At 33.5% G+C, this 52154-nt stretch overlaps 2 protein-coding genes across 4 annotated transcripts; both read right to left on the bottom strand.

Moving 5' to 3' along the window:
• Nucleotides 1-911: 911 nt before the first annotated feature.
• Nucleotides 912-3977, bottom strand: LOC136271584 (uncharacterized). The gene is made up of 4 exons (XM_066071901.1): nucleotides 3891-3977; nucleotides 3673-3782; nucleotides 2737-2836; nucleotides 912-2516 (listed from the first exon to the last, which is right to left on the bottom strand). Exons 1-4 carry the CDS (start codon nucleotides 3934-3936, stop codon nucleotides 2200-2202), a joined length of 573 nt encoding a protein of 190 aa, XP_065927973.1. The 5' UTR covers nucleotides 3937-3977; the 3' UTR covers nucleotides 912-2199.
• Nucleotides 3978-6865: 2888 nt separating this feature from the next.
• Nucleotides 6866-46908, bottom strand: LOC105348700 (protein mono-ADP-ribosyltransferase PARP4). Of its 3 annotated transcripts, none has more exons than XM_066071900.1 (39): nucleotides 46197-46908; nucleotides 45191-45354; nucleotides 44185-44383; nucleotides 42640-42788; nucleotides 41984-42124; nucleotides 41543-41707; nucleotides 41235-41372; nucleotides 40765-40932; nucleotides 40049-40197; nucleotides 39632-39766; nucleotides 39438-39536; nucleotides 38993-39176; nucleotides 38235-38379; nucleotides 37783-37913; nucleotides 37107-37331; nucleotides 36270-36440; nucleotides 35597-35707; nucleotides 30090-30221; nucleotides 29430-29616; nucleotides 29209-29282; nucleotides 28455-28642; nucleotides 27511-27610; nucleotides 23662-23829; nucleotides 23386-23466; nucleotides 23038-23118; nucleotides 22532-22633; nucleotides 22054-22146; nucleotides 21580-21663; nucleotides 20576-20749; nucleotides 17857-18091; nucleotides 16326-16961; nucleotides 11925-11966; nucleotides 10823-11212; nucleotides 10518-10583; nucleotides 9331-9374; nucleotides 8634-8756; nucleotides 8084-8188; nucleotides 7469-7589; nucleotides 6866-7095 (listed from the first exon to the last, which is right to left on the bottom strand). In XM_066071900.1, the coding sequence occupies exons 2-39, from the start codon at nucleotides 45320-45322 to the stop codon at nucleotides 6881-6883; spliced, it is 5883 nt and encodes a 1960-aa protein (XP_065927972.1). In that variant the 5' UTR covers nucleotides 45323-45354; nucleotides 46197-46908; the 3' UTR covers nucleotides 6866-6880. The 3 variants fall into 3 exon arrangements, with proteins under 3 accessions (XP_065927972.1, XP_065927970.1, XP_065927971.1); XM_066071898.1 differs by having other exon boundaries at nucleotides 10823-11260; nucleotides 11838-11966; XM_066071899.1 differs by lacking the exon at nucleotides 11925-11966 and having other exon boundaries at nucleotides 10823-11260; nucleotides 46197-46907.
• Between the last annotated feature and the right edge of the window lie 5246 nt (nucleotides 46909-52154).

The following is a 52154-nucleotide window of genomic DNA, read 5'->3' on the forward strand; positions in this document are numbered from 1 at the left end:
TACATCATACAGGCCCATTCTTCACATTACTGTGCAACGAGACAACTGGTCTTGTGTCATACTCCATTCCCTGTAAATGATTACAGAACAAAGAATTCACTGCATGGTCAATTATAAAGTTAAAAACGTTTGAATTTGCGGTCGGATCCTTTCCGGCTATAGAAATTAGAAAATTCCAAGTAAAACAGAAACAAAAGTAGGAGTAAGAACAGCTCTCATCAGAGTGCAATAGTTTAAAGATATATTGGTACATTTCTTGCTTAAATAATCATAAACACTTTTAGTTTCAGTTTCTTAAGGAATATTAAAAGTACGAGTTTTTGTGCATGCTTTAAGATAACCTCTGATTGGCGTTGAGATAAAAAAAACCCATCATTTCTCGACCTCAGAAATTATTCACCCAGCAACATTCACAATAACATGAACTTTATTTCTATTCAACTAGCAGCTCATAATTTCCGCTTAATATTGTTTTCTCTATAAATCAAAAGACGAATTAGGTTATTTAATTGGCTGTTCTGCGCACCTTAAGAGTTACTTTGTTAGCAATAGTTTATATGAATGTATCGGTCTTGTATAGGTACTTCATGCAGACGAAATATTTGAATATGTACTAATATGTACTGATAATTATCAAATACACATGACTAATTCAAAAAATATCTTTGATTTACTCTTTGTCCACTCTTGTAAACCCACAGTAAATCCCAAAAGTAAACACAGGGTTTAGTTTGGGTGTACTTACTGTTAGGTTGGGTCTGATTGGTACTGTTCTCACATCCAATCCGTGCATGACCATAGAATATCATTCTATATAATAATTAAACTATAAGAAAACAAAGCACAAACATTTCAAGCAGCTTTATTTTAAAACGTTCAATATTATAATGAATTAATAAAACAATATCACAGATTAAGGCAGTATAAAACTATAAATATAAAAAAAATATTATTCATTTTCAACAAAGCAAAACATAAAAAATCGAAAAAAAAAAAAGCAATAAAAAAGGGAAATAAAAAATGTACTTGTAAGAAGTACACTAATCTATGAGATTCTTAAGTATGAGCAATTTTTTGTGCACATGTACAGAGTTGATGCACAAAAATGAAGACTGAAGTTCCTAGGTAGTGTTTTCAGTACACTTAATAACTATGATGTAAAATTACTTAAAATTAGGATATTAACCACTAAATACATAAAAAAAAAAAAAAAAACCCCAAAAAAACTAACATCATTTTGATAAACAGTTTGATAAATTCATTAACATTTAATACAAATGAAATTTTAAATATTAACTTGAAAAATATATAACTTTGCAAATTTTTAAAAAAATAAACAGGAATATTGCATCATTGCCAAAATTATAGTTAATTTTTCAATATTTTATAAGATAAAAAAATTAATCTTAATAACAAGTTAAATAATCCATATAAATTAAAAAAAATATATAATAATAATAGTTGATTTATTGACATATACCTAATAAACAGATGTTTATTTATAAAGTTAACATACATTGTACACCGGATAAAACGTTCAATTATTAAACACAATAAACATTTAAAAACAATCAAATCAAAGGTTAATATTCATGTTAAGATTCTGGTCAGGTGTGTTTACAATAAATGCATGCTTATCAACGTTCCAAGATTCATATCATTAACGTAAAAGATTGTGTAACTCACATAAAAAAATATAATATAACATCAAAACTTTGTCAAAACTACATATATGTAGTTTTCCATACAAAAACCAACTAAGACACATGACAAATACCTCTTTTATGGAAAAGGTGCTCTTATCCAAGTACAGTCCTGTATAAATATCCATCAATTTGTTTTATTGAAATAAAGCACATATTTTTATCACCAATATATCATCTGTAAAAAACAATTATATGTTATTATACAAAAATTAGAATATTTTAGCTGTTTGAATACAAGTATTAACAATATAACAAAGAAATTTAAATTCAATAATTATTGCACTCATTGCAATTAAGTCCGACAATGAAGATTTTGTAAATCCACAAATAATATTATGCCAAGAAATGAATGACTAATGCACATAATTGCATTGTTCAATATTACAACACAGAGATGAAAATAATCCATCTCATAATCTTGTTGTACTTAGGAACTGACTGATAACATCATAAGTATGTGTACCCCTGGCCAGCACAAAGGCCCCCTGTTTGTTTATGAAGATGTATACCCAAGCATCTTACTGGCCACTACCTCCCAAGAGTGACCTAATTCCAGCATGCTGCAGACCAAGTTGTACTTCTGCCTCTTGGCCGTGTATACCGCTACAGAACTCCTCAGTGATTCCACCAGTGATGCATTCTCACTGCTCATTCCCTCTAACCTCTCTTTCACCATTGTGTAAGCTGTTTCCATGGTGTTTGGGTTAGAAAAATCCAGAGGGAATAACTCTGGGACGATTGTTTTGTATATGAGGAGCAGGGCTATAGCAGAGGAGAGGATGTCGAACACCTCTGATGTTACTTGTTTACCTGGAGGAAAAAAAAGATAATAATATGAGGTTCTGATTTATCAAATATGGCAGTCTAACGTTAAGTGTTTAAATGTATAACTGTAAACCTAACAAGTTAAGGATGTCCACATATTACTGCATGGATAAATGATGAAGTTTACTGTATACACTTAGTCTATTATTTTTGTTTACAAAATATTCATTGATTGGATGAATTAAGTCAAACTCAATTTGATTACCTAGTGAAGATAGGCCAGCTTTCTGAAGGATGTCCTTGCATTTTTTGCTGTCAATTCCAAACACCTCTTCTAAACTCTCATCAAGCTTCCATAAACTGTTCTGTTAAACATAATTTTAATGACTTGTTAAATGGCATTTTTACATTACATAGTTACATGTATAAACAAGGGAGGTGATAGGTGTCAAAATAAAAGACATTATAAGCAAAGTGACATGGGAATATTCTTATGTGCCACAAGAAAATCCTATGTCACATGGTGGCAATCCTTTGTGGCATGAAAACAATCCTTTGTGGAATGAAAACAATCCTTTGTGGCATGAAAACAATCCTTTGTGACATAAAAACAATCCCTTGTGACATAAAAACAATCCTTTGTGACAATAAAACAATCCTTTGTGACATGAGAGCAATTCTATGTGACATGGTAAAAATACAATTTGACATGGTAACCATCCTATTGTAGACGATGGTAGTGGAACAATTCTATGTGACATGGGAACACAAGTAAACACATCCTATGTTACATGGGAACACATGTAAACACATCCTATGTGACTTAGGAAAAATTCTATGTGATTTTGAAACAAATCTATGTGACTAGGAACAATTATATGTGACATCAGAACAATCCTATATGTCATCAGAACAATCCTATGTGATAAGGATACATTCCTATGTCACATGGGTACAATCTTCTGTCACATGGTTACAATCTTATGTCACATGGGTACAATCTTATGTCACATGGGTACAATCTTATGTCACACGTGTACAATCTTATGTCACATGGGAAAAATCATAAGTGTCATAGGATCAATCCTATGTGACATGGGAAAAATAATCTTTAAGCTTTAAATTGTAGATATTGTACTTTAGATAAAATATTATTGCTTAAAATATACTTGGCCAAGGAGTGGAAGAGAGAGAAGGCTACCTGTTGGATACTGAACACGGATCTAAGAGAGGAGAGACTGAGGTTGGGGGACCTCTTCCTGATGTTACTGACTGACGTCCCTATACCATAGTTGTTCATGTCGTCCAGTGCTGCCAATGCAAGATAGAAATAAACATCAATAGACAGCTGAATTGATTCATATCAATAATTCAGAATACATGTGAATAAAGAAGCAATTGTTTAGGTTGTAAAGTTACTTTTTTCTGTCCGTCCACTAGGTAAGGAAGGTAGTTTGGATCTCATCCCTAAGTCTACATAAAAATGAGCAAAAACCACAATATTAATGTATTTAGAGGTGTTAATACAATTCACAACCTAACAGATATATTTTAATCACACTGTGTTTGAAAAAAAACTTTCTTTAATAAAATGATTTATGGTCAACTTTATTTAATTTGCGTCTGTCATTTTTTTTGTAATTTAAAAAGCCTCCAACAGCAAAGAATCAGTACCAGATGTTACTTCTGCAATGCCATAATTATTGTTTTTTTTACAATGGTAAAGTAAGCACTAAATAATCGACAAGTAGATCATGGTTTAAACAAGATGCCCATGGGCCACATCGCTCACCTGAGGAACAATAGGTATGATAAAATCAGCTTAATGGAGTCATAATACAAACTATCTGGACAATGTACAATAATACATGTAGATCCTGTATAAATAAAATCAATTTTTCCCCCTGGATATTCTTATGTTTATAATCATTAGTCCCTTTTCTAACAGGGTGATTTTATAGTCATATCACATGTTGAGTATTGCAGTTCTCAAAAAGATCCTTAACAATTGTTTATATATATGGGATATAAACCTACCGTATTTTCCAGACATTTAGTCGTTATTTTTTTTCTCTGAAGCAGAGCACTCGACTTATCGTCTTGATCGACTTGTCTAAGGCTTGAGGTCAGAAAATTGTTAAAAATTGTATTAAAAATCTTGGTTTTAATCATCCTGAGTTGGCTGTGATTGAAAATTACGTTGTTGAATTCATTGTTCATCTTTAATAATTATCATTTTTACTCATTTGTTAACACTAGAATACATAATAATAACAGTTATTAAAAAATGGTACAGAGTCTTTAATCAATTAAAAGTTTTACCATTCCGTTTTTATAAACACATCGTCACATGGTTCCATATATCACTAGTGGGAAGATAACATTGCGCAGTAAAATTAAAACCAAACTTGAATGGAAAAAATTATTGGAGTAGGTCTGGGGAATGTTTTTAAGTTCTATCATTTTAATAGTAAAGAGTTGTTAGTGGAAAGTATAAAAAAGAAATATTTTATGGTCAAATTCAATCTTAAAATACGTAATCGACAATTATCAATACTATTGTTTATACAGTAGGCTGACACCAGTTGTGCTAATAATCTTGCCTTAAGGCTGAGATCTATAGGGCAATTATTTCACTCCCTGTGTATGTAAATAGTACCATTATAAGAGTGAATATAGTTCATTGATTAATTATTGTCCAATTCTTAGATTATTGTTAAATAAAATTTTTTGGAAACTTATGTATGTCGTAAATCTTCATTTTCAAGTCGTACAAATGATTGATCTATTTCTAACAGTGTCTCTGTAAAATAATAGCGTGTAACTGTATTACTGGATACAAAGTAAACAAGTTTCATCAAATCATAGTAATTGCTAAGCTTTCTGCACTTGATATCCCCCTTTGAGGTCCAACACGAGACAGGTGCATGCCTCTGACACCGGGAATTGTTAAACAAACATTGACCACGCGTTGAGTCAACAGGTGGCTGGCTACGTAATGGCGAATACACTGGCGATGGTCAGAGTGGATAATTATTTTAATGCATGGGAATAAAATATTTCTGCCAAAGTAAGTTTAGTTTTGCATAACACGCAATATCGGGAATTGCTTACACTGCAAGCGACTTTGTAGATGTTGCCGGTATTTGAAAATATGATGCATAAGTATAAAGAGTAATTGTTTAAATGTTAATCATTAATAATAATTGGTAGCAATATTGGGGACCTAGTGGCATCATACACTGATAATGTTACTGCAGTTTTATACACCATTTTGAAGTGATAAGATCGACGTATCGTCTGAATCGATGTATCGTAGGATTTTGTTAAAATTTTAGCTAAAAATGAGCAATTCGACGAGTCGTCCGCATCGACGAGTCGTCAGGAAAATACGGTACATCAAACTCTGAACCTTCTTGTGAGGCCAAAGAATTGTCCTGGGGCCAAAGTCTTAACAATCATAAAGAATCATCTGGCTGATTAGTTTCTGAGAAGAAGATTTTTAAAGATTTACTCTATATATTCCTATGTAAAACTTTGACCCCCCCCCCCAATCCATTGTGGCCCCACCCTACTACCCGGGGTGTCATTATTTTCAGAACTACACTACCTGAGGATGCTTCCACACAAGTTTCAGCTTTCCTGGCTGATTAGTTTTTGAGAAGAAGATTTTTTAAGATTTACTCTATATGTTCCTATGTAAAACTTTAACACCCCCCCCCCCCCATGTGGCCCCATCCAACCCCCAGGGATCATGATTTTCAGAACTTTGAATCTACACTACCTGAGGATGCTTCCACACAAGTTTCAGCTTTCCTGGCTGATTAGTTTCTGAGAAGATTTTTAAAGATTTACTCTATATATTCCTTTGTTAAACTTTGATCCCCCATTGTGGCCCCACTCTACCCCCGGGGATCATGATTTTCACAACTTTGAATCTACACTACATGAGGATGCTTCCCCACAAGTTTCAGCCTTCCTGGTCTAATGGTTCGTGAGAAGAAGATTTTTGAACATTTCTCAAAATTTTTCTTAAATTCCTAATTATCTCACTTTGCAAAAAGGCGTGGTCCTTAATTTTCACAACTTTGAATCCCTTTAGGCTAAGGATGCTTTATGCAAAGTTGGGTTGAAATTGGCCCAGTGGTTCTTGAGAAGATGTTGAAAATGTGAAAAGTTTACAGACAGACAGACGGACGACAGACAAAATGTGATCAGAATAGCTCATTTGAGCTTTTAGCTCAGGTGAGCTAATAATCAGACACACAGTAATAAACTGTGGAAGCATTTAATTTCGTGGGGGCTAATTTTCCTGAAGTGGGTTTTTTGCTTTATTCATGGGGATGTAATTTCATGGATGAGTCAGATTTCAGTTTCAGTAGGTAATCTAAACCTTTTATAATTAGATTTCACTGAGGATGTAAATACGTGGGCAAGGGGTTACCCACGAATACCACGAAAATTGATCCACCACGAATTGTAATGATTCCACAGTAGTTGCATAGAGCAGACTTAAAGCTTAACAGTACCATAATTAGAGACTTGTAATCCTCTATATCTGCACTTTCAGCCATATTTTCTACTTGTTCCTTGCTCAAATTCCTCTTTTCTTTATCAATAGTCACTGTTTAAAAGGAAAAATAAAGTAATATACCACTGGAATTTTATTCAAAAAATTTTCATTACACATGAACTACATTCAATAAATGGCCTAAAGAGCGAAAATTCCCGGCAAAAATAATGGAACTGAAATTTCCTAGTACATGTAATATACATATCTACATATTATGTCCCAATTCCTTACAAAGTTTTAGGAATTTCTGTGCAAAAATCAAGAGGAGTTGCACTTACAAAAAAGAAAACGGGACTGACAACACCTGCGACAAATTTCGTTAGGAATAATTAATATTACATACAAAACAGACAGTCATGCAGGGATAATAATGTACAGTAACATAATGTGGACCAATTACCGGTTCACTGAGAGATCTTCTGACCTGATATGAGTTCTGTTCCTGATTGATTGTCTTTGACTGCTACTGTGAGTACATTGTTTTCATCGACTTCCATGGTAACGGTGACCCAGGACCTTCCAGGAGAAGAGGCTCCAAGGTTCTCCTTTATATCAGTCAAGATAAATGTATCATTCATGTTCAATTACTGAGGTTCTTCTTTGTATCAATCAAGATATATGTATCATTGATGATTCATGTTCAATTACTGACAGATTGAGTCATTGTGACATGCAGTCTATATGTATTTCGTCATACCTGCTAAGTCAGCCGAATTTTTTAGGGTCACATTTGCCAAATTACATCACTGACCCCCATACTTTATCAACTCTTCCCCGTTTATCATAATCTCTGGTAAAGTTACCCTCTTATAATGTTTAATATACATGTATTTTTTTTGTTTGGAGAAAATGAATTCTTAGATGCATCATTTATTAATATAAGTCCATATAAAGAAACCAGCCCCTCTCCTACTTCCCCTCCAAATTCATAGAGGCAAAAAAACCTATTAACACTAATTATATTATTAAAGAAGTAAAGAAACATAATCGCCAACCAAGTCACACTAGTTTAAAATTACCACTAGTAAACTTTACTTACAATCTGAAGATGTCCCAGGAAGTTGTTATTTTTGGCCTCTTTATAACAGCCCTCATATACATGGATATCAGCCATAGTCTGATCAGCATCAGTACATGTGAAAGCCTGAAGAATGCAAATATCAAAGTACTGAAAGCACTGTGAGGTTATGAACTATTAAATATGATGATCATCACAATTTCTCTGTACAACCATATGAATTTAAACGAGATGCTGATTTGCCAAAAGAAATTCTGTTTTAAATTCTTTAAGATTTAATTTACATTTTACTTGTGAAGCAAAAAATAACTTTCAACACTTTCACTTTGCAAAATCATGACCCCCCCCCCCCTAAAAGAATAGATAGTGCTTGAAATCTTTATAAGTTTGAACTAATCAAAATCTGTATTCTGATTCAAAATGAAAGTCAAATTTAATACAGTGAGATCCAGAGTTTTTAAATAATTACAACATAGCTACTTGCCTAAACCTAATAAAATTTCCTAAAAAGCCTATGCAGATTAACCACTAAAAAATATTACTTAATATTCTAATAATGAAAACATCATGCCTGGTTTTTCCTACAGGGTATACTGGTATTTTGTGGAATAATGACAATAAAATTGCCAGCCACATCTTCGACGCCAAGAGCCAAAGGTGTTGTATCAATCAAACAAAGGGTTAATCCATCTGTCTGAAATATCAAAATATTAACCATCAAGCGCAATTATCATTTTAATAATTTAACCAGGATCTAAAAACTTGGGACTTTTATATAAAATTAATGTTTTGTCATTCATATTGCAAATATTAGATGTGTCTGTTGAATATTTAAAAAAAAACCACAATAATTTTACATTGTTACATTATTACATACTAAATCATAAGACATTTAATATGATCATTAACACATCAATTTATGATACATTGTAAAACTCTATTAAAAAGAATTCTGTGGGATCATTTTTGTTCATGGGGATCAATGTTCGTGGGTAGCCAAACTTTTCCTGGTTTTTGGGGACGTAAATTTGTTGGTGGAGTAATCAGGATAATTCTAATGAGTATTAAACAAATGATTGTGACTGTATAGGTTCATGGGGATGTAAATTCGTGGGCAATGGTTACCCACGAAAGCCATGAACACTGGTTCCCCACAAACAATGATAATTCCACAGTACATGTTTGTTAATAAAACTTAGAATTAGTGAAACATAAAACAATACTGTGCATCCTTTTTAACAAAATTTCCTGATTGAATTATCCCTTACCTCATCAGTAGACAAAACTTTTTCATCACTTATTCTCTGAAACACTTCAAAAAACATGAACTTGAATCATTTTACAGTGAATATATATACATTTTAAACAAGAGGCTTGTGGGCCACATTGCTCACCTGAGGACTAATAGGTATGATAAAATCAGCTTAATGGAGTCTTAATACAAACTATCTACCCATGGACAATAATTCATGTAGATCCTGTTTAAATAAAATCCATTTCCCCCTGGATATTCTTATGTTTATAATCATTAGTCCCTTTTCTAAGATGATTTTATAGTCAAGTCAAATGTTGAGTATTGCAGTTCTCCAAAAGATCCTAAACAGTTGCTTTTATCTGGGATATAAACCTACATGAAACTCTGAATCCCTTGTGAGGCCAAAAATTGTCCAGAGGCCAAAGTCTTAACAATTATAAAGAATCACATGGCTGACTAGTTTCTTAAAAGAAGATTTTTAAAGATTTACTCTATAAATTTCTATGTAAAACTTTGACCCCTCACTTGAGCTTTCAAATCAGGTGAGCTTATAAAAAGCATTAACATTTGTGGCATATTTCAGAATAAATCATTTATGGTATAATAATAAAATTAACTTAATTAGTATGAATTGTGTACTATGATCTTTAAGGGCAAACCAAGTTTTAGGTTCAACATTATTTGATTCCTCTAAAATTTGTATAAAACAAAAATTAAGAATCCAAACTTCTTTTCAAAATCAATTCGCCCAACTTTGAAATGTGACTCCTATACTTTTTATTGAAAAGAAAATGTCATCTTAAAGGTAATGGTCAGTTGACTGAATAAAAAGACAGTGTGATTTTCAAGTATACATGTATAATAAATATTAACAACATGTATTTTATGTTTTTAACACAATTCAGATTCCTAAAAAATATCAAAGTTTTTGAAGTGGTAATAATTTTTTTCTGTATGTTATCAATATATATGTTACTGTAAACAGGGAGATATTGGCCCCCATTATATTTTTGCCCCTTTCGCCTTAATTGCCAGTTGGTGAATTTAAGACTGGGTGAATCCCAATGTCTTGTAATATCTCTATTTAACCACAACTGTGGGCAAATTTGAGACCGGGCACAACTGTTAGCAAATGTTGAACTTCAGGGGCAAAAATTACAAGGGGCAAAAAAAACACTGTAATCAGTAGTCATGTTTTACCTGTGTTTGAAGGTTCAAGCTTTCCAGTCTTTATATAACCCCCACTGACCTTGCGAATAAATGGACCTGGAAAAATAACAAAAACATTGGACCTATTAAAGCAACAACATGGACCTTTTAAAACAACAAAAATCTTGAACTATTATAACAAAAACTGGACATAATATGTAAATGAGATAGACTTCTGTTTATCCCCAGTAAACTTCCTCACAAAGGGGCAACCCCAAGACTTGCTTAAGTTGTAAAATTGTCAAAGCTGTTAACGAATGACTCAACAACATTAAGTGGTAAAATCCGAGACTGACTGTTCACTCTTCCTGATGATGGAGTTCTACGATGAACTGGAGTAGCTGATTGACTTTTTATTCTACGTAAGGGATTTGCTGATAAAATTCCCCATGAAACAAATATGTCATGTATTTCTTTATTAGAAATAGAATTCCCTGATATTTTCTCTCTCAGAGTCTGTGGACTTGATGATTGGGCATTATGGGTAGGTGTAGGGGCCACTGAACATATAGAACTTGGTGGTGCTTGTTGTTGTGGTGGCCCTTGTTGTTGTGTTGGTGGCCCTTGTTGTTGTGGGGTCGGTACTAGTTGTTGCTGTTGTGGTGGTGGTGGTGTATGTGGTGGTGATTTATGTGGTGCACGTGGTAGTGGTGGTGGTGGTGGTGGTGGTGGTGGTGGTGGAGGCAAATCTGAATCTGAATCTGCTCCTAAATCTCCTTCCTGTATCACAGGTGCTACATGGTAAAACAGACACATGTATAGGATCTTGAATTAACACTTCATAGATATATACTTTACATTTACCAGACTTAGTGTAAAGTTATTGTATTGACATTTTATTTTAGAAGCAGGGCATTGCAAAATGTGTTGTTTTGCTATAATCAATAAAGCTACTTGCTCCAGCCTATAGCTTTTGAAATGAATAATAAATCTTATCAAAATTCATGATTGACATGTACCTATAGTTGTTTAAATCAGACAGAAGCTAAATTACTCAGAGGTTTCTCTAAATTACATACCGTACTTATGTTAATAGTTTTTTATTGTAATCTAAATTGATTGAGTCAGAAAAAATGTTATACAGATATTTCTCTATACTAACCTCTTGTTGATTTTTCACTTTGAAGTTCTTTTTTTTTTTAACTTTCACATATTCATATACCAGAGTATAAGTATTGCGGATAAACATAGATACATTTTGCAATGTATACATACACATTATTTTATAGTATTTGTCTGATAGATACATCCAATATTTTGATATAAAGTATATGTACATATGATGTAAATGTATATGTAAGTGAAACTGACTGCCCTGTTTTCTCATGGCTAGTTTTTTGGCAAGTGCACCCATATAATCAATATCTGGTGGTGGTGGTGGTGGTGGAGGCAAATCTGAATCTGAATCTGTTCCTATATCTCCTTCCTGTACCACCGGTCCTACATGGTGAAACAGATACATGTATAGGATCTTGAATCAACACTTCATAGAAACTTTACATTTACGAGTGTAAAGTTATTGTATTGACATTTTATTTTACAAGCAGGGAATTGTAAAATGTGTTGTTTTTCTATCAATAAGGCTACTTGCTCAAGCCTATAGCTACACTACAGCCAACGCAGATCAATAAGGCTACTTGCTCCAGCCTATAGCTACAATACGGCCAACACGGATCCCGTATTTTCCTGCGACACTGTGATGGTGTTTTAATCCTTTTATTGATACACCTTCGCGGTATTGTCATTGCGGTGATAGCGGGGCCATGATTATACCGCGATGGTGTAAGACACCGTAACAGGTGTATGTTCTGTATCAGGGATTAAATCGAGAAGAAAAAAAAAGCTGTGTTCTTAAATTATTGTTAGAATTTAGACATTATTGGAAGAGAAATTCATTATTTTCTTTTGAATTGTTTTCAACAAAAACTTCTAGGAAACTACTGCTACATGTATTTTGTTAATAATGTATAAGAGTCCCAAACATAGCAATGTATTATGCAAATCATGCATATATACATGTACTTGAAAATTAGTAATATTTTAAAGTTTGTTTTTGCATATGATGAGTTAATAAAGTGCCACAAATTTTAAGAAGGCAAATATTACGCGATGTACTTTTATGAGGGCGCTACCGTAGGCCTCAACTTGCATGTTTTTCCCATTACGCAGCACTGCTAAGGTTTACTTTAATTTGTGGTCGCGCCGAACAGAAAGTATGGGAAATTTTAACTATGACATCATACAAAACAACAAGTCATCAAAAATGCTAATAAATAAAATAATTTCCGATTGTTATGGGAACTAAAACATTCAACTACATTAAAAATTACCTATGTGTGCAACTTTGTAGTCAAGTAAGTCCAACAACTATAAATATAAACTGACTGATCGCTGTGACGTCATACTGTAAATTTTGACGCATATTTTGTGTCGAGATAGGCGGATCAATCAATCTTTTAACATAGAACAAATGATGTTTGTGAAACACTTATGCCCCCTCCCTGGGAAACATTCACAAAGGAAATGAACGTAAACTGTAAATATTTGGAATTTTTCTACGTCCAAGGGCCATAACTCTGTTAAAAATGGCCCAATCGTACCCAATATCGAACTTGACCTAGATATTATCTTGATAAACCTGTATACCAAATTTCATTTCAATATGTTCAACCTCTGTGAAGAAAATGAGCGGAAACTGCAAATATAAACTGGAATTTTTCTTAGTCCAAGGGCCATAACTCTGTCGAAAATGGTCGATCGTACCCAATATCGAACTTGACCTAGATATCATCATGATAAACCTGTATACCACATATCATTTCAATATTTTCATCCCCTGCGAGAAAATGAGCGGAAACTGCAAATAACTGGAATTTTTCTACGTCCAAAGGCCATAACTCTGTCAAAAATGGCTCGATAGTACCCAATATCGAACTTGACCTAGATATTATCATAATAAACCTGTATACCAATTTTCATTTCAATATGTTCATCCTCTGCTAAGAAAATGAATGGAAACTGTTGGTGGACCGACTGACCGACCGACAGACAGCAGCAAAGCAATATGCCCTCCCTTCTTCGAAGGGGGGCATAAAAATGCATCATAAATGATCAAAGCATGATCTTCACACAATTATTACACCATTAAATCCAATCAATTATGCTTGTTTTGATTTGATATGTGATTAATTTCGAGAGTGTGTATTATTTCTACTCTAGTGTGTTTTATGGGTCCCGCATCTAACCCCTTGATCCAATTAAATGACCATTGCAAGTAGGTGTTAAGATTAGGTAACACTTGCATAATAAATACACAGCCACTTCAAGGTATCGAGAGTAAAAACAATAGATTATGAATAACGGGACTGGAGTTTAATTTCGAGGGATCAAGGGTTTCGATAGAAGAGAGTAAATTTGCTTAGTTATATTGGGGGAAAAAACTGGACTGGAGACTCACTTTGCACGATCATAGTTCGAGCCCTAAGAGTTACCTGTAAAGCAGCTGTAAAGTATTCATACATGTAGCCGTTTTCAGAAAAAAGTAAAATTTTAAAGGGAGTTTGATGAATGGCATGCAATAATGCATTATTATAATCATGAAGGGGACAATAAATAACGCAAGCCCTTTAGGTAGACCGTCTATATTCGAACACAAAATAATGCATAATTCATACACTGACAGGTACATTGAAAAATCAGCCATCCCTGTGTTTACAGGTGTGTATTACTATTACATAGCACTTCCCGTCTGTGACAGCTAGCACCCGTGCTCTGTTCACGTGCCTTGAGAAATCTCATCGAATGTTGAGACACCTTCTCTCTCTCTCTCTCGTTCTCTCAAAGATCAATATATATAAAATTCTAAGAAACTTGAAAATTAAAACTTTCTTAATTTTAACATGGCTCGAGGAATAAATAATGTATCAGTATCACATATCGTGTAAGGAAGTTTTTTTTTTACTTTTGCACACAAACACATGATTTAAAGTTTACATTCCTTCGAACAATCACATTTTTCCCATTTTAAAAAGAACAAATACTAGATGTATATATAAAATTTACTGTAGCTGTGTTCTCAATTCCAATCTCCATTTCTTATTAACCCTGGTTATAGTCTGTTTGTTAAATGTATTTTAATCGAGTGTAAAGTATATCATTATGAGGTAATTTCATAGATGTATTTTGTAAACAAATATTACACATATTTAAAATTAAATAATTCTATCAAGAAAATTTCGCTGTTTGTAAGAACAGACTATATATTTCTATTTAGCTGACACCAAAGTCACACTTATTGCTGCAGGTCACCCACCCTAACGGCAACCACTCAAATTCTGTATACACATACTGTATACGTAATGTTACGCAATTCCCCTTCTTCTGTTGGTCAACTGACACTGCGAAATTTTAACATGTGATGGATTTTCCAGAATAAAGGATCATTCATATTTTCAAATCCCGATTGGTTGAACGACCAACTAAAATATTGGGCGATCCATTGAACATCATACTTTTGCCAAATCGGATAGGAAAGTCAGTTTTTAAATACACACGATTTTAACATTAGCATTTTCTTAAACTGACTGAACCTTTTTTATTTACAATGATTGATAAACAAGTTCTACAAATTATATTAATATCTTTCGTTGGCCGAAAATACCCACGTGTCCAAGCGGGCCACCACCATTCCCTATCACACACAACCACTGTCGATCACGGGGATCGAATCGGGTCCATCGGTATTAAGCGAGTGCAATTTAAAACATTTTATATCTACAATGTACTTTGTTTTTCATTAAACAAATTCTTTAAAGGTATTTAAGTGAAATTACCAAGTGTAAGGTATGTTTTGAAGGTAAACTATGAATTAATTATGAAAGACTGTAAATGAAATACCAATTAGGATCTGAAGTCCCGAGGTTAAATAAGATATTTTGATGAAATGTTTGTTAATTAATCTAATTAATTGAGAACCGATAATTGCCTGCAAGGAATGTGCCAAGATTTAATATGTAAATCTAAGAAGTATACAAAATAGTATACAAAATTCTGAATTTATTTAGCATAATTGCAAGTTTTTTTTATTTCCCTCAATTTTTTTGAATAATAATAATAATAAATTGTAACAATCAAATCCGTTTATAAAATAAAGAAATATGAATCAATAAATATCAGCGATGAATGTGCCAAGATTTAATTTGTAACGCTTACCAGCTAGTATACAAAATAGTATACAAAGTTCTGTGTTAGCATAATTACACGTTCCTTTTGTATCCCCAACTTTTTTTTTTTAATTAATAATAATAAATAATTATTGTAACAGTCAACTCCATTTATAAAATAAAGGAATATGAATTAATATTCATTAATTCCCTCAATCATATTTCTCATACGAGAAGAAATTGGGGGAGGTAACTCGCGTTCAAAACAAGAAAGTTTTCACCTGAGATTGGTTTCACAGTGCCGCAACGGTGTGGACAAGGTGAGAAGCTGTACCGCGAGGATGCGCGGTTTTACCTGAGTTACCTATGCTAAACCGCGATCAATTTCACACCACGAGGACTTGCGTTAATACGCAATCCGCATTAGCCGTAGTGTATTTAAATGAGTTATAAATCTTATAAAGTTCTTGATTGACATGTAGTACCTTAAATTAAGTTGTTTAAATCAGACAGAAATTAAATTACTCGGAGGTTTCTCTATCTTACATACTTATATTAATAGTTTTTTTAATTGTAATCTAATTTGATTGAATATTTTAAGTAAAAAAATGTTACTCAGATATTTCTCTATACTAACCTCTTGTTGATTTTTCACCTTCTTCTGAAGGCAGCAACTTCCCTTGTAACGTGATATCAACATTCATATCATTCTCCTCTCCCAACAGTGGTTCAGATTCATCATAAATTGACACAAAGGGATCTGAAGGTGGAGAAAGTACTCTCTTCTTTGAGGGCCTGCGAAGGGGTAATGGACATGATCTCCACGAAACAGGCTGTGTAGATTTTAACCAGGGCTGCAGTTCATCAGAAGACCTAGAAGCTTCCATGCTTGGTAAAGCTGGTATACGTGCCTGTTTACTTAAAACTGTTTGGGATCGATTTGATAGTGAATTGTAAAAATTAGGCTCCACTTCGAGTGCTGGTGGTATAGGTTTAGGAGCTAATACAGGAGGCTGTGGCATAGAATCTAGTGTAGGAGTTGGTGTAGGATCTAGTGTAGGAGGTGGTTTAGGATCTAGTGTAGGAGGTAGTGAACATGTTTGATCTATATTTACAGATATTACACCTGTCGACCTCCTGCAAAAAAACCCCCCACTTACAAGCCTTTTTCTCATTATTTTTAAAGTTGATTCTTTGAAACCTTTAGCAGACCCATAAAATGTGGGGCTACCTGTAGATTCATCTATATCTTTCCCAACTCTTGGTTTGGAACCTGGCAAAGAGAGTAAGGCCATAAAAATTAATTACTTGTTTATCAGGCCAATATTTACAAAAACAGATGTGACAGGGTGGTGTTTAATTTCCCTGAGGCTTTTTATTTTATAAAAAAAGAAAGCTTATGATATTTTTCATTTATTTTACAAGTTGCAATTTTATCATAATGCAGAAAAAGCAATGTTTTAAAGCACATAAACAGTTACTTTACAGTGAAAGTGTCAGTCTTAGATTTATTGGCTCAAACTAAGTGAAATAAACAAATAATCATGTTCTTCAGAAAACTTTAAAGCTACAAGGTTTGATGGAGCCCTGTCTTAAGACATTATTAGATATTATATATGTACAAGCTGCAGGAACTTGCCTTCTACATGTATATGCTTTCGAAGTTGAACAATGCTCCTATGGTTACCTGTCTTACCTGTGATTAAACTTGTTTGACCTTGGATTCTTTCCTAACACTTAATATCTTCTCAGTTCTGTGGTTAATGATTAAATTGCCCTACTTGTAAATTGATTTTCTTTCAAAGTCTATAACCTCTCTTTACATTGCATTACTTTTAAACCATTTGATGACACCAGTACATATATCTAACCTGTAACCTCTGATAACATTGCCTTTACCTGTAACCTGTTTAATGACATATTTCTTACCTGTAACCTCTGATTATATTGCTTTTACCTGTAACCTGTTTGATTACATATATCTTACCTGTAACCTCTTTCCTGTAATTATCTTAGCTGTGATATCGTTCCCAAAGTAGGTGACATTTATTTCATGTCATTACATTGCTCTACTTGTATTCTAACCTGTTTGAGACTTTGTCTTACTTGTGACCTCATATTACATTGCTTTAGTATACCTGTAACTAGTTCAGTTTCATATTTCTAACCTGTAACCTCACTCTCAACACAGGTGTCCTTCTGTCCCTGGCTCACTATGTCCCCCTTGTAGCCAAGTCCCCCCATCTTGATCCTATACTTGGCCTTAGCAGAGGGGTCTAGTTCTTCATGCATCACATCTTGCTTAGCTAAATCCTCATACACATTAAAATCAGCAATTATCTTATCTGGTGAAGCTTGAAAGGAAACTTCTGATGCCATCGTGGCCATTGGGACTGTAGCCTGCTGCAATCAAATTTTTTACTCAGACTTATAGTTTTGATACTTACAATATGATAACTGAATTTTGGTTTTTATGCACAATTTTGATTACAAATTGATAATAAAAATAGTTGGATTAAAACTGTATAAACTTTTGTCTGTCTTTGAAGCTGGGATATATAGGGTCAAAATAAGAAATAATGCAGTCAAAGTCATAGGGAAGGTCAGTCTGAACTAGAACTGTCCTAATGGGACTAATACCCCCGCTAGGCTAATTTCAAATGGGACAAATAATTGAATTGAATAATAAAGGTTTGGAACACATACCAACAAAAATTTCTAGAATTGTAAAAAAAAAAAAAATTAGTTATAATAACAAAGAAAAATTAAAATCAAAATTGTCAGAATTTCACTGTAAATACATATCTATAACAGTCATACATTTACAAATGTATGTATTTGATGATATATTTTTTTAATTTAATTGATTTAAAGAAAAACCAACAAACTGACAATAACCCCTCCCTTTGCAGTGAATAGAAATACCAGTAGCCAAGCAATGCTCTTCTGTTGATAAAACTTTCAATATTTTTCTAATAAGAGTCTTGACAGATGCAATTAGTTGTTTCAAATTTTCCTCACTTTCTCCTATGGCACAGTGGAACTCCATATCAGAAAATTGATCCCATAGGACTATGATTTTCTTTGATGAACTTGTTAAATTCAATAAACTCCCAAAACATTACCATAATTACCATACTACGGTATGTAAAAATATGTAAAAAAAGAAAATTTAATATTACAAACAATTTTAAAATTGCCAAAACACTACAATCATATCAGTAATTTTGAATTTCATTTAAATTGATGCCCAATAGGGTCACTTCATCAATTTACTTGACAAATAAATTTAAACAACCTCTAAAAATAGTTTAACTTCTTAAATTAATCATTATATTATTTATTTCCTTATAATGATAGACCTTTTGGTTTACATGAAACAGTTTTAAAATAGCCCCAAAACCATCACCCACTTTACAGATTATCAATTTCCCCTAAACACATGCTCCATCTGAACCATGGCTCAGATAATGGCTCCCTTGGGACAAATGAATTCAGCCACACTTGTCTTTGATGTTCTTATTAGCTCCTAAGAATTTATCATTGACAAACAAAAACTTTGCATTGTCAGTTAATAGAATACTTATAAAAAATAATTTTTTTTTTATTAATTAAGACATAAAGACAAAAAACTTCATCTGGATGTATTTATATAAATATATTTTAGAGTGTTTTCTATTAATTAATTAATAAAATCTGTAAGGATTACCTCCCTTACTTTTCAACATTAGTGTACAATATATAGAATAAGGAAAATGAAAACTGTCATAAAATCATTAAATCTTGTCTGATCTTAAAAAAAATTGCAGGTGCACATCTTCAGATGGTGTTCAACATATGTACAAATTTTCAATTGTTCCATGCAGTAATAAAAAATTCTATAGGGGGGACAAAGTTGCGTCTACAGACAGACGGACAGACGGACGGACAGACGGACAGACGGACGGACAGACGGACAGACGGACAGGGTGAAACCAATATACCCCCCTAAACTTCGTTTGCGGGGGTATAAAAACTTATCAAAATGAACATGATGAAAACTCAGCAACAATGGAGGTCCTTGTGTCATGAAGGGTCAAGGTCAGATAATCATATTCTCTGTCTAAGTGATTGATTCTCTATAGTAGTGGAGAGTATTTGTGAAATATAACAAGCAAATTCGGTGGTACATAAACAGCATTTAAAAGCTTATTAAGAAGTCTTATCATACAAAGTATGTCCGCCTTAATTCTTATAAAGGTAAAGGTAAAAGTCTTTATGAAGTGAGTAAATAAATACAGGTATATTATTTGAAGCCAGCTGATTATGAATATTAAAATAACTAGATATAGAGATTTTTGAAAATTCAATTCAATCCCATAGAATTTTGAAAACTTAACGAAGTACATGACAGTTATGTACTTCAATAAAGCTGCTGCAATATTTAAACCAAATTCATTGAATAACTACTTAGAATTTACTTTTATTTACATGTTCTACTGTATATGTATTACATTTGGCTGTGTATTCTATTTAGAACTTTTGGCGGAATGCGGCGTCCGCTAAATCAAGTACATCCATAAATGACATGCATATATGTATTAGAATAGTCACATTCAGGAATACGCTAATTTAAATCCACACCAACTTGTTCAAATACAAATTAAATTTCCACCAAATATCGTACATGCCAAATATAATACGTTTACAGTATTTCATTGAATAAAACAATTAAATACAACAATGGGTACTAAAATTGTACTTTTAAATGATTCTTGGTGAGATTTGGACTTCTTGCCTTAATACGACTGCCAAAAAAACCCCAACTTTTCAGTAAGCATGTTCCAGTACCTAAAATTTTTTTCAAAACAAACATATGATTAAAAATAGATTTAATTAAATTCATACCACTGGTATTCTGCATGATCGCATTCTTGAAAGAAATTTCCTTGACCTTCCCTTTTTCCCATTTTCTTCTAAAATCTCCTCCTCCTCTTCTTCTTCTTCTTCACTTGATGATGTCCCCCTTTCCTCTCTCAAGAATTTCTCTTCACTGTTTGTTGATTTCAGCTCTTCCAATTCCTTTAATGAAAACAATTTCATGTAAAATTGATTGCTAAAATGAAAATGAACCGATCTCAATGACATTTAATTCAGTGCCTATGGCATTAAACAGTCAGACTATACTGTGTACCAGTTAATGGTACAGTATGTTAATTAACAACCCTGCAGGGAATATAACTATCGTTGAAACTTCATTTTCCATAATATGCATCTTCCCAGCACCCAAATTTGACAACAGTAGAGCAAGTTATGAATCTTGAATACCTATGGTAAATGACACGGAATAACGGTAAACACTTGAGGTCTGCAGTGTCTCAGTGTTCCGACCCCCACTACCTTATCTTAAGAAGTAGAAGATACACTGTCAGGCTTGTACATGTAGGTGTGAAAGTTAAAAACCAAGTGGCAAGCCAGAGACAGGCTGAAAAAGCTATGCCATTATATGTGCTATGTCATTATATGTGCTATGTCATTATATGTGCTATGCCAATATGCGTGTCAGGCAGGGGTTTCCATGGCATTCGCATCTAAGTGAGACCATGACTCTCATCAAGACATAAACAGAGCAACCTATATGATGTATTCTGGGATATCAAACCATGGTATTAGGTACCATTAGGTAACAAACATGTTTTAAGATGACTACAGATAACTATACAGTATAAACATTGTTTCTCAGATTAATCTTTACATGTATATATAATAGATATATACTATAAGACAGAGCTAATTTTAAATAGCTAGTGAAATTTCATTGGTTCAGAACTGTTTTATTTGTTTAATAAACAGCATTAATATGCTGAAAATCTTATGGATTAACTACAGTTAGCACAGATTTAAATGGTAACCTCATTATCCGATGATGCATAAAAATTATTATACAGCATGTCTACACCCCCCATCGCTGGAGAAGAATCTGGGACTGCCTCATCCTGAAATACAAAACAAGAATCTTGGTTAGATCAAAAGGTGAAAGATAAAGCTTCAGAGCTGTTGGAATTTTGTTTACCCCACCATATTTTCACTCTTCCTCAATTATCTCCCCTTTAAAGGTGACCTTGCCCTTCATTTGAACAAAACAGGACACCCTCCCCCCAAAAATGTTTTACGCATAGTTTGGTTGAAATTAACCCAGTGTTCTGAAGAAAAGATAATGTGAAAAGTTTACAATAAAGACAAAATAAACGCTGACGTTGAAAGGCAATAGACATATTTTAATCAGGGAAGCTTACTGGAGCCTTTATTAACTCAGCTAGGTGAGCTAAAAAATAAAATCATTGGCTCAAATCTCTAAGTTTTCAAAGATTTGATTGGACTGTTACCTCATTGTCCCAAGATAGGTAAGTCAGCACATCTACATCCTCCTTGGTCAGTAAGTCCTTTATAACTGGGGCAGAGTCCGAGACAACCTCATCCTGAAATATTGTACAAATTATCGACCAATGAATTGATTTACTGATCATATGGAGTCTAACTATAACCAATCATCTACACTATTTTGAGGAATAGAATATCTTCAAATACTGAAGTACTTAATAGAAATGACATTTCTTCATATTCTCTAATTAATAGGGATGGGACGATATTTGGATCGATACATTTTCCATTAATACAACGATACCTTACCGAACTTTTTTTAATTTTACCAGGATGCGTAATTTTAGTTACTGACAGTGTGCTAAATTTTTAGTTATTGAACAAATTAAGAAAGTGGGCCCAGTTATTATTAACTTTTCACCTCAAGTTTCAAAGTGAAACAAATTTTATCGGATCCCAATCATAAAAGTAAACAACATTTACCTTTTCTCGTTTTTCAATGGCTACAAAGCTGGTCAGTGAGGTCACAATGGAGTACCTCTTGCTCAGCTCAATGACGTATTGTTTCAGGTTCATTTTCTTAACCTGTGGGTGCAAAAAGTGCAAAAAATGAAATACTGTATACAGGGTTATTTTAGCCCCGAGTAATTTTCGCCCTTCTACACTTGCAAACAGTTTCGCCCCATATTGAATTCACCCAGACACAGTTGTATTTAAAGAGATAATATAAGACTGTCACATTAGAAATCCCCAGTCTTGAATTCGCCCACAGACATGAAGGCGAAAGGGGCAAAAATAAAACGGAGAGGGATATTTCCCAGTATACAGTAATCATACTCTAAATCTCAATAGTCTTCCCTGAAGTCCCTTCTTCTGTTATTTTGTAGGCACACAAGACAGAATTTTCCATGTGAACTTTACACAAAGATCTCAGAAAGGGAACAGGAAAAAAAAAAATGGACATTATGTGTAAGTACTGCATTGTTTACCTCATGGCCGGTCCTATCAGGGGAGAGAACTCCGTCCTCCCAATCTCGGATCACTCCCTTGGCAGTTAATCTGTGCAGCATCTACAAGCAGAATCTCAACAATGACACGCAGTGTTAAAATGGTATCAGTTGTATATCATCTCACAAGATGGTATGTTATTGATAAACCACAGTGTACATTATTAAGAAAATCTGCTTATATATCAATAAATACTAGTTGTTATCAATTTATACATGTACCATTTTTCTGAAATCTCTGAATTATAACAATGTAACTATGATAATTAAAAGCATTATATCCTTTAGATAAGAATCTAGCTTTTATGTACCAGTAGTTTGAACTCTTACCTTGCCCTTTGTAACACTGAGGTCAGAGGTCGAGACAATAGTAGATATCTCTTGAACACCAATCTTTGCTTTTAGGGTAGCCTAATATATGTAATATACCAATAATTAACTTACAGCTGATTGGATTAACTGTTAAAAATTGAGACAAAATACTGCCAAAGTGGCACCATTTATATTCATATTAGCTCAATTTCTGGGGATTTCCTCCATACCCCTTACTCATAAAATTGCATCCTCTATAAAAAGTTGGTTACAGTATAAAATAAAGCCAGTCACCATGTAGCAGTTGTCCACGAATCCGTAGACCACTTGGCGTGAGCCGTTGAACAGAGCGGTGATTTGCTGTGGAGCTTGTATTGGTGCAGGGTGCTGGTCGTCATGGCGCCAGTCAACGGACACCGAGGTCAGCACTGGCTGGGCCGCTTTCTGTAACTGGGATCTGACCTGACAAGACAAATAAAAAACATATGACTGCCGTCATGAGAAAAGGGCCCTTATCTTTTGACGTCACAATGCTCAGAAAACGACGTCAAAGTAGCGGCATTGTAAACGCAGTTTTCCTATTTGCTCTTTTTATTTTTTTTCTGCGTCTGTGTTGTGCTTCTTGAATAACTAGAGTCTGGCCTTGTTTTGATACCGCGATTAATATTTTTTCAATAAAATATTACATGTTGATCTAAAAAATAATCATTTTATAAATGAAATATACAAATGTAACGTAAATATCTACACATTTCTAACGCGTAATATTGCACTAAATTTGATGTTGAAATGTCATAAAAATGCTGCTTTTGCATCAGCTATGAAACTTAAACACCACATTTTCCATTCAAGTGTGTGATGAAAATATATATGCTCTAATTGGGATATTACTTTATTTTGTTTTTGTAAATCGTCGTTAGTCACCAAAGGCCCGTCTCGCATATGCGTACTTATTGCGTGTGATTGAATGCGACTGATCGTTGATTTACGATGATGATTTATAAAGAATTCTGAGTAAAAGTGTACAACTTTAGTTTGCATTAGCAATACATGTATGATTTTTTAAAGTGAAAAACAAAAACTACACTGCATACTCGTAGTTGATAAGAGGGGTTGAAGGCCGAGACATACCGAATCGATGCAGAGCAGTATTTCTCAAATCAAACAGTTATCTGCGCAGTAATTACTGTGAAACAATACAAGTCAAATATTTCAAAAGATTTTTTTTAAATAGCTCACCTCACGGAATACGATTCTACACCATTTCTTAAATAATTCAGAAGGAACAAGAGAGAAGCGGCTTTATCTAATTATAGTGCTACGACCAACATGCAAAACATTTTTCCCATAATTCTATTACTAAAGAATTTGCGATCAAATTTTGAAATTATTTAACAAATTAAAACGCATGTAACTAACGGATTCGAAAAGTTTGAGATTTTTTTTTCACAGCGTAAAAATCAACTCTAATATATCGCATTTGATCTCATGGAAAAATCTTCGTGACATTTTCATGTAAAGTGCCTTTAATGAAACGACATAAAATTATATTTGCCTGTACGAATGAAAAACACTTGTGTATTTTTTCAGCGCAACATATTTTATTTTCTTGTGCAATTTAACAACCCAGATCCACTTGTTGTGTGTACTTTTTGAGCTATTTTACGTAAAATTAAAAAAAAATCAATCACAACATGCCTGAAAACTCATCACACATTTTCATGGATTTCTAGCATTTTTATATGATTATCAATATTCATCTCAAATCAGTAACGTACATGATTCAAAATTCCTTAAACTAAAAGGTTTGTAAATGCAGTCATTATACTACTATACTTTTGATATCAAGTCGATAAAATTGCCGTTTTATACATAAACAATTCATGTTTATTGATAAATATAATTAAAATACTTACAATTCATAGCATGCATGGACGTACAATTCATCTTCATAAATGATTGTTTTTCATCCTTTCTTTTATATACAAGAAACAAATTTCGATGATACTGAAGTCAGTGTTTATGTGTGCGTGAATGTTACAATGTACAGCAATAAAAAAATCTGAGAATCGCGATATTTCTTAAAACTTCGGAATACCGTATGCAACTGTATGCACTCTATAAACGACCTTTATTTAATTTTTCATCTTTTTTTAAATTGATAATCACTCGGCCGATATTTGTATTTAATGTGAGAGAGAGAGAGAGAGAGAGAGAGAGAGAGAGCATATAAGCTACGTCTATCGGCACTGAACTATCGATTAGTGAAAAAAAATTGGACATAATAAATGCAGAAGTCTTATTGAAAGTTACATGAACATGTAATCTTGCATTTTGAAGAAAAAGATTGTAAATAATGTTTACAATGTATATATAATAAATTATTTCAACGATTATGGTTTATAAAAATCGCATCACAAAAATACAACGGTACGCATGAACAAAGCAATTGAATAAAATTGTAGATTCAGTACGTTTTTTTTTTTTTTGGGGGGGGGGGGAGTCTGTCGTATTTGATACATTTAATTAGGTGTGTACGAGTATGTTTAAACAATAAACATAAACAAAAGGTAGCGATTAATACCGAAAAGATTAACGTAACCCGCATTCTGTAATGTGGCTATCTCTATAGCCCGCATGTATCACCAAAAAAGCATTTTATTGTTTATATGTACATCTTTCTTTTAATGAATTAATGAATTGATTTGATCGTAATAAGTAAGTGAAAGTCACTAAATTATTGCTAATGTACACCAGTGCGTTAGATAAAAGCTGTAGCCAAGCGTCTTATATGGGAATTTGAGTTTGACATTATCATGATTAGTTCGTGCAATCCGTGATATTTCTTAGGTTTCTGAAGATTTCGACCGATCGATAAACTGCATGGTTAGAACTTGACCGAGGAGATTTCAGTCTCGATACAGCTGTGAATTACAATAAATTTTCGTAAGAAATAGAGGGAATCATACTTAGTGGATGTAAATTTAAATCTATAAATATAAGATGCCATTTTTTTGTAAAATCTTTTCTCCACATTTTTGTAGTTGGAACTTTCCAGTGAGACAATCAAAGCAATTTTTTTCACCAGCAATTTCATAAGAATAAAGTATTGGTAACGTACAAAAGAGAAGAGAAATCGGGAAAATAATTTAACACAATATAATTCCGAGTTTCAAAAACAGCTATTGATTTTAAACTTGCATCAGAACTATAAAGATACTTAAAATTTAATATCGGTAAATATGCGATAAAATTTCCGTGCAAAAGGTTGATAAAAAAGAATAAATATTTCTCTTTTTGAAAAGAAACTTGTGTTTGCCCCAAAATTGTGGAAACATAGGCATCGATTTTGACAGTCTATATCTTTGTTACATGTTTGCTAATTTGCCTCTCTGCAGCTAATATAACTTTGATGCATTTAAAGGTTGGGGAGAAGATGATATTTGTTTTCTTTAAATATCCTTTATCTATCTATTTATCTTATTTTTTTTGGGGGGGGGGGGGGGGTTGCATGTGGATTTATCGGAAGTGTTTCTGGATTAGCTGCAGAACTTAAAATATATCTGGATATTCAAAATGTTTTGCTCTCTTCTGTTAAAATTGTAAGAAATCTAGAATTGTAGAAAATTATTATTTAATTCTACTTCAAACAATTAAAGACGGTGTGAAAGGAACCATTATGATAGAAGAAAAAAAATGCAAAACAAAATTTGACGTTCGTGACGTCGTGACGTTTTCGACCAGCTACGTCAAAGTCGTGTTAACATGTCGTCTTAAAATTGTCATAAAATGCTTAAAACACATAAGATCTTGGATATCTTTGTATATTTGTATTCAGAAAGAGTTGACAAATCGGAATTGACAAAAAAGTAAGTTTGTGAAATTTTGACCTTAAGGGCCCTTTTCTCGTGACGGCAGTCATATAATTATTGAAAGTCTCCATTACTTTTTAGTAATATAATGGCATATTCTATAAAATTCTACAATTTGGATGAATTGTAAATGTATACATACCGTTACATGGTGGTAGATTTTAGTGCAATAGAATTGCTTTTTAATATATTCATAACTGCTTAATTATATCATTCTGTCACCTTATTTTGAATTCCCAATTGGATTTGAACTTAGAACCATAGAACTTACCTTATCTTCCCACTTGGATTTGAACTTGGAATCATAGAATTCATTAGAGCCTGCTCCAACTCTGGCTATTGCTTTCAGGAGATGACGATTTGCTACAGAGCTGTTGGTGAGAGAAATTACAACATTGTAACTTCTCATTATGCTTGCAAACTTAAGATTGTTTTATGTTTCATAAATATTATCAAAACATAGAAAAGTTCCACCAATTTGAGGCCAATATTGCAGTTATTATGTTGCTATTTTACAATTATGGCTCTTCCAAATCATGACACATATTGTAGTATAGAAGAAATGAAACAATTCAATACTTTATCATTAAGTATTGGTAAAAATATTTCTAGCAAATATGGAGATTTTTAATCCAATAGAATTTCATGACTCTAAGTATCTTTACTTGACAAACAATCAAAACATGTAATTCTGACAGCAAAAGGATCAGAGACAAATTTGACATTGCCCTGTGCATTACACTGTGATTTTCTCTACTCTTTTCCTTCTTGATGGGACGCCATTCCATCACAGGTATCCCTAACTACTGGCATAAGCCAGCTAGTACCCATTGAAACTAGGTTGACCGAAAAAATACAGATAAAGTGCCTTGTCTAACAACACAGCACACAACATCAAGTGACCAAAGCAGGCTTGAACCAGTGACCTTTAGGTTACTGGCTTAACATGTATGACCACTGAGCCACATACAGAGCTTAACTCGTTCTTTACATACTGTAGATTCCTAATTACAAGCGAGGAGTTAATATCCTTGTAAAATCGCGAGAAAAACATCTTGCGAATTTTAAAATTTCGCTTTCATTTTTCGGACATATGTAAAATATAAGTAACTTTGACTAAAATTCGGCATTCGCGATTTTATGTTCTTGCGATTTAGTGGAAAACGGATGAATCACGGAATTAGGTACTCACGTAAAATAAGGAATTTATAGTACCTGATTCCTATAGTGAAGACCCTTGTGTGTTGAGAGTTCTGGGATATTTTGACCAGAGTATCCTCATCATTGTTGATATAGCCATCAGAGAAAAGGAAGATGTTCCTGGTGGAACTCTCTGATTTAAGGAGGTAGTAAGAGTGTAAAGGCCTGCAGAGTTCAGTATTACCCTGGTTTGCTTGTAATTTCTGCAATAAATGTCAACACATTCATAATTTTTTTTACAATGTTTTCCTTACTTTTGTGGTATATCTACATGTATATGTATTTGCATATGTTTGATTCCGGAAATTTATAGTCCGTCTATATTTTTGAAAAAAAAATATTGATGCCTTGTCTATATTTATTTAATTTTTTTCATCTATAAACCTTCAAATATCACCATCATCGGTCTCTCAACAGACTCTCTTGATGGTCTTCAGACCAAGTTCTCCCCTCTCCCTAGCTTCTTCAGCAATAATTAAGATGATAGATATTATAATATCATTTCTCTCTCTTAAGTTTTAAAATGAATAGAATTTCATACAATCTCTGTTATCTATGTTCAATATTTCATTTAGTCTAAGATTAATAAATTTGCAAATCTGCGTTTTATTTTTCGACATTTTGTAATTCAGAGGCAAACTGAATATAATGGACCTGAGTTGGTGTTTAAAAGATGTTTTTGTCTTGTTTTATTATATTACACGTCTTTTCATGACTACATGCTTGTACATGACTAGTACAAATACATTTGTTTGTGTAACTGGCAGACCTGAATATGCTGCCTTGCTGTCTGTACATTGAATTTATTGGCTGGTAGACTCGATGGGAAAAGTTCTCTGAATGCTGAAAAGACAAAAAACCATAAAATTTTACAACTACATGTACCTAATAATTTCCATTTTGGACTAGCTACAAATCTCTCTCTCTCTCTCTCTCTCTCTCTCTCTCTCTCTCTCTCTCTCTCTCTCTCTCTCTCTCTCCAAACTATACCTGTCCCGAATGAGACCACATTGAACCTCCATGTTGGATCCATGAGATGTAACACAAGGAGAGCAGCCTTTTTGGCATCACGGTGGGAGGAGTCCTTCATTGAGTTGGAGCTGTCAATCATCAGGATGACCTCAACCTCTGACTCCTCATCAGCCTCAAACTCCGGGTAAAAGGTCAACATGCATGCCTAGTAAAGTCACAAGCTGTCAGATTGACTGTCACTTTAGGTTATTTGAATGTTCAAAACTTTAAGATCCAAACCAAGCTATAGAGCTATAACAAAGCCCAATGGTGAGGACTTACATAACTAATGCCTGATGTCTATTTCAATAATGTTTATTCCATTAAGATACCAGTAATATAATTTTTCAAAATGTATAAAAATGTAAAATGTAAAAAATGTAAAATGTATAAAAATGTAAAATGTATTTTAAATGCAATACTACGCAATCAGCTTTGCCTCCAAAAAAAGCTGCTGTCTTGTGGACAATGAACTTGCTCTCGTCCTCTTGCTGGATAATGGGTAAAATATTATATTTCATCTTTCTCTGCTTTCTAAATTTTATCTTTATTTAATCATCATTTTTACAAGCAACCCAATTGTAAATATAAATTAAATTAAAACTATTCCCTGAGAATTCCATATATTTCCAGACTCACCTGTGACCCTCCTTCATCGGACTCGACCCACATCCGCGGAACGTGGATTTCTGCTAGACCGATCAGAAGCTGGAATCCATCCTCCAACATCTGATTGTCTTTCATCTGCACCACGGCCTTTGTAGCTGTCCTCTGTGAATAATATAATTAGTAATTTTGTAGTGTTTTTAATACATAGGAAAATTGCCAGCTTGCTTTTAGAAGTTTTGACAATGTACATCTTATTTCAATATGTGCAATGTATCTTCTCTTCCTATCACAAGTTTAGCCTACATGTGAGTTAAACAGAATAATCCTGTTACAACATAATTATAACATTAAACCAAAATCATTACATGTATAAGAAAAGTGGATAATGTCCCCCTCATCCAAGCATTCCCCCGGATGTGATGGATGAGGGGCATTCTTGGAAGACAGCCTGAGGCTGAGGAGTATCAAGTAGCATTATTTCCTGGCTATTATGCTCGGGATCGCCCTTCAAAAAAGCTAAAAACCTACCTGGAAGTGACGTCACATACCGTATAAATAGTGCTCCCACTGTGATAAACACTCATAATTTTAAAGCAGATTTATTGTCAAATATGTATTTTAATTTGAGGTGGGATAAACAATTCTCAAAACCCATACAGGGAGGGAACCTTGATACTCCTCAGCCTCAGGCTGTCTTCCAAGAATGCCCCTCATCCATCACATCCGGGGGAATGCTTGGATGAGGGGGACATTCTTTTCATCCAGCCTTCGGCATATCGGAGTATCAAGTAGCATCTTCAAAGTATTTGACAATAAATAAAAAATCCTTCCAAATAGAGAAGATTCTCAATCAATGATATAAATAAACATAGACCATTTTAATAAATCAACTTTGGTTTCATCATGTGGAAACACAAAATTGCTTGATCATCTTAGCCACAAAACACATCAAATGTACCCATTATTTTCCCCACCAATTTCTTTAATAATTGCGCATGTCCATATTGTGGCTGCATGATTAATGTTTTCTCAGAAAATAATGTTTTAAAACCATTCTGCCTCATTTCTCTGTGATATAAATAAATACATTGTTTGTAAAATCCAAACTATATCTAATTTTCTGTCTGTAAGATGTTAATAGAAAAAAGAATGAATTGCATTCATTGAAATGTCAGATTTTACTGTCTGATGTATATAGGGTACATATACACTTATAATACAGCTATAATGTAATCAAATGTATGATCTTCTAGCTTCCAATGTAATGTAGAAAACAAATGTTTTCTTCCTTGAATATAAAGTACCTGTATCATATTCATGTATGATTAAGTTTTGCAACATAACTAAGGTACAATGACCCTCTGATCAGAAAAATATTCATTCTTCATGAATTACCTATATGTCAATCATTCTTTTGTAAACTAAAATCATATTTATATTACATGTATGTCCTATTTTGTCTAGCTCATATAGCTATATATTAGGATAAGTTAAGTTTTCTTTGAAACTTTAGATATTATCAGTAAAAGCAATATAGTATTCACTTGTGTACAGAAGGATGTCAGGTATAATCTTGTCTGATGTCTTTGAACATCAACGTTCCTTCCTTTGAAAATTCTTAAATCAATATCTATGACTTTCCTGGTATGTGGTATTTATACAAAAATCAAAATGCTAATCTTTCATAACACATCCATTTTCAATTGATATATTAATACACTGTACAACCAAACTCTGCATGAATTAATTAGTTTTAAGAAAACTAATCTCAAAACTTGCAATCTTTTCTAAATTTGATAATTATATCTTCAATATGATTTAAGTTAATATAAATGACCTATAAAGATTTTAACCTCTAGCTAGGTACTGTTTTCTCTAAGAATATATGGAATTCACATTGCATTGTCCATAAATCTAATATATGTATCATAATAAACAATCTATTACATGTATTTACATATACATGTATATTCATGGAGTATATATAACTTTTCCCTATAAAGTGGGAACATTGTATGACATTAATTTTTTGTGTATTAACAATTTATGACAAGATATGAAATCTAATATTAAGTTCTTTGTAATGTCATTTTTTGGTCGTCAATATATCTATATTCATGTAATCACAACAAGACCAACAATTGGGAACTGTAAACAGAACTATTTTTGCCCCATGTTATTTTCTTAGATTGTAAACAGTTTTGTCCCAATTAAAACTTGCCCAGACAAAGCTTTGTTCATCGAGAGACAATGTAGGGCATTGTAATTCGCCTATAGTCTTTATTAATTCACCCACTGGCAAAAAGAGGAACAAATGTGTTCCCTGTAATCTTTCTTGGAATTTATGAATCAGATATGTTATATCTAGTGTAACATTATTTACATATATGCCAGCAGCTAAATATGAGTAAACATTTCTTCAATAGTAAATATTGTACTATAATATCTTTGTCCTTTGATCGAGTGATATGATTAAACACAATCACTATCTTGAAATAACTTATTATAATCAAATTCCATAATATGAAATAAGCGAAAGTATAAATCTTGTTAATTCATATATTCAATCAATATAACACAATTAGAAAATACAGAAAAAGAACTTTCTCAATCTTTTGTAAAGAAATTCAATCATCTTTAATATTTAAAAGTTTTTCCATCATTTTAATTTTCTGTTTCAGCTACTACATAGCCTTATTTCCGATTCAAATTCTAAATATTACCAGAAACGTTCTAAAATCTGTTTTAAATTTGTAGTATCATATATACTAAACACCATTAGCGAGTAAATACATACACTGTAACATTTGTCTTTTCATGAAGACTTCAGTTATGATGATAAGTTCTAAAGAGATAATCAATAATTATTCACATATACTGGAAACCATTCCAATGCATCAACTAATACATATATGGTAAGTATATAATAAATGTATGAAAATCAGCTTGTTCTTTGCTTTTTCTCAATATGAACATTGTAAACATGGTACTTGCTAGTGTATCGTAATTCCAAATTAAAGTTACTCATGTAACCCATCTTGTATCAAGAGAATCTCAAAAAATCAAATTTCAGTGTCTCTATAAATATATAATCAAACATATTCTCATGTTTCAGTATATTCAATACTCTATTCAATAACTTATAACTGTTTATTGCCAATTTACCATTCAATTATATCTCTTCCATTGCAATATTCTATTACAGATGTATTTTTACATTTATAATCCTTATCACTGGATTTTCCCTAAAGAGGAAGGTTGTAAAACAACTGATCTCCATTGACAATTTGTCTTGGTATAAAATTGCTTGCATTTCATGATCTAGACAGGCTAGTATATATAGCTTTTATATTTGATCTAATTCTACATGACATATGGTAAAAATTTAATTCACCAAATTCTTAGGATAGAAATAAAAGATGGTCACATATAGTCTCTTTCTTTAATATATACCATACTCTTTCATTTCAATCTAATTGAACATGTACCATACTTTGGTAATAAGTTTTAATGTTTATTGTTATAACAAATAGGGTTATAGTGAACATTGTATTATTTATGGATTTTCATTCTCATCACATTGATCCTCTTTCACTCTGAACCTTTTCTTTTGTATTATATCTCAGGATTTCAGCAATGTATCAAACAACTTCATTTCTTTATGTCATACATTGTCATAACAATACTTATCAAGCCTTAGTTTCCATGAAGTCGATCTTCATTTAAATTAGCTTAAAATAAATTCATGTATTGTGTCTGAAATCAAATCATCTAAGTCAATAAGTGTTTGGTTCTTTGTTCCTCAAATCATTCCCATGAATCATATAATGATGTGCAGGTTTATGACTTTTGTAATAATTATGGATGCAAAAAACAATTAAATAGTAAAACCATATTACTAGTAATTATTTGACTGAATACATGTATATTACCGGTACATGTACTTGTTTTAAAAGTACTTTTCAAGTCAAGTATCCTAATGTTTGTTTGATTTCTCTCTATTACTAACTTAGACATATATATGTCTTTCATTCAAATTTTTTAATCAATACCGGTACTCCTGTTTTCAACATTCACTGTCACTTCAGTCAAACTTTATAACTCTTAACTCAAACTTTATATCTGAATAAAACTGCACAAACAATTGATTTGATTCAAAACACTGCATAAATTGTCTTTTGCACCCATTCCAAACAGTGATCAATTGAATTCTCTAATATTTTATGAATCAGTTCGTCTTTCAAAAAATTTATGATTCTCCAAGATTTTAAGTTTCTTTCTTCCAAACTTCACAACATGTATAACTTCGTCTGTACAATGTAATATAAATAAATGTAATGTAGACAATCATCTTTTCTGTGACAACAATAACTTGAAAACACCATATATTATGTGGTATAGAAAACATATGTATATGTAAGCTTCTCATCCCAGAATTAAAACATTTTACAGCCAATGTATAAATGCTCTGAGAAGCAGAATAAATTCAAGTTCATTTGTGCAATTTCTTGTTTGGTCTTCAATGACACCAAATTATATTACTGATATCATCAGTTGTACTTATTTCAATCATGTGCAAACTGATGCCTTGAATACTTCTTTTTTTTTTTTTTTTTTTTATGATCAATAAACCAACATTAATTTCATGTAAAATATTGCATCAGCCTGTTCAGATGTTCTAAATTGACATCTTCTTTCGCTACATGATTTTGTACAGTTGTATTATTAACCTGACTGTTATTTTGTTCAAACTTCAGACCTTTGGTCATTTTACTATGATCACTACATTTTGTAAATTATATGTCGTAAACCAATTATCTCCAGTATCAGTCAGCCGTTAAGAGAAATTCCATCTCTTGTCTCATTTATATCCGTGATATTGAGATCAATAAAACCATAAGAAATCTGAACACAGCGTGTTCTAATTGTACTGTACTATTTAATATATATGTACACAGCGTGTATATTATTCAACTTGCGATGTAAATTTTTTTTTTTATAGTAGTCAAATTTCTGAACACAACGTGTTTTATAAACGTACTATCAACCAATACACAACGTGTACTGTAAAACTTGCGGTAAAATATATTCACGACAAAATTCTGAACACAGCGTGTTCTAATCGTGCATTCAACAAATACACAACGTGTATTGTACAACTTGAGTTGTAAAACCACATGAACCATGTGTAAAACGAAATGCACGGATTATCAATCCTTTCAAACCAAGACTTCGTCATTGGTAGATTTAATTCGTTTTTAAAGGCTTTACAAACCTTGCAACTAAGACCACGTCTTAGAAAATTTATTAACACCGCAATAACCATATAACCGACAAGGGCTCATGTCCCGATGTCGCCAGAAAAAATATGAGTGTTTATCACAGTGGGAGCACTATTTATACGGTATGTGACGTCACTTCCAGGTAGGTTTTTAGCTTTTTTGAAGGGCGATCCCGAGCATAATAGCCAGGAAATAATGCTACTTGATACTCCGATATGCCGAAGGCTGGATGAAAAGAATGTATCTATAGATTACCTTGGAGAGTACTTTATGCGTGGGACACTCCAGACTCCGGATGTCAAAGGGCATGTCTACATACACCTGTACACTACAGCAGGTGTTTCCCACCTGTACTGTATCCCAGTCCTATAACACGGAGTAGACAGTAATACAGACATATAACAAAGGGCATGTCTACATACACCTGTACACTACAGCAGGTGTCTCCCACCTGTACTGTATCCCAGTCCTATAACATAGAGTAGACAAAAATACAGACATATAACAAAGGGCATGTCTACATACACCTGTACACTACAGCAGGTGTCTCCCACCTGTACTGTATCCCAGTCCTATAACATAGAGTAGACAAAAATACAGACATATAACAAAGGGCATGTCTACATACACCTGTACACTACAGCAGGTGTCTCCCACCTGTACTGTGTCCCAGCTCTATGACAAAGAGCAGACAGACAGTAAAACAGAAAATTATTTATCAATAATATATAAACAAAGACTATCTCCCCAAAATGGCCACTAGGAAAAATAATGGTTCCACAGTGTTAACACCAAATGACCATAAAAATCTATATTTTATGTTCATGAGTTATCAACTGAAATATAGACTAGACATATAGCCAATGGCACTTGTTTTTGATATTCACTGCTTTATTAAGAACTTGTCTGCTACAATTAAACATTAAACCTTGTCTTTGAATTCTGGTGCGTCAACAAATTTTTGTTTCCATGGTGCCACGCTGCCTGGGAGACGGAAGTTGATGAGATCACCGTCCACCTGTAGCTCTGTGACATAGGTGATCTTGATGACCACCACAGCCCCCGTGGGGAGGTTCCCCACGCTGACCGTGAACACCTCCTGTAACAAAGAAAAAGTCCGCCAATTGTTAAATATGTACGTGATAAATTCTAAATCAAGTCTATGAGGAGTAAACTGATATAAATACATCCTGATTCAACTAGACACTTTTAGTTGAATCAGGATGTATTTATATCTATTCTCTTTTTAAACTTAGCTTTCACAATATCCCAACTAGCTTTTTGAGAAAAATGCAATGTTGTTTGACCTTAACCTTGCAATTGCCAATTACTCAAATTACCATGGTTCAAGGTCATGACACAATGACATAAACAACATTAACCTTGGTTCCAAGTATGAGTATTTGCTGTTTTAATGGGAATGGACCGATAGACAAACACAAAAACAGGAGAGGATAACTCTTAATACATGTACCTCTTTGTAAATGTATGAGGGGTATGGCAGTGAGGAAGCATAAAATAACAATCAATCTCATGACTACGGTCAGATTCATTCAACAAAATCGGTCTCTCTGTCTCTTTTTTTTTTAACCTTTTTTCAGTTTTACCTTCATGAATGTCTAATATTTTTTTAAGGCATAAAGGAATATGATCATTTACCCCTACCTTCAGAATGTTCACCATACTTACTGCATTATCTAACAACTTATTGTTAATCATGCTAAAATGAAATTAAATTTGATTTTAAAAACTGCATCATGTATACCGGTGTTTCTTTGTCCTGGTCCATGAGGTACGCCCCATGCCCCTCCTGGACGGCCCGCTTGTATTCCCGGTGGGCCGTCTCTTTCTCCTTCACCTCCCCAACGATGTGTTTCCCGTTGATAAACGCCTCAAAGCCACACACCGCCGCCATTTCATCCAGCGGGAAGACGTACTTAGCCTCCAGGGCCTGGTCACTATTGTTGTGGTACTCTTGTAACACCACCACCTGACAACCGAACAAAATACTGATGCAGTACTTGTACTACAAATGTTGATACATCAAAATCAGTATGTGTTTGCCACTTCAATCAAATTTTACTTGTCAATGACCAAGTTGCATTGATCATGATCATCGATTTCATATTTTAAAAAGACTGTAAAAAGTTAAACACATTTGAAGTTATCATTAATTATTGAATACAATTTTACCCTACTGTAGTGTCTGATTGACTGCATGTGTACAAGCATATTAAATGTAATCAATAATCAAAACTTTTCTTAATTAATTTGAGCTGATAAAACTCTGCTAAAAAACCCTCAATTAAATGTTTAACACCGCGCTATGTTGCGTATCTCTTTATTTTTAAGGGAATGTTTTAGGAATAGAATGTTTATCAAATCTAAGGGGAGATAAAATTATGAATTCAAAGTTACTTTTTTCAACTTAAACTGTTTACCTCCCCTGCCAAGTCGATCACTTTAGCTCGGATATGGGCTTCAAGTAGAGTAACAGGGGTGTTGTCATTAGAAACCAAGCCAGCCTTGACCTTTGTCAATGGGTTTGTGACATCATGTACATCGCTGATGTCTGCAAAATCAACCAGCAAAATATCTTGAAATTTTATCTATAATAGTTACTGTTCTTAAATTACTGTTTAGTCAAAATAACACAGATGAAAAAAAAAATTTCATATACATTTTCATTTTTTGTTTACTTGTATTAATACATTTGTAGGTATACAACTATACATGTATCTAAATTAAGTCCTATTCTCAAATTAAAAACATGAACAGCCAAGTAATTTCTTATTCCATGTTATTGTTTTATTATAATTTTATACTAAAAAGGCTTGAATTGGGCATTATGAGTGATTCTCTTTTGTATTTTAAAATATTTTCTATCACTGACCAATAATGGTCTCTTCTGGAGTTTCCTCCCTTTCCAAAACCTCTTTTTCAACAGAAATCTCGACAGGAATCTCGCTGCCAATGGTGAACTCAACGAGATAACTCAGCATCTGTTGGTCTGTGTTGTACACAACAAACTCATCGTCCTAAAGCCAACATGATGAAAACATTAATTTTGTGAGTTATTATTGATACCAAATTCATACCAAGAAACATAATAAAAGTTAAAATCAGTCTTTATCATGATCATAAGTTCATTTTTGATGGTTCAGCATAGTGCAAAAATCACAAAGAAACATATGCATGCCGTGAAGTACAAAAACCTGATAAAATTAATACAAAATAATAAAGAGCAATCAAACAAAAATTTTGGTGGTAGAAACATTCATGTCAGGCAAATACATGTAGCATCAGGGGGCCAGGGCGGCTTTTTTATCACAGCAAACATTTTTTTTTTTTAATTTACATAGAAAAAGTAAATTGAGATGGAGTTGGCCCCCACTTTTTTGGGAGCATGTAAAAAATTGTATTGAAAGGAAGGAAATTAACAGTGAAATTGCTGTTATATGAAGTTATACGTACGATATGCTCTGAATTTCAAAAACTCCCATTATGTTGAGCATTAAATATCAGAAAACTTCATTTTTAACAGATGAATCCCCCCCCCCCCCCAACAGTAAAATCCACTTACATCCCTAAAATCTACTGACCTGAAAACTTCATCTCTCCAAAGTGATGTCCACTAAAAAATCTACTCACCTGAAAGTCAGACTCCACCCCCTCTGTGGCAGCCACCCCATGGACGCTGTGGTAGCCACTGGGTGGTTCTGTAAGGTCCCACTGATGTTTGTACACATCCAGCGTGGTTCCTAGCGCCACCTGGCTGACAAGCATCATCCGTGTGTTTCTGGTTTTGCTTGGTTTGGAGTATTTTATGCTCGTACTACAAAGTTATGAGAGAAAACATATGGGTCAGGAAATAGACTTTAAAAATGTCATGATCATTAATACAGGTGAATTTTGATAACTCTTATCAAACTTCAGGGGACCTTGATGAATCTTTTTTTACTACAAAAAATTGCATAAGTATCTCCTGTCAAATTTATGTATCACAACAAAATAACTAGCAAGAAAGCCATCGAAATTTACCATCATCATGACTGTGTGAGTTTTAAGAACGTAATCATTATGATTGAAAACACACCTTGCGGAGCTTGCAAAATAGATCCCATGTCCCAGCATTCCTGGATCAGTTCTCTTTCCTCCGTAGTCATCGACGACGACCTTTGGCATCAGGAGACCTCTGTAATATTATATTAACCATAACAACACTATAATTTCTCTCATTACAACAAAAACTGAACATTTTGGACAACCAGGTAATTAACTAGTTTTTACCTGGAGAGAATTCCAACAAAGTTTTCTGCATTGGAGGCATGAAACAGCAGCCTGGAACTCAGGTCTGAGCGGAAATTCTCACTCTCTGAGGGCCGATGTATGGCATATACATTCTGAATTCTCATTTCTTCCCCTCTAAAACATTACATAATCCATAAAACAGATAATTAGAAGATATCCTCAAATGTAATGTTTATGAAGAAAATAATGTGTCATCATCATAATTCAGGTTTTATTGTACCATCACTGAGGTCACATGACATCATCAGTGAGGGCATTTCACCAATATTCATGCCAAAATCTCTTTTTGACTGAGTCGGTGAGTATTTTTAAATTATTTTGAAAGGCTTTACATTTTGAATGATCAGATATCTAAAATCCTGACTCTGATAACACCATCAACGACGTTGAACTCACTGTTTCAGGTTGAGGATATCTAGGACCTGTCTGGGTAGGCCTCCTGATACGTGGGATATCTGACATCTGAGGGCCTTGTACTGAGCCTCGGCATTGCCTCGCGTCGACCAATTCGTGGCCTCACTTACTGACACCACGTCCTTGATTAGCTGAAAGGCAACAATATAAAATGTTTAATTGATAATTACAAAGAGAAGTAGCCTAAGGGTAAATACAGTGTTTAACCAAGTAGTGATAGAAGTCAGATATCTACACTCATATGTCATAAAAAAACAGATTTATTATGACATATTATGAAAATACACATGGATCTTTATCAATTCCTTTGTCCCCTGTAATTTGGAAAAAGAAGTTTGACAGCAATGGAACTTTTAAGTTACAAATGTATTACTAAGACGATTCAAAAAATACAGGTCTGGCAGCTTTTCAGTTATTGTTTTGAGAAATTTTTCAACACTGTTGTTTTTTTCAATTAGCCTAGTACCATGAACTTGTCTGTACACTATTCTCTGTGTATAAATGTGTTGACATTGCGGTGTATCTGATGAACTGAAATAATGGCATACCTCATGTAAGACATAGTGGTATACAAATGTATAATACATGACATGGTGGTATACCTAGCATAATACCATATCTGATATATAGAATACCTGGCATAGTGAAATAGACTCATACCTGAAATAGTGGCATACCTGAGTGACATAGAGTCATACCTGACATAGGTCGAGTTTCCTGGCCAGCCATGACATGGAGAAGCTGGTTGTCCTGTATTGAGGTCGGTGAGGGAGGGCCGTGTAGAACTCATCAAACAGAGCCTGGAGTTTGCTGTTGTCTGATTGGCTCTCCTTCATCTGGGTCAAAATGGCTGTAGCCTTCTCAACCTTTGTGTCAAAATTTAATTTTGAAAGAATTTTATCTAATTTTAGGGAATGCTTACAGGAAAATTGATGAATTTAAGCTTTCAAAATAAACAAATAAGACTTAGTATTACATATATCCTCTGAGCTGTAGATCTCTTTATAATAATTATATCATGGATGTCAATAATTGAAATTAAAACTGCATGGTTCTTTTAACCTGCCTTTCCTATCAACTACAGTAGCATGAGTACTCTTGAAATTATTGCCAGCTGACACAGTATATTTTTTTCTAATACAAATGGCCCTGTAAATTTTGTGCTCACCTGGTCAAGTTTGATGGACTGTAGTGGACTACTCAGGACTTGCTCGATCTCTCCCCCTGCCTCCCGCCAAATGTGCTGCGTCAACTCTGCCACAGGAGCAGATAACTCTGTCTCTTCCATTCCATACTCCAGTATTAGCTGTTTTATTTGTGATTAAAAAAAAATGTAACATTATGAATATCCTCCAATTCGAGTTGTGTTTGCAGTACTTTTGAAAAAAAAAGAAAACGTTCAGCAGCTAATCAGAGTTGAGTCAACAATGTTATTAACTATGAATGTAATATAATAGGCTGAATCAAAACTCGTACCTTCTGGAGCTGTTTGGTTCCAATATTCTGACAGGGAGGTTTGTGACAGACATTCATGCCACTCGGGGGGTCCTTCATCTGTTTATAGAGGGCGCTGTACACACACAGAGCCTCCTCTGACGTCTGCACGAAGCGGAACTCCTTGCTTCCACATTCTGCTTTATTCTGGGGAATCAAAATACAAAATACATGATTGTACTTCATTTAACCAGATATTGTTATTTAATTTAAATCTGCCAAGTTGTAAACAGATTAAATCAAAATCTGCATGGGTTTCTTTTACATACATTTTCTAATTTTCTACCTCATTGTAATATATATAGCATGAGGATTACAATTTTTAATAATTCAGTAATTTTTTGTATTCTTTGAAAACAATTTGTATGCGCATGGCTTCAGTAAGTTTCAACAGTATCTATTGTTCCAACACCGCAGTCTCACCTGTAAATCCTCTACACTGCCTCTGTGAGAACAAACACAGAATCTCGGTGTGGCATCCTTATTTTCAAGGGCAGTAACTCCTCTAAAAGCACAAATTTCCAGAACTCCAAACTGTGTGGTGTGAGTTTTCTTGTCACCAATCTGTAATCATAGCAATGATTAAACATAGGAATGTGACAGTGCTATGTAGTATAATGAAATTAAACTCTTTAAATTTGTAATTATTAACCTTTTATTTAAATGCTGTAAAGCTGAATCAGAAAATGTGCATTTATTTAATGATTACTGTAAACGTACTACATTTGGCTGTGTATTCTATTTAGCGCTATTAGCAGAATGCAGCTTCCGTTAAATCATTTACAAGTACATTGCCAAATGCCATTCATAAATGTATATGAATAGTCAAATTCAGAAATATGCTAATTCAAATACAAGCCAACTTGTTCAAAAACTAATTTCCACCAAATATCGTACAAACCAAATATAATATGATTACAGTATTGTTGAAAAATCCCAGACTCTTGGATAAATATTCACTTCAAATATAATGAACTAATCTATACAACTCATCAAATGTACTAGAACATATAAGAACTTAGTCTACAACATATACATTTTTTTCTTCATGTCATTTTTATTAACAGATGTTAATTTACCTGAAACATGGCAAACTTTGCAACATCGCTTTCATCGTCAAATGGTGGCATGTTTTTGTCTTTCTCCTTCCATGCTTTCACAGACTTTGGGTTAAAAGTAAAAAAAGTTTTCCTATTCTTTCCTTTTGGCTTCAACTCAGATTTTTCAGCTTCAAAAGGAAAACAGTTAAATTACTGCATGATCCAGAAAAACGTTGTAAGATCTGTCACAGATTTCTGTGTTGTCAGTTTTTGAAAGTTTCACAAGATTTATTGCATGATACAGTTTACTGTGGAATCATTAAAATTCGTGGGGGCCAATTTTCGTGGATTGTTTAAATTTTACAGGTTTGTGGGGACGTAATTTCGTGTATTTTCGTATACATGCAAGAGGAAGATGACTTTATAGCCCTAATTTATTAATTCGTGGGGGATGTTATTTCGTGGATGAGAGGTACCCACAAATTCCACGAAAATTGAGCCACCACGAAATCTAATGATTCCACAGTAATTTTGGTACATGAATGTCAAACATCGGTACAATGTACATTTGTAGATGTATGTACCTGTACGATAGCAATGCGAGTTGAAAGCCTCAACCACCGTTTCTGTATGATTTTCAAAAATAAGCTTTGCATGATATCATTATTTTGAATTTTTCCCCAAATCCCATCATGTTGAAGATAATAGAGAGGATAAATTGTACATGTACATAAACATGCACATGAATGAGATTCCTACTGTATACAGGGTTATTTTCGCCCCATGTAACTTTCGCCCTTTTTACACTTGCAAGCTTTTTCGCCCCGTCTTGAATTCGCCCAGATGCAGTTGTGTAATCAGAGATATTAATTGCAACATAGAATTCGCCCAGTCTTAAATTTGCCTTCTGACAATGAGGGCGAAAGGGGCAAAAATAAAACGGGGCAAATATTTCCCTGTATACAGTATTTTATGAAAGTCGGTCCTCAACATGTGATTTTTTTAATAAAAACAATTCAGCACAGGTGCTCTTTTTGATTTGACAACAATACAGCAGGGCATGGGTTAATCTTTATTGAATGATTTTCACTTAAAGTGAAATAAAAGTAATGTGTACAATGGTAGAGGGGGGTTACATTCTTATTATTATATTAAATATGTGACCCTAGATGAGACCCTGTATTTCACCGACCTTGACTTTTGTCAAAAAGGTCAGGGCCATGACACACCCTCAGGTCATGAGCACTCTTTGTCCTCTTTTTGAACTTCTAATGACGTATGATCAAAAATGTAATACAATCTGATTAAAATCAGATCCTCGATCCGCTCCATGTTTTTTCTATTGTCACTACTCATGTAGCGACAATTAAAAATCAAGGATCTGATTTTAATCAGATTGAATTGTAATACATGTATAGACATACAGAAAGACATGATAATTCCTACAAACCCCCAGACTCTGTTTGCTATATACATACTTTATAATTAAGGATAATGATGTTTGTGAAAAAACTGAATTATTTTTTTTTTCAATTTAACTTAACCACAACCCCCTTGTAAATTTTTTCAGGTTTGTTAACTTACCTGAAATTTTGCCTGAGCTGAATTCCCGTGCTTTTGTTTTTCCAACCAGAAGGTAATTGTCTGTGTCCAGTAGCTTCCCTTGACTGATACAGTCAAAAATAAAATCCAGCGAAACCACAGGGATGCAGAACTTTGCTGCCATTTTACATTTATAGCTGACGTCTGCTTTCTCTGCATCATTCAGCACAACATGTGTTCTCTAGAGGTATCAAAAAAATCAAAGATTATACAACTTAATCATAATTAAAATAATAACAAGCATTCTGGGAAAAATGTATAAGCAATACATGTCCCTAGCTGCTGACAACACCAATTGTCATTTTATGTGCTAAATAGATTTTGAGAGCATTTGATCAAAATTTTTTACAGGACGAACTTGACAAGTAAATTATAAAAACAAGTCTTTTAAAATTTCTTTATCATCTGTTGATCTTAAAAAAACGATCTCTTAAAAAACTCCAACACGATCTTACGTTCTTAATTATAAAGCTAAACAGAAAATTTTAAATCATTTTCTCACACATAATGTAAAAAGTCTGGAAATTGAAGAAGGGACATAATGATTTCACTGGTATGGGACTACAACCGAATTTGATAAATGTGTAAATAGCTTCTCTCTCTCTCTCTCTCTCTCTCTCTCTCTCTCTCTCTCTCTCTCTCTCTCTCCACATGACAATTATGAAAAGATTTTTTAAATTTTATGAATCAAAATTTACCTATTCTTTCCTTATGTAACCTAAAGCACTAACGTCTTTCTATTAGATATGCATATAATGGGTATATAAGAATGAACAAGGAAATATTAAAAGTAATCTCCTGAAATGGATATCAATTTCCATTATAGCATAAAGTATTGTGAATGTGTAATTATGTTGCACTGAGAGGACAGCTAGTGTAAATATCAGTCTCAACTAGACAACTGCATGACACTGTAATCTGCCTGGTTTCTACAGAAGTCTGCAGACTAAGGTTGTCTCACTTTGCAAGGAAGTATTACATTGTGTACCTTCTTGGTAACTATGTAGGAGATGACTCCTCCATTTTGTGTGATGGTACTCCTGACTTCCCGTTTCTTCTTGAAGCCAACACTGGTGCTGAGGTCCAGGACGATCTGGCACCCTGCCAACACGCCCGCCATATTGTCTACACAGCTATAGCACAAGTGTCAATCTGTAGCATAAAACAGTTTCAATATACATGAAATTAATACTGTAACAGTAACTATATATGTCCCAAGTTTCCGCTTCCACCACTTTTTGCTTAATAATATTTTGATAATTGTAAATACCTTTGTGTCCATGCAAGCTATGTTCATCTACTAAAATGAAAAAAGTCCAGATTTTCTGTTTTTAAAATGCTCGGCTCTCTACCAGTTTGTTTTCAAAACACAACCAAATATAGAAAGTCTATGGGGATTTTGCAATTATATTTAAATAAAGAGTGCTATTGTTCTGAATACACAACTGTTGTGTAGGTTACTTTGCGGTGGTAAAAGTTTTCGAGACAAAGCCAAAGTTTTTTGGTAAGGGCAAGTCCATGCGGGTTGCATTTAACAATGATGACACATGTGTGGTTCCTTCTGCGCTCGCCCCAACAGTCACACCGTAAAACATATTATTCCTTATTTGGAGTTCAAATTTTAATAAAAATCTTTGGTTTTAGATATATATAATATAAACAACATCACACTGTTGATTTGATCTCGTCCCTGGTATCAGCCCTCGCATGGTATCGGTCCATGGGCAGATACCAACTACTCAGGCCGATACCAGGGTCGATATCATGTAGAAAGAATAATCTTACCGTGACCAGGCTATGGGTCCGTAGGACATCTGTCATCTTAATGATAGAACATTCTATCTAGATATCATGGACATCAAAACAACAGTGTGATATTCTGTACGTACATGTAGGTTATATCCATAACATCACCACGTAGTTGTTTGTGAAATGATAAGTTTTATTTTAAAAAAGTAGTGTTTATGAAAATTTCTACAACAATTCAGACTTACCCTACAGAAAACTCAGCGAATGACAAGTTGACATTTTAGTGAAGTTCATGATGAACAGTCGTGCATAATGATTATTTTCAGCAATTTCCTCATGGTGGACTCTGTTCGGAAGTTCGTGCTGTCATCATTTATGTACACTGTATTAATATTGGACTTAATTATTTAGTTTTATCATTATACTTAAAAGTCAGTGTACAGGTCTAATAATTGATGCATTGTTCAACTTTCTTCAATCCATCGTCCCATGCAGTCGCTGCAAGAAACACCGGAACTCCTCGTCGTTTTTAGAAAGTGAAAGTAGAAAAGTTTCCAGGTCGTAGGTGTCACTACAGTATTAAATTTTATTATATATTCTTACCAAAATTGCACAACTTTACATACAGATTAAAAATTCAAAACGAACTTCTGGAAAAAATCCTCTTGACATCTTTTTGAACAACGCTTCATTTACAATTTTCTAGCAAAATACACACGTGCATCCAGCAAGGCGTGAGACTTTGTTTACCTCGAAGTTACACATGTGCTTGAAAATCAAGCCCGGGCCTTTTCATCCCCCTCCGGAAACAACACGCATCAAAAATTCAAATGACCTCGCATTATTACAAAAATGGGATAGTTAGACCTCTTACACATTGTTTTTCATCTCATAAAAAAAATCAGCTCCTGTCGCGTGCGCAAACGCCCCGAATTCAAAGGAAAATTTGGGAATTATTTTGGCTCAGCTGAACCTTCAGTGAAATACTGTTATGACACCTGCAGCAGCTAGCCTAGCCGCTAGGTCGTAGATATCTAGGTCTATAGAACGGACCGCTAGGTCTCAGATTTGAAGTTGGAAATATTCAACTAAAGAATAATTTCATCGACCTAAGATTTTTAATTTCAAGTGGAAATATACATGTTAAAATTCATTTTATAACTGAAAGGATGAACAAAATAATATTCATATATATATATAATAAGTTCATATATATTTAGTTATTTTATAACGTTGGTGGAAGTGGGTTCTATTCATTCAAATTAGTATTATTGTGCACTATTGCAACTGAACATCAATATTATATTTAACGTTACAACAATCCTCAAGCAAACTGATATATATATATATTGTGCTATGTAATAATTCAGCATTCCTTTTAACAGTGATCGAAACTACAACAACTACAACAGAGAGACCAGGAATAAATTTGGCTCTGTTGTTGGGAGCCTCGGTACTTCCTTTACTGCTTCTTGTACCAGCCGGTCTCGTGGGCTGACACAGTGCACTGTTGTATGAAGCCCATTGATAATGGCATGTCTTGAAATAAAAAAAAATTGCATTCTTAGAGTTCATATAATTATAAATTGCGTCAAACGTGAAACAAAGTAAGTTAATGAGAAATAGAAAGTTCTACTTTTGAAATGCACCAGATCGGTTTAAAAATCTATATAACTGTCGACAAATACACCCCTGCGAATGTGTTCGGAATGTTTTCCTTATCGTTGCTTAGTATGTAATAAATCCAGAGGTGCTCGAATGAAAGCTCTCGAGACTTCCCCGAGATTTGTTCAGTTCCTGTGAAATTTTGAGCGGAAGTATAAGTGTTCGGAAAATATTCTTAAAATATAAACATTGGGTTGCTTTTAATAATAAAATCATAGCCATGTTTGATGCTTATGTGTGCATTACCATGCTTTTCAAAAAATAAAAGAATGTCTGTTTTGAATTAAAACATAGTTTATCGAGCCAATTTCAAGGAACATCCTTCATAAAATAGTATAGTCTGTTTCACTACTGATGCTATGACTCGGTCAGGCGCGGATTGAAAATTAATCCGGGGGGGGGGGGGGGGGGTCGCTTCTAAGCATGTTAATTGTTGCAAGATGATAAAAACCTATTTCTATTGTCCCATTTCTTTCTAGAACTCATTGTACAGCGTATCCACCAATAAATGGATATAAAGTTTAGAATAAAAAAAAGTCTAGATTTTATATTTGACTGCAAGTACATGTAACTAGATTCTAGGAAATAGAAACTGAAAGGGTCAAGTAAAACCACGTGGTCTAAATTTAAATGACAAAAACATTCGCAGGGGTGAAATATTTCAACCGAAAAAACTGTTGTACTGGTCTAAATATTCTGGGTATGCCTTTACTATAAGTTTACCATAAATCTTGAGCAATCTACTATTTTAGTCAAATATAACTTTAAAAAAAAATTTTAATATATGGCCTATAAGGGACAATAAGTGAGGAATTGCGTTTTTTTTTATAAGACAATTGTTGTCTTTTATTGCTGCATTCATGTATTTTTACATCACAACTTACACTTTCTTAGTATTGGTGTTTCAAAAGCATTTATATATATTAAACATAAAATACTTTTTAAAAACCTGACCATTTTAAATAACATATTTCTAGTAAACCCATAAACACCTGGTTGTCAATGTTAATAGCAAACATATTTAAATCATATTTAAAAAAATTAAAAGAATAAAAAAAGACCTGACCATGGTAAGTAACATAGTAATCCACAACCACGTGATAAAACAACCTTCAAGTTACAAACTATTTAGCTTTACACATCTTTAGGCCAAAAAAAATTAATGATTTGTTTCTCAGGCACCGCCGCATCAGTAAAATTATCGCCGCATCAAACTTTTTTATCGCTATTTTTCCGGATTTTTCATATCTTGTCATTATCGGTTTTCTCTATTATGGAATCAATGTAAACAAATGCTCAGAACAAATGCTTGTTTCCGTCAGTGAAAACGTTATTTTATTTGACACATCTACCCAGCGACAAACCTAGGGGGCTACTTGGGCTAAATACAAGTTTATGTAAATATAAGTACGTGCTTTGTGGTCGGTAACTTCGCCAGAATTTCCTCAGAAAGTGAGGTTGAAGTTGCCCTGTATTCTGATTTCACGATCGTGAAAATTAACCCCAAATGCAATTAAATGATAATTATCTAATTCAAAAGACATTTTCATAGCCTAAGATAACCTCTATTATGATTAATAACTACCGACTGTCTTATCTTTAGAGGTTATAAATACGGTTGATGCAACCACTTACTGTGCACTGAAAATTACAACCGATGTTTATAACTTTAGGTGCTGATATTATTATTAGTTGGTAACTTGTAATTAGTTAATAACTTTGCCAAGTTAACGCTAAAATAATCATAAAACCGTTTGTCTACAGTTATCTTTAAAATTAAAAAGATCCAACTATATGACGGTTGTAATTGGGTCAAAGGGTTGGACTAATACCTCCAAAATACACTGAACACACATAGTCTGGTTTATTTGTCATTTAGCCAACACAATTACGAAACATTTCATCTATAAAATGTATGAATACACCTAATAAATTAGATTTAAAAAATTGGATAAGATTTTAATTTTTTTTTTAATTGACTTGGTTCTAATCCAATTTAAATTAAGGTTGAATCTGTGTACATGCATGTATTATCATTAGCATTATGCCATTATCAAAGAATGGAAGTCTACCTGATTTCTCAAACTTCTCCTTATCTTTCTGTGATGGAAAATTTCAGAAGTGAAGTCTCCCTAAACTAAATTTGCCCTATGTTGGTCCCTGTTAACACTACCACTGAAATTTCTCTGTTATCTTCAGAAATTGAAGCCTCTGTGATATTGCCTAGTAGCAGGAATAAAGGACAATTCTATTGTTTGAGAATTTTTTGATGACTTATTTACTTTTCCTTGATTTCTGTCCTTAAGGCAATGAAGATTAATAAGAATGCTTTATTTGATAAATTTTTATATGGCAAATTCAACTAGTGAAATGCCATAAGAAGTCCCCTATTTCAGTTCAGACTTGTGTTATTCTTGTTGAGGGGAAAGATGGGCTGCAAAATGAAGCAGGGGCACAAACCATTTGTCATTTTTTGTTCATCTGCAAAAACTTAACCTTTGAAAAGGAAACAGAGACAGTTTAAACTAAAAAGAACAAATTAAAAGAAATATTTAAACTTAGCCAATGTATCCGCTTGATGAATAAATCATAAAATATGGGTTACCGTCACTGTAAATTTTGTCCTTTAAAAAAAAAAAAAAAAAAAAAAAACCTGCCTGCCTCATCAATATTTCAAAATTTTGGCCCGAGAAACTAATGATTAATTTTTTTTGGCCTTACAATACAGTATGCATACTAGAATCCAGAGAGTATTTCAATTGCTTTTTTAGTTAGGGTACATTCGTTTCTTATGCATGTATCTATAAACAAATCTTTTCAAAAACTGATCTTTATTATAGATAAAGGATGTTTATTTGTGTACGATCACTAAAGTAAACCCTTTAAAACTTGATCTTCCATTGTTCAAGATCTATTTAATATTTTTACCTTCTCATAAAAAGGGTTCTATGAACGAATACAATTTTTTTTATGCAATTATGTTAAAAAAAAATGTTAGCAAAGGAATCAACGAAATCTTCCTTTTTGTAAAAGACAACGTCTTCTTTATTTTTGCTGCAGAAATGAATGTAAACAGAACTTTAAGTGTAATGCGTACAGAGCTTGCAGCCAGATAATTAACATAAACATGCTTATACGTGAATTGACAGGATTATAATCGATTACATGTATATGATTAATACATAGTGTTTTATCATTTCTTTATTCGTGCGATAACATCCTTTTGCCCAGTGAACCCCCCAAAAATGATGTTAAAACAACCAGTCAATAGAAGAACCGATCTCTCAGCAATTCATTTTTACAAATAGCTTATAAACAATTGATTTTTATATTTCTTGTTCTGCAACTATTGTAAGACGTACAAATACGGCCAAACATTTTACCACATTGTTTAAGATTGGAAGGAGTCAGATGATGAAACAGAAGGGTACTGAATAACACAGTCAAAGCAATCACACATTAGAAAGGTTCAAATAATTAATACTTAATTACAGCTAACCAAGATTAAATAAAGATATTGCACCATTTCTCTTTTTGGAAATTACACGGAAAAAATAGTTGCTAGTTGATATTAAAAGCACAATGTTAAAGTACATTGGTATAATATGGACAAATGCTTTTAACCCTACTTCTAATGTTGATCTTTAAAAGAAATCGTGATCCCAAAAACTAAATTATCTCCGCTCTTCTCGAATTCCATTTTCTGATTTTGCAACTTTTAAAGCTGCTGCAGGAATATAATTGCGGTTCAGGATAGCATTTGTACCATGTTGACTATGTCCAGGAAATGAAGATAGCTTTTGAAATGGCATAGGAAATATAACGAACACTAGCACCAGAAAAAAGTGTATGTTTCATCATTTTTGGTGAAGATTTTATTTTCAACCATTAAGTAAATAAATATGTTCGTTTAACCTGCATAAGTACGGCGACCGTGTTTTCATTCTCTTTATTGGCTGTCTGCATCAACGGGCTTCGTGACTCTCATCTGCCAGAAGATTAATGATAACTACGTAATCTAGTGCGATTGGTGCGTACAGACTCAAATAACATTTAGCTGCTTGATGCCCTCGATACCTGGCGTTTTCCTATTGGCTTGTTTTAATACATCAGGCGGTAGATGTCTGACGCTCGGAGACGGAACACTGATCGTATTGGATGCCTGGGTGGGCAGCATGTACCTACACCAGGAGCCGTGTACCTACCAGGAGCCATGTATCGGTGTCCTTATAACTTAAAACATATTTATATACGTAGTGAATCAATGTATGTAGCGACCAATATTAACTCAGGTACCTAATATTTAATAAGAAAGTTATTAATAAGCATTTCAATGTTTCATATACACTTCTGATCGACCACGGGCCAAAATATGTCTACAAGCTCACATTGTTTCTTATTATGTTTACATTTTCAAAGTCTTTTTGATTAAACTTTTAATCAAATTTGATAAATGGCTGATAATGGACCACTTTAAAACATTTACTTGATTGTTTTGCGTCCCCTTTATGATGTAAATACATGTAGTGTGCACAACG

The sequence above is a fragment of the Magallana gigas genome, chromosome 9 (genome assembly GCF_963853765.1).
Source record: "Magallana gigas chromosome 9, xbMagGiga1.1, whole genome shotgun sequence".
NCBI classification, from domain to species: Eukaryota; Metazoa; Mollusca; class Bivalvia; order Ostreida; family Ostreidae; genus Magallana; species Magallana gigas.

What these genes read in the sequence shown, in the direction of transcription:
- LOC136271584 (XM_066071901.1), bottom strand. Translation starts at nt 3,936, where the DNA reads ATGAGATCCAAACTACCTTCCTTACCTAGTGGACGGACAGAAAAAA. An exon ending in CCGTGTTCAGTATCCAACAG is followed by an intron (nt 2,837 to 3,672) that starts GTAGCCTTCTCT and finishes TATGTTTAACAG; the next exon opens with AACAGTTTATGGAAGCTTGA. An exon ending in AGCTGGCCTATCTTCACTAG is followed by an intron (nt 2,517 to 2,736) that starts GTAATCAAATTG and finishes TTTTTCCTCCAG; the next exon opens with GTAAACAAGTAACATCAGAG.
- LOC105348700 (XM_066071898.1), bottom strand. Translation starts at nt 45,322, where the DNA reads ATGGCGGGCGTGTTGGCAGGGTGCCAGATCGTCCTGGACCTCAGCACC. An exon ending in CACCAGAATTCAAAGACAAG is followed by an intron (nt 35,708 to 36,269) that starts GTTTAATGTTTA and finishes TCCGTGTTATAG; the next exon opens with GACTGGGATACAGTACAGGT. An exon ending in CAGCAAGGCAGCATATTCAG is followed by an intron (nt 28,643 to 29,208) that starts GTCTGCCAGTTA and finishes CATTTATTGCAG; the next exon opens with AAATTACAAGCAAACCAGGG.